Source organism: Ovis canadensis, chromosome 7 (genome assembly GCF_042477335.2).
Source record: "Ovis canadensis isolate MfBH-ARS-UI-01 breed Bighorn chromosome 7, ARS-UI_OviCan_v2, whole genome shotgun sequence".
NCBI classification, from domain to species: Eukaryota; Metazoa; Chordata; class Mammalia; order Artiodactyla; family Bovidae; genus Ovis; species Ovis canadensis.
In genome coordinates, this window is record NC_091251.1 from 4,216,659 (window position 1) to 4,287,644 (window position 70,986).

A 70,986-nucleotide genomic window follows, 5' to 3' on the forward strand; every position below is an offset into this window, starting at 1 on the left:
CGGCGTTCCCGTCGCATCTCAAGAGGAGGCGCTCTCCACAGGAAAGGCGAGAGGAACTCCAGGGTCGTGACACCATTCCAAGAGTCCCCCAGATGTGTCAGTCCATTCCAGAGGAACCTGTTTTCCCTGCACTGCCTTGACGTTCAAGCCGAGGATCGACTCCCACCATGTGTGCACGTGGGACAGCCCTGTGGGAAAGACTCGTGGGAAAGCCTCGTGGGAAAGACTCGAGGGAAAACCATAAATCCTTTGATCCAAGCGGCGGACTGCGTGACACTGCTGCTACCGCTCTGGAGGAAAGCGCAATGCATGCCCGCATTCGAGACGAGGACTGACTCCCCTGGGGAAACTCCAGACGTACCCCAAGATCCATGTCAGCACTGGAGAGGAATCCTCAGGTTCCGGCCCCGACTCCACACAAGGTCTTAGGCCCCGACATCGACGGGAGAGGAATCCCGAGAGGCCCCCGAGGAACTCGCATGGGGACTGGCCTTTCCTGAGGCCACCAGAGCGGTTCCCTGAGGTCCCCGTCGTAAGTCGAGAGCACCTGCCGCAACTCGAGAAAATCCAGGAGGTTTTGCCCTCCAGGCGAGATGAGGCCCATTTCCGCTGAGGCTTCTCGAGGCCAATCACATCTAACCACTGGAACTTCCAAAGGGTCCTTCACACCCTTGCTGCAACTCAAGAAGTTCCCCGACATACCCGTCTCCACTCGAGAGGAAGCACGTGGGGTCCCGCACACATCCAGGGGAGCCCCGTTTCCGCCTCCTAGCTCGAGATGAGGGATCCTTTCCCTGTTTCGTAGGGAAAGAATTCCCGGCGTTCCCGTCGCATCTCAAGAGGAGGCGCTCTCCACAGGAAAGGCGAGAGGAACTCCAGGGTCGTGCCAGCATTCCAAGAGTCCCCCAGATGTGTCAGTCCATTCCAGAGGAACCTGTTTTCCCTGCACTTGACGTTCAAGCCGAGGATCGACTCCCACCACGTGTGCACGTGGGACAGCCCTGTGGGAAAGCCTCGTGGGAAAGCCTCGTGGGAAAGACTCGAGGGAAAACCATAGATCCTTTGATCCACGCGGCGGACTGCGTGACACTGCTGCTACCGCTCTGGAGGAAAGCGCAAGTGCATGCCCGCATTCGAGACGAGGACTGACTCCCCTGGGGAGACTCCAGAAGTACCCCAAGATCCATGTCAGCACTGGAGAGGAATCCTCAGGTTCCGGCCCCGACTCCACACAAGGTCTTAGGCCCCGGCATCGACGGGAGAGGAATCCCGAGAGGCCCCCGAGGAACTCGCATGGGGACTGGCCTTTCCTGAGGCCACCAGAGCGGGTCCCTGAGGTCCCCGTCGTAAGTCGAGAGCACCTGCCGCAACTCGAGAAAATCCAGGAGGTTTTGCCCTCCAGGCGAGATGAGGCCCATTTCCGATGAGGCTTCTCGAAGCCAATCACATCTAACCACTGGAACTTCCAAAGGGTCCTTCACACCCTTGCTGCAACTCAAGAAGTTCCCCGACATACCCGTCTGCACTCGAGAGGAAGCACGTGGGTCCCGCACACATCCAGGGGAGCCCCGTTTCCGCCTCCTAGCTCGAGATGAGGGATCCTTTCCCTGTTTCGTAGGGAAAGAATTCCCGGCGTTCCCGTCGCATCTCAAGAGGAGCCGCTCTCCACAGGAAAGGCGAGAGGAACTCCATGGTCGTGACACCATTCCAAGAGTCCCCCAGATGTGTCAGTCCATTCCAGAGGAACCTGTTTTCCCTGCACTGCCTTGACGTTCAAGCCGAGGATCGACTCCCACCACGTGTGCACGTGGGACAGCCCTGTGGGAAAGCCTCGTGGGAAAGCCTCGTGGGAAAGACTCGAGGGAAAGCCATAGATCCTTTGATCCACGTGGCGGACTGTGTGACACTGCTGCTACCGCTCTGGAGGAAAGCGCAAGTGCATGCCCACATTCGAGACGAGGACTGACTCCCCTGGGGAGACTCCAGAAGTACCCCAAGATCCATGTCAGCACTGGAGACGAATCCTCAGGTTCCGGCCCCGACTCCACACAAGGTCTTAGGCCCCGGCATCGACGGGAGAGGAATCCCGAGACGCCCCCGAGGAACTCGCATGGGGACTGGCCTTTCCTGAGGCCACCAGAGGTGTTCCCTGAGTTCCCCGTCGTAAGTCGAGAGCACCTGCCGCAACTCGAGAAAATCCAGGAGGTTTTGCCCTCCAGGCGAGATGAGGCCCATTTCCGCTGAGGCTTCTCGAGGCCAATCACATCTAACCACTGGAACTTCCAAAGGGTCCTTCACACCCTTGCTGCAACTGAAGAAGTTCCCCGACATACCCGTCTGCACTCGAGAGGAAGCACGTGGTGTCCCGCACACATCCAGGGGAGCCCCGTTTCCGCCTCCTAGCTCGAGATGAGGGATCCTTTCCCTGTTTCGTAGGGAAAGAATTCCCGGCGTTCCCGTCGCATCTCAAGAGGAGGCGCTCTCCACAGGAAAGGCGAGAGGAACTCCAGGATCGTGCCACCATTCCAAGAGTCCCCCAGATGTGTCAGTCCATTCCAGAGGAACCTGTTTTCCCTGCACTGCCTTGACGTTCAAGCCGAGGATCGACTCCCACCACGTGTGCACGTGGGACAGCCCTGTGGAAAAGCCTCGTGGGAAAGCCTCGTGGGAAAGACTCGAGGGAAAACCATAGATCCTTTGATCCACGCAGCGGACTGCGTGACACTGCTGCTAACGCTCTGGAGGAAAGCGCAATACATGCCCGCATTCGAGACGAGGACTGACTCCCCTGGGGAGACTCCAGAAGTACCCCAAGATCCATGTCAGCACTGGAGAGGAATCCTCAGGTTCCGGCACCGACTCCACACAAGGTCTTAGGCCCCGGCATCAACGGGAGAGGAATCCCGAGAGGCCCCCGAGGAACTCGCATGGGGACTGGCGTTTCCTGAGGCCACCAGAGCGGGTCCCTGAGGTCCCCGTCGTAAGTCGAGAGCACCTGCCGCAACTCGAGAAAATCGAGGAGGTTTTTTCCCTCCAGGCGAGATGAGGCCCATTTTCGCTGAGGCTTCTCGAGGCCAATCACATCTAACCACTGGAACTTCCAAAGGGTCCTTCACAGCATTGCTGCAACTCAAGAAGTTCCCCGACATACCCGTCTGCACTCGAGAGGAAGCACGTGGTGTCCCGCACACATCCAGGGGAGCCCGTTTCCGCCTCCTAGCTTGAGATGAGGGATCCTTTCCCTGTTTCGTAGGGAAAGAATTCCCGGCGTTCCCGTCGCATCTCAAGAGGAGGCGCTCTCCACATTAAAGGCGAGAGGAACTCCAGGGTCGTGCCACCATTCCAAGAGTCCCCCAGATGTGTCAGTCCATTCCAGAGGAACCTGTTTTCCCTGCACTGCCTTGACGTTCAAGCCGAGGATCGACTCCCACCACGTGTGCACGTGGGACAGCCCTGTGGGAAAGCCTCGTGGGAAAGCCTCGTGGGAAAGACTCGAGGGAAAACCATAGATCCTTTGATCCACGCGGCGGACTGCGTGACACTGCTGCTACCGCTCTGGAGGAAAGCGCAAGTGCATGCCCGCATTCGAGATGAGGACTGACTCCCCTGGGGAGACTCCAGAAGTACCCCAAGATACATGTCAGCACTGGAGAGGAATCCTCAGGTTCTGGCCCCGACTCCACACAAGGTCTTAGGCCCCGGCATCGACGGGAGAGGAATCCCGAGAGGCCCCCGATGAACTCGCATGGGGACTGGCCTGTCCTGAGGCCACCAGAGCGGGTCCCGGAGGTCCCCGTCGTAAGTCGAGAGCACCTGCCGCAACTCGAGAAAATCCAGGAGGTTTTGCCCTCCAGGAGAGATGAGGCCCATTTCCGCTGAGGCTTCTCGAGGCCAATCACATCTAACCACTGGAACTTTCAAAGGGTCCTTCACACCCTTGCTGCAACTCAAGAAGTTCCCCGACATACCCGTCTGCACTCGAGAGGAAGCACGTCGTGTCCCGCACACATCCAGGGGAGCCCCGTTTCCGCCTCCTAGGTCGAGATGAGGGATCCTTTCCCTGTTTCGTAGGGAAAGAATTCCCGGCGTTCCCGTCGCATCTCAAGAGGAGGCGCTCTCCACAGGAAAGGCGAGAGGAACTCCAGGGTCGTGCCACCATTCCAAGAGTCCCCCAGATGTGTCAGTCCATTCCAGAGGAACCTGTTTTCCCTGCACTGCCTTGACGTTCGAGATGAGGATCGACTCCCACCACGTGTGCACGTGGGACAGCCCTGTGAGAAAGCCTCGTGGGAAAGCCTCGTGGGAAAGACTCGCGGGAAAACCATAGATCCTTTGATCCACGCGGCGGACTGCATGACACTGCTGCTACCGCTCTGGAGGAAAGCGCAAGTGCATGCCCGCATTCGAGACGAGGACTGACTCCCCTGGGGAGACTCCAGAAGTACACCAAGATCCATGTCAGCACTGGAGAGGAATCCTCAGGTTCCGGCCCCGACTCCACACAAGGTCTTAGGCCCCGGCATCGACGGGAGAGGAATCCCGAGAGGCCCCCGAGGAACTCGCATGGGGACTGGCCTTTCCTGAGGCCACCAGAGCGGTTCCCTGAGGTCCCCGTCGTAAGTCGAGAGCACCTGCCGCAACTCGAGAAAATCCAGGAGGTTTTGCCCTCCAGGCGAGATGAGGCCCATTTCCGCTGAGGCTTCTCGAGGCCAATCACATCTAACCACTGGAACTGCCAAAGGGTCCTTCACACCCTTGCTGCAACTCAAGAAGTTCCCCGACATACCCGTCTGCACTCGAGAGGCAGCACGTGGGGTCCCGCACACATCCAGGGGAGCTCCGTTTCCGCCTCCTAGCTCGAGATGAGGGATCCTTTCCCTGTTTCGTAGGGAAAGAATTCCCGGCGTTCCCGTCGCATCTCAAGAGGAGGCGCTCTCCACAGGAAAGCGAGAGGAACTCCAGGGTCGTGCCACCATTCCAAGAGTCCCCCAGATGTGTCAGTCCATTCCAGAGGAACCTGTTTTCCCTGCACTGCCTTGACGTTCAAGCCGAGGATCGACTCCCACCTCGTGTGCACGAGGGACAGCCCTGTGGGAAAGCCTCGTGGGAAAGACTCGTGGGAAAGCCTCGAGGGAAAACCATAGATCCTTTGATCCACGCGGCGGACTGCGTGACACTGCTGCTACCGCTCTGGAGGAAAGCGCAAGTGCATGCCCGCATTCGAGACGAGGACTGACTCCCCTGGGGAGACTCCAGAAGTACCCCAAGATCCATGTCAGCACTGGAGAGGAATCCTCAGGTTCCGGCCCCGACTCCACACAAGGTCTTAGGCCCCGGCATCGACGGGAGAGGAATCCCGAGAGGCCCCCGAGGAACTCGCATGGGGACTGGCCTTTCCTGAGGCCACCAGAGCGGGTCCCTGAGGTCCCCGTCGTAAGTCGAGAGCACCTGCCACAACTCGAGAAAATCCAGGAGGTTTTGCCCTCCAGGCAAGATGAGGCCCATTTCCGCTGAGGCTTCTCGAGGCCAATCACGTCTAACCACTGGAACTTCCAAAGGGTCCTTCACACCCTTGCTGCAACTCAAGAAGTTCCCCGACATACCCGTCTCCACTCGAGAGGAAGCATGTGGTGTCCCGCACATATCCAGGGGAGCCCCGTTTCCGCCTCCTAGCTCGAGATGAAGGATCCTTTCCCTGTTTCTTAGGGAAAGAATTCCCGGCGTTCCCGTCGCATCTCAAGAGGAGGCGCTCTCCACAGGAAAGGCGAGAGGAACTCCAGGGTCGTGCCACCATTCCAAGAGTCCCCCAGATGTGTCAGTCCATTCCAGAGGAACCTGTTTTCCCTGCACTGCCTTGACGTTCGAGCCGAGGATCGACTCCCACCACGTGTGCACGTGGGACAGCCCTGTGGGAAAGCCTCGTGGGAAAGCCTCGTGGGAAAGACTCGAGGGAAAACCATAGATCCTTTGATCCACGCGGCGGACTGCGTGACACTGCTGCTACCGCTCTGGAGGAAAGCGCAAGTGCATGCCCGCATTCGAGATGAGGACTGACTCCCCTGGGGAGACTCCAGAAGTACCCCAAGATACATGTCAGCACTGGAGAGGAATCCTCAGGTTCCGGCCCCGACTCCACACAAGGTCTTAGGCCCCGGCATCGACGGGAGAGGAATCCCGAGAGGCCCCCGAGGAACTCGCATGGGGACTGGCCTTTCCTGAGGCCACCAGAGCGGGTCCCTGAGGTCCCCGTCGTAAGTCGAGAGCACCTGCCGCAACTCGAGAAAATCCAGGAGGTTTTGCCCTCCAGGCGAGATGAGGCCCATTTCCGCTGAGGCTTCTCGAGGCTAATCACATCTAACCACTGGAACTTCCAAAGGGTCCTTCACACCCTTGCTGCAACTCAAGAAGTTCCCCGACATACCCGTCTGCACTCGAGAGGAAGCACGTGGTGTCCCGCACACATCCAGGGGAGCCCTGATTCCGCCTCCTAGCTCGAGATGAGGGATCCTTTCCCTGTTTCTTAGGGAAAGAATTCCCGGCGTTCCCGTCGCATCTCAAGAGGAGGCGCTCTCCACAGGAAAGGCGAGAGGAACTCCAGGGTCTTGCCACCATTCCAAGAGTCCCCCAGATGTGTCAGTCCATTCCAGAGGAACCTGTTTTCCCTGCACTGCCTTGACGTTCAAGCCGAGGATCGACTCCCACCACTTGTGCACGTGGGACAGGCCTGTGGGAAAGCCTCGTGGGAAAGCCTCGTGGGAAAGACTCGAGGGAAAACCATAGATCCTTTGAACCACGCGGCGGACTGCGTGACACTGCTGCTAACGCTCTGGAGGAAAGCGCAATACATGCCCGCATTCGAGACGAGGACTGACTCCCCTGGGGAGACTCCAGAAGTACCCCAAGATCCATGTCAGCACTGGAGAGGAATCCTCAGGTTCCGGCACCGACTCCACACAAGGTCTTAGGCCCCGGCATCAACGGGAGAGGAATCCCGAGAGGCCCCCGAGGAACTCGCATGGGGACTGGCCTTTCCTGAGGCCACCAGAGCGGGTCCCTGAGGTCCCCGTCGTAAGTCGAGAGCACCTGCCGCAACTCGAGAAAATCCAGGAGGTTTTGCCCTCCAGGCGAGATGAGGCCCATTTTCGCTGAGGCTTCTCGAGGCCAATCACATCTAACCACTGGAACTTCCAAAGGGTCCTTCACAGCATTGCTGCAACTCAAGAAGTTCCCCGACATACCCGTCTGCACTCGAGAGGAAGCACGTGGTGTCCCGCACACATCCAGGGGAGCCCGTTTCCGCCTCCTAGCTTGAGATGAGGGATCCTTTCCCTGTTTCGTAGGGAAAGAATTCCCGGCGTTCCCGTCGCATCTCAAGAGGAGGCGCTCTCCACAGGAAAGGCGAGAGGAACTCCAGGGTCGTGCCACCATTCCAAGAGTCCCCCAGATGTGTCAGTCCATTCCAGAGGAACCTGTTTTCCCTGCACTGCCTTGACGTTCAAGCCGAGGATCGACTCCCACCACGTGTGCACGTGGGACAGCCCTGTGGGAAAGCCTCGTGGGAAAGCCTCGTGGGAAAGACTCGAGGGAAAACCATAGATCCTTTGATCCACGCGGCGGACTGCGTGACACTGCTGCTACCGCTCTGGAGGAAAGCGCAAGTGCATGCCCGCATTCGAGATGAGGACTGACTCCCCTGGGGAGACTCCAGAAGTACCCCAAGATCCATGTCAGCACTGGAGAGGAATCCTCAGGTTCTGGCCCCGACTCCACACAAGGTCTTAGGCCCCGGCATCGACGGGAGAGGAATCCCGAGAGGCCCCCGATGAACTCGCATGGGGACTGGCCTGTCCTGAGGCCACCAGAGCGGGTCCCGGAGGTCCCCGTCGTAAGTCGAGAGCACCTGCCACAACTCGAGAAAATCCAGGAGGTTTTGCCCTCCAGGCGAGATGAGGCCCATTTCCGCTGAGGCTTCTCGAGGCCAATCACATCTAACCACTGGAACTTCCAAAGGGTCCTTCACACCATTGCTGCAACTCAAGAAGTTCCCCGACATACCCGTCTCCACTCGAGAGGAAGCACGTGGGGTCACGCACACATCCAGGGGAGCCCCGTTTCCGCCTCCTAGCTCGAGATGAGGGATCCTTTCCCTGTTTCGTAGGGAAAGAATTCCCGGCGTTCCCGTCGCATCTCAAGAGGAGGCGCTCTCCACAGGAAAGGCGAGAGGAACTCCAGGGTCGTGCCACCATTCCAAGAGTCCCCCAGATGAATCAGTCCATTCCAGAGGAACCTGTTTTCCCTGCACTGCCTTGACGTTCCAGCAGAGGATCGACTCCCACCACGTGTGCACGTGGGACAGCCCTGTGGGAAAGCCTCGTGGGAAAGCCTCGTGGGAAAGACTCGAGGGAAAACCATAGATCCTTTGATCCACGTGGCGGACTGCGTGACACTGCTGCTACCGCTCTGGAGGAAAGCGCAAGTGCATGCCCGCATTCGAGACGAGGACTGACTCCCCTGGGGAGACTCCAGAAGTACCCCAAGATCCATGTCACCACTGGAGAGGAATCCTCAGGTTCCGGCCCCGAATCCACACAAGGTCTTAGGCCCCGGCATCGACGGGAGAGGAATCCCGAGAGGCCCCCGAGGAACTCGCATGGGGACTGGCCTTTCCTGCGGCCACCAGAGCGGGTCCCTGAGGTCCCCGTCGTAAGTCTAGAGCACCTGCCGCAACTTGAGAAAATCCAGGAGGTTTTGCCCTCCAGGCGAGATGAGGCCCATTTCCGCTGAGGCTTCTCGAGGCTAATCACGTCTAACCACTGGAATTTCCAAAGGGCCCTTCACAACCTTGCTGCAACTCAAGAAGTTCCCTGACATACCCGTCTCCACTCGAGAGGAAGCACGTGGGGTCCCGCACACATCCAGGGGAGCCCCGTTTCCACCTCCTAGCTCGAGATGAGGGATCCTTTCCCTGTTTCGTAGGGAAAGAATTCCCGGCGTTCCCGTCGCATCTCAAGAGGAGGCGCTCTCCACAGGAAAGGCGAGAGGAACTCCAGGGTCGTGCCACCATTCCAAGAGTCCCCCAGATGTGTCAGTCCATTCCAGAGGAACCTGTTTTCCCTGCACTGTTTTGACGTTCGAGCCGAGGATCGACTCCCACCACATGTGCACGTGGGACAGCCCTGTGGGAAAGCCTCGTGGGAAAGCCTCGGGGGAAAGACTCGATGGAAAACCATAGATCCTTTGATCCACGCGGCGGACTGCGTGACACTGCTGCTACCGCTCTGGAGGAAAGCGCAAGTGCATGCCCGCATTCGAGACGAGGACTGACTCCCCTGGGGAGACTTCAGAAGTACCCCAAGATCCATGTCAGCACTGGAGAGGAATCCTCAGGTTCCGGCCCCGACTCCACACAAGGTCTTAGGCCCCGGCATCGACGGGAGAGGAATCCCGAGAGGCCCCCGATGAACTCGCATGGGGACTGGCCTGTCCTGAGGCCACCAGAGCGGGTCCCTGAGGTCCTCGTCGTAAGTCGAGAGCACCTGCCGCAACTCGAGAAAATCCAGGAGGTTTTGCCCTCCAGGCGAGATGAGGCCCCGTTCCGCTGAGGCTTCTCGAGGCCAATCACATCTAACCACTGGAACTTCCAAAGGGTCCTTCACACCCTTGCTGCAACTCAAGAAGTTCCCCGACATACCCGTCTCCACTCGAGAGGAAGCACGTGGGGTCCCGCACACATCCAGGGGAGCCCCGTTTCCGCCTCCTAGCTCGAGATGAGGGATCCTTTCCCTGTTTCGTAGGGAAAGAATTCCCGGCGTTCCCGTCGCATCTCAAGAGGAGGCGCTCTCCACAGGAAAGGCGAGAGGAACTCCAGGGTCGTGCCACCATTCCAAGAGTCCCCCAGATGAATCAGTCCATTCCAGAGGAACCTGTTTTCCCTGCACTGCCTTGACGTTCAAGCCGAGGATCGACTCCCACCACGTGTACACGTGGGACAGCCCTGTGGGAAAGCCTCGTGGGAAAGCCTCGTGGGAAAGACTCGAGGGAAAACCATAGATCCTTTGATCCATGAGGCGGACTGCGTGACACTGCTGCTACCGCTCTGGAGGAAAGCGCAAGTGCATGCCCGCATTCGAGACGAGGACTGACTCCCCTGGGGAGACTCCAGAAGTACCCCAATATCCATGTCAGCACTGGAGAGGAATCCTCAGGTTCCGGCCCCGAATCCACACAAGGTCTTAGGCCCCGGCATCGACGGGAGAGGAATCCCGAGAGGCCCCCGAGGAACTCGCATGGGGACTGGCCTTTCCTGAGGCCACCAGAGCGGGTCCCTGAGTGCCCATCGTAGGTCTAGAGCACCTGCCGCAACTTGAGAAAATCCAGGAGGTTTTGCCCTCCAGGCGAGATGAGGCCCATTTCCGCTGAGGCTTCTCGAGGCTAATCACGTCTAACCACTGGAATTTCCAAAGGGCCCTTCACACCCTTCCTGCAACTCAAGAAGTTCCCTGACATACCCGTCTCCACTCGAGAGGAAGCACGTGGTGTCCCGCACACATCCAGGGGAGCCCCGTTTCCGCCTCCTAGCTCGAGATGAGGGATCCTTTCCCTGTTTCGTAGGGAAAGAATTCCCGGCGTTCCCTTCGCATCTCAAGAGGAGGCGCTCTCCACAGGAAAGGCGAGAGGAACTCCAGGGTCGTGCCACCATTCCAAGAGTCCCCCAGATGTGTCAGTCCATTCCAGAGGAACCTGTTTTCCCTGCACTGCCTTGACGTTCAAGCCGAGGATCGACTCCCACCACGTGTGCACGTGGGACAGCCCTGTGGGAAAGCCTCGTGGGAAAGCCTCGTGGGAAAGACTCGAGGGAAAACCATAGATCCTTTGATCCACGCGGCGGACTGCGTGACACTGCTGCTACCACTCTGGAGGAAAGCGCAAGTGCATGCCCGCATTCGAGACGAGGACTGACTCCCCTGCGGAGACTCCAGAAGTACCCCAAGATCCATGTCAGCACTGGAGAGGAATCCTCAGGTTCCGGCCCCGACTCCACACAAGGTCTTAGGCCCCGGCATCGACGGGAGAGGAATCCCGAGAGGCCCCCGAGGAACTCGCATGATGACTGGCCTTTCCTGAGGCCACCAGAGCGGTTCCCTGAGGTCCCCGTCGTAAGTCGAGAGCACCTGCCGCAACTCGAGAAAATCCAGGAGGTTTTGCCCTCCAGGCGAGATGAGGCCCATTTCCCCTGAGGCTTCTCAAGGCCAATCACATCTAACCACTGGAACTTCCAAAGGGTCCTTCACACCATTGCTGCAACACAAGAAGTTCCCCGACATACCCGTCTCCACTCGAGAGGAAGCACGTGGTGTCCCGCACACATCCAGGGGAGCCCCGTTTCCGCCTCCTAGCTCGAGATGAGGGATCCTTTCCCTGTTTCGTAGGTAAAGAATTCCCGGCGTTCCCGTCGCATCTCAAGAGGAGGCGCTCTCCACAGGAAAGGCGAGAGGAACTCCAGGGTCGTGCCACCATTCCAAGAGTCCCCCAGATGTGTCAGTCCATTCCAGAGGAACCTGTTTTCCCTGCACTGCCTTGACGTTCGAGCCGAGGATCGACTCCCACCACGTGTGCACGTGGGACAGCCCTGTGGGAAAGCCTCGTGGGAAAGCCTCGGGGGAAAGACTCGAGGGAAAACCATAGATCCTTTGATCCACGCGGCGGACTGCATGACACTGCTGCTACCGCTCTGGAGGAAAGCGCAAGTACATGCCCGCATTCGAGACGAGGACTGATTCCCCTGGGGAGACTTCAGAAGTACCCCAAGATCCATGTCAGCACTGGAGAAGAATCCTCAGCTTCCGGCCCCGACTCCACACAAGGTCTTAGGCCCCGGCATCGACGGGAGAGGAATCCCGAGAGGCCCCCGATGAACTCGCATGGGGATTGGCCTGTCCTGAGGCCACCAGAGCGGGTCCCTGAGGTCCCCGTCGTAAGTCGAGAGCACCTGCCGCATCTCGAGAAAATCCAGGAGGTTTTGCCCTCCAGGCGAGATGAGACCCATTTCCGCTGAGGCTTCTCGAGGCCAATCACATCTAACCACTGGAACTTCCAAAGGGTCCTTCACACCCTTGCTGCAACTCAAGAAGTTCCCCGACATACCCGTCTGCACTCGAGAGGAAGCACGTGGTGACCCGCACACATCCAGGGGAGCCCCGTTTCCGCCTCCTAGCTCGAGATGAGGGATCCTTTCCCTGTTTCGTAGGGAAAGAATTCCCGGCGTTCCCGTCGCATCTCAAGAGGAGGCGCTCTCCACAGGAAAGGCGAGAGGAACTCCAGGGTCATGCCACCATTCCAAGAGTCCCCCAGATGTGTCAGTCCATTGCAGAGGAACCTGTTTTCCCTGCACTGCCTTGACGTTCAAGCCGAGGATCGACTCCCACCACGTGTGCACGTGGGACAGCCCTGTGGGAAAGCCTCGTGGGAAAGCCTCGTGGGAAAGACTCGAGGGAAAACCATAGATCCTTTGATCCACGAGGCGGACTGCGTGACACTGCTGCTACCGCTCTGGAGGAAAGCGCAAGTGCAAGCTCGCATTCGAGACGAGGACTGACTCCCCTGGGGAGACTCCAGAAGTACCCCAAGATCCATGTCAGCACTGGAGAGGAATCCTCAGGTTCCGGCCCCGACTCCACACAAGGTCTTAGGCCCCGGCATCGACGGGAGAGGAATCCCGAGAGGCCCCCGATGAACTCGCATGGGGACTGGCCTGTCCTGAGGCCACCAGAGCGGGTCCCTGAGGTCCCCGTCGTAAGTCGAGAGCACCTGCCGCAACTCGAGAAAATCCAGGAGGTTTTGCCCTCCAGGCGAGATGAGGCCCATTTCCGCTGAGGCTTCTCGAGGCCAATCACATCTAACCACTGGAACTTCCAAAGGGTCCTTCACACCCTTGCTGCAACTCAAGAAGTTCCCCGACATACCCGTCTCCACTCGAGAGGAAGCACGTGGGGTCCCGCACACATCCAGGGGAGCCCCGTTTCCGCCTCCTAGCTCGAGATGAGGGATCCTTTCCCTGTTTCGTAGGGAAAGAATTCCCGGCGTTCCCGTCGCATCTCAAGAGGAGGCGCTCTCCACAGGAAAGGCGAGAGGAACTCCAGGGTCGTGCCACCATTCCAAGAGTCCCCCAGATGTGTCAGTCCATTCCAGAGGAACCTGTTTTCCCTGCACTGTATTGACGTTCAAGCCGAGGATCGACTCCCACCTCGTGTGCACGTGGGACAGCCCTGTGGGAAAGCCTCGTGGGAAAGCCTCGTGGGAAAGACTCGAGGGAAAACCATAGATCCTTTGATCCACGCGGCGGACTGCGTGACACTGCTGCTACCGCTCTGGAGGAAAGCGCAAGTGCATGCTCGCATTCGAGACGAAGACTGACTCCCCTGGGGAGACTCCAGAAGTACCCCAAGATCCATGTCAGCACTGGAGAGGAATCCTCACGTTCCGGCCCCGACTCCACACAAGGTCTTAGGCACCGGCATCGACGGGAGAGGAATCCCGAGAGGCCCCCGTGGAACTCGCATGGGGACTGGCCTTTCCTGAGGCCACCAGAGCGGTTCCCTGAGGTCCCCGTCGTAAGTCGAGAGCACCTGCCGCAACTCGAGAAAATCCAGGAGGTTTTGCCCTCCAGGCAAGATGAGGCCCATTTCCGCTGAGGCTTCTCGAGGCCAATCACGTCTAACCACTGGAACTTCCAAAGGGTCCTTCACACCCTTGCTGCAACTCAAGAAGTTCCCCGACATACCCGTTTCCACTCGAGAGGAAGCATGTCGTGTCCCGCACATATCCAGGGGAGCCCCGTTTCCGCCTCCTAGCTCGAGATGAGGGATCCTTTCCCTGTTTCTTAGGGAAAGAATTCCCGGCGTTCCCGTCGCATCTCAAGAGGAGGCGCTCTCCACAGGAAAGGCGAGAGGAACTCCAGGGTCGTGCCACCATTCCAAGAGTCCCCCAGATGTGTCAGTCCATTCCAGAGGAACCTGTTTTCCCTGCACTGCCTTGACGTTCGAGCCGAGGATCGACTCCCACCACGTGTGCACGTGGGACAGCCCTGTGGGAAAGCCTCGTGGGAAAGCCTCGTGGGAAAGACTCGAGGGAAAACCATAGATCCTTTGATCCACGCGGCGGACTGCGTGACACTGCTGCTACCGCTCTGGAGGAAAGCGCAAGTGCATACCCGCATTCGAGACGAGGACTGACTCCCCTGGGGAGACTTCAGAAGTACCCCAAGATCCATGTCAGCACTGGAGAGGAATCCTCAGGTTCCGGCCCCGACTCCACACAAGGTCTTAGGCCCCGGCATCGACGGGAGAGGAATCCCGAGAGGCCCCTGATGAACTCGCATGGGGATTGGCCTGTCCTGAGGCCACCAGAGCGGGTCCCTGAGGTCCCCGTCGTAAGTCGAGAGCACCTGCCGCAACTCGAGAAAATCCAGGAGGTTTTGCCCTCCAGGCGAGATGAGGCCCATTTCCGCTGAGGCTTCTCGAGGCCAATCACATCTAACCACTGGAACTTCCAAAGGGTCCTTCACACCCTTGCTGCAACTCAAGAAGTTCCCCGACATACCCGTCTGCACTCGAGAGGAAGCACGTGGTGTCCCGCACACATCCAGGGGAGCCCCGTTTCCGCCTCCTAGCTCGAGATGAGGGATCCTTTCCCTGTTTCGTAGGGAAAGAATTCCCGGCGTTCCCGTCGCATCTCAAGAGGAGGCGCTCTCCACAGGAAAGGCGAGAGGAACTCCAGGGTCGTGCCACCATTCCAAGAGTCCCCCAGATGTGTCAGTCCATTCCAGAGGAACCTGTTTTCCCTGCACTGCCTTGAAGTTCAAGCCGAGGATCGACTCCCACCACGTGTGCACGTGGGACAGCCCTGTGGGAAAGCCTCGTGGGAAAGCCTCGTGGGAAAGACTCGAGGGAAAACCATAGATCCTTTGATCCACGCGGCGGACTGCATGACACTGCTGCTACCGCTCTGGAGGAAAGTGCAAATGCATGCCCGCATTCGAGACGAGGACTGACTCCCCTGGGGAGACTCCAGAAGTACCCCAAGATCCATGTCAGCACTGGAGAGGAATCCTCAGGTTCCGGCCCCGACTCCACACAAGGTCTTAGGCCCCGGCATCGACAGGAGAGGAATCCCGAGAGGCCCCCGAGGAACTCGCATGGGGACTGGCCTTTCCTGAGGCCACCAGAGCGGGTCCCTGAGGTCCCCGTCGTAAGTCGAGAGCACCTGCCGCAACTCGAGAAAATCCAGGAGGTTTTGCCCTCCAGGCGAGATGAGGCCCATTTCCGCTGAGGCTTCTCGAGGCCAATCACATCTAACCACTGGAACTTCCAAAGGGTCCTTCACACCCTTGCTGCAACTCAAGAAGTTCCCCGACATACCCGTCTGCACTCGAGAGGCAGCACGTGGGGTCCCGCACACCTCCAGGGGAGCCCCGTTTCCGCCTCCTAGCTCGAGATGAGGGATCCTTTCCCTGTTTCTTAGGGAAAGAATTCCCGGCGTTCCCGTCGCATCTCAAGAGGAGGCGCTCTCCACAGGAAAGGCGAGAGGAACTCCAGGGTCGTGCCACCATTCCAAGAGTCACCCAGATGTGTCAGTCCATTCCAGAGGAACCTGTTTTCCCTGCACTGCCTTGACGTTCGAGCCGAGGATCGACTCCCACCACGTGTGCACGTGGGACAGCCCTGTGAGAAAGCCTCGTGGGAAAGCCTCGTGGGAAAGACTCGAGGGAAAACCATAGATCCTTTGATCCACGCGGCGGACTGCGTGACACTGCTGCTACCGCTCTGGAGGAAAGCGCAAGTGCATGCCCGCATTCGAGACGAGGACTGACTCCCCTGGGGAGACTTCAGAAGTACCCCAAGATCCATGTCAGCACTGGAGAGGAATCCTCAGGTTCCGGCCCCGACTCCACACAAGGTCTTAGGCCCCGGCATCGACGGGAGAGGAATCCCGAGAGGCCCCTGATGAACTCGCATGGGGACTGGCCTGTCCTGAGGCCACCAGAGCGGGTCCCTGAGGTCCCCGTCGTAAGTCGAGAGCACCTGCCGCAACTCGAGAAAATCCAGGAGGTTTTGCCCTCCAGGCGAGATGAGGCCCATTTCCGCTGAGGCTTCTCGAGGCCAATCACATCTAACCACTGGAACTTCCAAAGGGTCCTTCACACCCTTGCTGCAACTCAAGAAGTTCCCCGACATACCCGTCTGCACTCGAGAGGAAGCACGTGGTGTCCCGCACACATCCAGGGGAGCCCCGTTTCCGCCTCCTAGCTCGAGATGAGGGATCCTTTCCCTGTTTCGTAGGGAAAGAATTCCCGGCGTTCCCGTCGCATCTCAAGAGGAGGCGCTCTCCACAGGAAAGGCGAGAGGAACTCCAGGGTCGTGCCACCATTCCAAGAGTCCCCCAGATGTGTCAGTCCATTCCAGAGGAACCTGTTTTCCCTGCACTGCCTTGAAGTTCAAGCCGAGGATCGACTCCCACCACGTGTGCACGTGGGACAGCCCTGTGGGAAAGCCTCGTGGGAAAGCCTCGTGGGAAAGACTCGAGGGAAAACCATAGATCCTTTGATCCACGCGGCGGACTGCATGACACTGCTGCTACCGCTCTGGAGGAAACTGCAAATGCATGCCCGCATTCGAGACGAGGACTGACTCCCCTGGGGAGACTCCAGAAGTACCCCAAGATCCATGTCAGCACTGGAGAGGAATCCTCAGGTTCCGGCCCCGACTCCACACAAGGTCTTAGGCCCCGGCATCGACAGGAGAGGAATCCCGAGAGGCCCCCGAGGAACTCGCATGGGGACTGGCCTTTCCTGAGGCCACCAGAGCGGGTCCCTGAGGTCCCCGTCGTAAGTCGAGAGCACCTGCCGCAACTCGAGAAAATCCAGGAGGTTTTGCCCTCCAGGCGAGATGAGGCCCATTTCCGCTGAGGCTTCTCGAGGCCAATCACATCTAACCACTGGAACTTCCAAAGGGTCCTTCACACCCTTGCTGCAACTCAAGAAGTTCCCCGACATACCCGTCTGCACTCGAGAGGCAGCACGTGGGGTCCCGCACACCTCCAGGGGAGCCCCGTTTCTGCCTCCTAGCTCGAGATGAGGGATCCTTTCCCTGTTTCGTAGGAAAAGAATTCCCGGCGTTCCCGTCGCATCTCAAGAGGAGGCGCTCTCCACAGGAAAGGCGAGAGGAACTCCAGGGTCGTGCCACCATTCCAAGAGTCCCCCAGATGTGTCAGTCCATTCCAGAGGAACCTGTTTTCCCTGCACTGCCTTGACGTTCAAGCCGAAGATCGACTCCCACCACGTGTGCACGTGGGACAGCCCTGTGGGAAAGCCTCGTGGGAAAGCCTCGTGGGAAAGACTCGAGGGAAAACCATAGATCCTTTGATCCACGCGGCGGACTGCATGACACTGCTGCTACCGCTCTGCAGGAAAGCGCAAGTGCATGCCCGCATTCGAGACGAGGAGTGACTCCCCTGGGGAGACTCCAGAAGTACCCCAAGATCCATGTCAGCACTGGAGAGGAATCCTCAGGTTCCGGCCCCGACTACACACAAGGTCTTAGGCCCCGGCATCGACGGGAGAGGAATCCCGAGAGGCCCCCGAGGAACTCGCATGGGGACTGGCCTTTCCTGAGGCCACCAGAGCGGGTCCCTGAGATCCCCGTCGTAAGTCGAGAGCACCTGCCGCAACTCGAGAAAATCCAGGAGGTTTTGCCCTCCAGGCGAGATGAGGCCCATTTCCGCTGAGGCTTCTCGAGGCCAATCACATCTAACCACTGGAACTTCCAAAGGGTCCTTCACACCCTTGCTGCAACTCAAGAAGTTCCCCGACATACCCGTCTGCACTCGAGAGGAAGCACGTGGTGTCCCGCACACATCCAGGGGAGCCCAGTTACCGCTTCCTAGCTCGAGATGAGGGATCCTTTCCCTGTTTCGTAGGGAAAGAATTCCCGGCGTTCCCGTCGCATCTCAAGAGGAGGCGCTCTGCACAGGAAAGGCGAGAGGAACTCCAGGGTCATGCCACCATTCCAAGAGTCCCCCAGATGTGTCAGTCCATTCCAGAGGAACCTGTTTTCCCTGCACTGCCTTGACGTTCAAGCCGAGGATCGACTCCCACCACGTGTGCACGTGGGACAGCCCTGTGGGAAAGCCTCGTGGGAAAGCCTCGTGGGAAAGACTCGAGGGAAAAACATAGATCCTTTGATCCACGCGGCGGACTGCGTGACACTGCTGCTACCGCTCTGGAGGAAAGCGCAAGTGCATGCTCGCATTCGAGACGAGGACTGACTCCCCTGGGGAGACTCCAGAAGTACCCCAAGATCCATGTCAGCACTGGAGAGGAATCCTCAGGTTCCGGCCCCGACTACACACAAGGTCTTAGGCCCCAGCATCGACGGGAGAGGAATCCCGAGAGGCCCCCGAGGAACTCGCATGGGGACTGGCCTGTCCTGAGGCCACCAGAGCGGGTCCCTGAGGTCCCCGTCGTAAGTGGAGAGCACCTGCCGCAACTCGAGAAAATCCAGGAGGTTTTGCCCTCCAGGCGAGATGAGGCCCATTTCCGCTGAGGCTTCTCGAGGCCAATCACATCTAACCACTGGAACTTCCAAAGGGTCCTTCACACCCTTGCTGCAACTCAAGAAGTTCCCCGACATACCCGTCTGCACTCGAGAGGAAGCACGTGGTGTCCCGCACACATCCAGGGGAGCCCAGTTACCGTTTCCTAGCTCGAGATGAGGGATCCTTTCCCTGTTTCGTAGGGAAAGAATTCCCGGCGTTCCCGTCGCATCTCAAGAGGAGGCGCTCTCCACAGGAAAGGCGAGAGGAACTCCAGGGTCATGCCACCATTCCAAGAGTCCCCCAGATGTGTCAGTCCATTCCAGAGGAACCTGTTTTCCCTGCACTGCCTTGACGTTCAAGCCGAGGATCGACTCCCACCACGTGTGCACGTGGGACAGCCCTGTGGGAAAGCCTCGTGGGAAAGCCTCGTGGGAAAGACTCGAGGGAAAACCATAGATCCTTTGATCCACGCGGCGGACTGCGTGACACTGCTGCTACCGCTCTGGAGGAAAGCGCAAGTGCATGCTCGCATTCGAGACGAGGACTGACTCCCCTGGGGAGACTCCAGAAGTACCCCAAGATCCATGTCAGCACTGGAGAGGAATCCTCAGGTTCCGGCCCCGACTCCACACAAGGTCGTAGGCCCCGGCATCGACGGGAGAGGAATCCCGAGAGGCCCCCGAGGAACTCGCATGGGGACTGGCCTGTCCTGAGGCCACCAGAGCGTGTCCCTGAGGTCCCCGTCGTAAGTGGAGAGCACCTGCCGCAACTCGAGAAAATCCAGGAGGTTTTGCCCTCCAGGCGAGATGAGGCCCATTTCCGCTGAGGCTTCTCGAGGCCAATCACATCTAACCACTGGAACTTCCAAAGGGTCCTTCACACCCTTGCTGCAACTCAAGAAGTTCCCCGACATACCCGTGTCCACTCGAGAGGAAGCAAGTCGTGTCCCGCACATATCCAGGGGAGCCCCGTTTCCGCCTCCTAGCTCGAGATGAGGGATCCTTTCCCTGTTTCTTAGGGAAAGAATTCCCGGCGTTCCCGTCGCATCTCAAGAGGAGGCGCTCTCCACAGGAAAGGCGAGAGGAACTCCAGGGTCGTGCCACCATTCCAAGAGTCCCCCAGATGTGTCAGTCCATTCCAGAGGAACCTGTTTTCCCTGCACTGCCTTGACGTTCGAGCCGAGGATCGACTCCCACCACGTGTGCACGTGGGACAGCCCTGTGGGAAAGCCTCGTGGGAAAGCCTCGGGGGAAAGACTCGAGGGAAATCCATAGATCCTTTGATCCACGCGGCGGACTGCGTGACACTGCTGCTACCGCTCTGGAGGAAAGCGCAAGTGCATGCCCGCATTCGAGACGAGGACTGACTCCCCTGGGGAGACTTCAGAAGTACCCCAAGATCCATGTCAGCACTGGAGAGGAATCCTCAGGTTCCGGCCTCGACTCCACACAAGGTCTTAGGCCCCGGCATCGACGGGAGAGGAATCCCGAGAGGCCCCCGATGAACTCGCATGGGGACTGGCCTGTCCTGAGGCCACCAGAGCGGGTCCCTGAGGTCCCCGTCGTAAGTCGAGAGCACCTGCCGCAACTCGAGAAAATCCAGGAGGTTTTGCCCTCCAGGCGAGATGAGGCCCATTTCCGCTGAGGCTTCTCGAGGCCAATCACATCTAACCACTGGAACTTCCAAAGGGTCCTTCACACCCTTGCTGCAACTCAAGAAGTTCCCCGACATACCCGTCTCCACTCCAGAGGAATCACGTGGGGTCCCGCACACATCCAGGGGAGCCCCGTTTCCGCCTCCTTGCTCGAGATGAGGGATCCTTTCCCTGTTTCGTAGGGAAAGAATTCCCGGCGTTCCCGTCGCATCTCAAGAGGAGGCGCTCTCCACAGGAAAGGCGAGAGGAACTCCAGGGTCATGCCACCATTCCAAGAGTCCCCCAGATGTGTCAGTCCATTCCAGAGGAACCTGTTTTCCCTGCACTGTATTGACGTTCAAGCCGAGGATCGACTCCCACCACGTGTGCACGTGGGACAGCCCTGTGGGAAAGCCTCGTGGGAAAGCCTCGTGGGAAAGACTCGAGGGAAAACCATAGATCCTTTGATCCACGCGGCGGACTGCGTGACACTGCTGCTACCGCTCTGGAGGAAAGCGCAAGTGCATGCTCGCATTCGAGACGAGGACTGACTCCCCTGGGGAGACTCCAGAAGTACCCCAAGATCCATGTCAGCACTGGAGAGGAATCCTCAGGTTCCGGCCCCGACTCCACACAAGGTCTTAGGCCCCGGCATCGACGGGAGAGGAATCCCGAGAGGCCCCCGATGAACTCGCATGGGGACTGGCCTGTCCTGAGGCCTCCAGAGCGGGTCCCTGAGGTCCCCGTCGTAAGTCGAGAGCACCTGCCGCAACTCGAGAAAATCCAGGAGGTTTTGCCCTCCAGGCGAGATGAGGCCCATTTCCGCTGAGGCTTCTCGAGGCCAATCACATCTAACCACTGGAACTTCCAAAGGGTCCTTCACACCCTTGCTGCAACTCAAGAAGTTCCCCGACATACCCGTCTGCACTCGAGAGGAAGCACGTGGTGTCCCGCACACATCCAGGGGAGCCCCGTTTCCGCCTCCTAGCTCGAGATGAGGGATCCTTTCCCTGTTTCGTACGGAAAGAATTCCCGGCGTTCCCGTCGAATCTCAAGGGGAGGCGCTCTCCACAGGAAAGGCGAGAGGAACTCCAGGGTCGTGCCACCATTCCAAGAGTCCCCCAGATGTGTCAGTCCATTCCAGAGGAACCTGTTTTCCCTGCACTGCCTTGACGTTCAAGCCGAGGATCGACTCCCACCTCGTGTGCACGTGGGACAGCCCTGTGGGAAAGCCTCGTGGGAAATCCTCGTGGGAAAGACTCGAGGGAAAACCATAGATCCTTTGATCCACGCGGTGGACTGCGTGAAACTGCTGCTACCGCTCTGGAGGAAAGCGCAAGTGCATGCCCGCATTCGAGACGAGGACTGACTCCCCTGGGGAGACTCCAGAAGTACCCCAAATCCATGTCAGCACTGAAGAGGAATCCTCAGGTTCCGGCCCCGACTCCACACAAGGTCTTAGGCGCCGACATCGACGGGAGAGGAATCCCGAGAGGCCCCCGAAAAACTCGCATGGGGACCGGCCTGTCCTGAGGCCACCAGAGCGGGTCACTGAGGTCCCCGTGGTAAGTCGAGAGCACCTGCCGCAACTCGAGAAAATCCAGGAGGTTTTGCCCTCCAGGCGAGATGAGGCCCATTTCCGCTGAGGCTTCTCGAGGCCAATCACATCTAACCACTGGAACTTCCAAAGGGTCCTTCACACCCTTGCTGCAACTCAAGAAGTTCCCCGACATACCCGTCTCCACTCGAGAGGAAGCACGTGAGGTCCCGCACACATCCAGGGGAGTCCCGTTTCCGCCTCCTAGCTCGAGATGAGGGATCCTTTCCCTGTTTCGTAGGGAAAGAATTCCCGGCGTTCCCGTCGCATCTCAAGAGGAGGCGCTCTCCACAGGAAAGGCGAGAGGAACTCCAGGGTCGTGACACCATTCCAAGAGTCCCCCAGATGTGTCAGTCCATTCCAGAGGAACCTGTTTTCCCTGCACTGCCTTTACGTTCAAGCCGAGGATCGACTCCCACCACGTGTGCACGTGGGACAGTCCTGTGGGAAAGCCTCGTGGGAAAGCCTCGTGGGAAAGACTCGAGGGAAAACCATAGATCCTTTGATCCACGCGGCGGACTGCGTGACACTGCTGCCACCGCTCTGGAGGAAAGCGCAAGTGCATGCCCGCATTCGAGACGAGGACTGACTCCCCTGGGGAGACTCCAGAAGTACCCCAAGATCCATGTCAGCACTGGAGAGGAATCCTCAGGTTCCGGCCCCGACTCCACACAAGGTCTTAGGCCCCGGCATCGACGGGAGAGGAATCCCGAGACGCCTCCGAGGAACTCGCATGGGGACTGGCCTTTCCTGAGGCCACCAGAGCGGGTCCCTGAGGTCCCCGTCGTAAGTCGAGAGCACCTGCCGCAACTCGAGAAAATCCAGGAGGTTTTGCCCTCCAGGCGAGATGAGGCCCATTTCCGCTGAGGCTTCTCGAGGCCAATCACATCTAACCACTGGAACTTCCAAAGGGTCCTTCACACCATTGCTGCAACTCAAGAAGTTCCCCGACATACCCGTCTCCACTCGAGAGGAAGCACGTGGGGTCCCACACACATCCAGGGGAGCCCCGTTTCTGCCTCCTAGCTCGAGATGAGGGATCCTTTCCCTGTTTCGTAGGGAAAGAATTCCCGGCGTTCCCGTCGCATCTCAAGAGGAGGCGCTCTCCACAGGAAAGGCGAGAGGAACTCCAGGGTCGTGCCACCATTCCAAGAGTCCCCCAGATGTGTCAGTCCATTCCAGAGGAACCTGTTTTCCCTGCACTGCCTTGACGTTCAAGCCGAAGATCGACTCCCACCACGTGTGCACGTGGGATAGCCCTGTGGGAAAGCCTCGTGGGAAAGCCTCGTGGGAAAGACTCGAGGGAAAACCATAGATCCTTTGATCCACGCGGCGGACTGCATGACACTGCTGCTACCGCTCTGGAGGAAAGCGCAAGTGCATGCCCGCATTCGAGACGAGGAGTGACTCCCCTGGGGAGACTCCAGAAGTACCCCAAGATCCATGTCAGCACTGGAGAGGAATCCTCAGGTCCTGGCCCCGACTACACACAAGGTCTTAGGCCCCGGCATCGACGGGAGAGGAATCCCGAGAGGCCCCCGAGGAACTCGCATGGGGACTGGCCTTTCCTGAGGCCACCAGAGCGGGTCCCTGAGGTCCCCGTCGTAAGTCGAGAGCACCTGCCGCAACTCGAGAAAATCCAGGAGGTTTTGCCCTCCAGGCGAGATGAGGCCCATTTCCGCTGAGGCTTCTCGAGGCCAATCACATCTAACCACTGGAACTTCCAAAGGGTCCTTCACACCCTTGCTGCAACTCAAGAAGTTCCCCGACATACCCGTCTGCACTCGAGAGGAAGCACGTGGTGTCCCGCACACATCCAGGGGAGCCCAGTTTCCGCTTCCGAGCTCGAGATGAGGGATCCTTTCCCTGTTTCGTAGGGAAAGAATTCCCGGCGTTCCCGTCGCATCTCAAGAGGAGGCGCTCTCCACAGGAAAGGCGAGAGGAACTCCAGGGTCGTGACACCATTCCAAGAGTCCCCCAGATGTGTCAGTCCATTCCAGAGGAACCTGTTTTCCCTGCACTGCCTTGACGTTCAAGCCGAGGATCGACTCCCACCACGTGTGCACGTGGGACAGCCCTGTGGGAAAGCCTCGTGGGAAAGCCTCGTGGGAAAGACTCGAGGGAAAACCATAGATCCTTTGATCCACGCGGCGGACTGCGTGACACTGCTGCTACCGCTCTGGAGGAAAGCGCAAGTGCATGCCCGCATTCGAGACGAGGACTGACTCCCCTGGGGAGACTCCAGAAGTACCCCAAGATCCATGTCAGCACTGGAGAGGAATCCTCAGGTTCCGGCCCCGACTCCACACAAGGTCTTAGGCCCCGGCATCGACGGGAGAGGAATCCCGAGAGGCCCCCGAGGAACTCGCATGGGGATTGGACTTTCCTGAGGCCACCAGAGCGGGTCCCTGAGGTACCCGTCGTAAGTCTAGAGCACCTGCCGCAACTCGAGAAAATCCAGGAGGTTTTGCCCTCCAGGCGAGATGAGGCCCATTTCCGCTGAGGCTTCTCGAGGCCAATCACATCTAACCACTGGAACTTCCAAAGGGTCCTTCACACCCTTGCTGCAACTCAAGAAGTTCCCCGACATACCCGTCTCCACTCGAGAGGAAGCACGTGAGGTCCCGCACACATCCAGGGGAGTCCCGTTTCCGCCTCCTAGCACGAGATGAGGGATCCTTTCCCTGTTTCGTAGGGAAAGAATTCCCGGCGTTCCCGTCGCATCTCAAGAGGAGGCGCTCTCCACAGGAAAGGCGAGAGGAACTCCAGGGTCGTGACACCATTCCAAGAGTCCCCCAGATGTGTCAGTCCATTCCAGAGGAACCTGTTTTCCCCGCACGGCCTTTACGTTCAAACCGAGGATCGACTCCCACCACGTGTGCACGTGGGACAGCCCTGTGGGAAAGCCTCGTGGGAAAGCCTCGTGGGAAAGACTCGAGGGAAAACCATAGATCCTTTGATCCACGCGGCGGACTGCGTGACACTGCTGCTACCGCTCTGGAGGAAAGCGCAAGTGCATGCCCGCATTCGAGACGAGGACTGACTCCCCTGGGGAGACTCCAGAAGTACCCCAAGATCCATGTCAGCACTGGAGAGGAATACTCAGGTTCCGGCCCCGATTCCACACAAGGTCTTAGGCCCCTTCATCGACGGGAGAGGAATCCCGAGACGCCTCCGAGGAACTCGCATGGGGACTGGCCTTTCCTGAGGCCACCAGAGCGGGTCCCTGAGGTCCCCGCCGTAAGTCGAGAGCACCTGCCGCAACTCGAGAAAATCCAGGAGGTTTTGCCCTCCAGGCGAGATGAGGCCCATTTCCGCTGAGGCTTCTCGAGGCCAATCACATCTAACCACTGGAACTTCCAAAGGGTCCTTCACACCCTTGCTGCAACTCAAGAAGTTCCCCGACATACCCGTCTGCACTCGAGAGGAAGCACGTGGTGTCCCGCACACATCCAGGGGAGCCCCGTTTCCGCCTCCTAGCTCGAAATGAGGGATCCTTTCCCTGCTCCTTAGGGAAAGATTTCCCGGCGTTCCCGTCGAATCTCAAGAGGAGGCGCTCTCCACAGGAAAGGCGAGAGGAACTCCAGGGTCGTGCCACCATTCCAAGAGTCCCATAGATGTGTCAGTCCATTCCAGAGGAACCTGTTTTCCCTGCACTGCCTTGACGTTCAAGCCGAGGATCGACTCCCACCACGTGTGCACGTGGGACAGCCCTGTGGGAAAGCCTCGTGGGAAAGACTCGAGTGAAAACCATAGATCCTTTGATCCACGCGGCCGACTGCGTGACACTGCTGCTACCGCTCTGGAGGAAAGCGAAATTGCATGCCCGCATTCGAGACGAGGACTGACTCCCCTGGGGAGACTCCAGAAGTACCCCAAGATCCATGTCAGCACTGGAGAGGAATCCTCAGGTTCCGGCCCCGACTCCACACAAGGTCTTAGGCCCCGGAATCGACGGGAGAGGAATCCCGAGAGGCCCCCGAGGAACTCGCATGGGGACTGGCCTCTCCTGAGGCCACCAGAGCGGTTCCCTGAGGTCCCCGTCGTAAGTCGAGAGCACCTGCCGCAACTCGAGAAAATCCAGTAGGTTTTGCTCTCCAGGCCAGATGAGGCCCATTTCCGCTGAGGCTTCTCGAGGCCAATCGCATCTAACCACTGGAACTTCCAAAGGGTCCTTCACACCATTGCTGCAAATCAAGAAGTTCCCCGACATACCCGTCTGCACTCGAGAGGAAGCACGTGGGGTCCCGCACACATCCAGGGGAGCCCCGTTTCCGCCTCCTAGCTCGAGATGAGGGATCCTTTCCCTGTTTCGTAGGGAAAGAATTCCCGGCGTTCCCGTCGCATCTCAAGAGGAGGCGCTCTCCACAGGAAAGGCGAGAGGAACTCCAGGGTCATGCCACCATTCAAGAGTCCCCCAGATGTGTCAGTCCATTCCAGAGGAACCTTTTTTCCCTGTACTGCCTTGACGTTCAAGCCGAGGATCGACTCCCACCACGTGTGCACGTGGGACAGCCCTGTGGGAAAGCCTCGTGGGAAAGCCTCGTGGGAAAGACTCGAGGGAAAACCATAGATCCTTTGATCCACGCAGCGGACTGCGTGACACTGCTGCTACCGCTCTGGAGGAAAGCGCAAGTGCATGCCCGCATTCGAGACGAGGACTGACTCCCCTGGGGAGACTCCAGAAGTACCCCAAGATCCATGTCAGCACTGGAGAGGAATCCTCAGGTTCCGGCCCCGACTCCACACAAGGTCTTAGGCCCCGGCATCGACGGGAGAGGAATCCCGAGAGGCCCCTGAGGAACTCGCATGGAGACTGGCCTTTCCTGAGGCCACCAGAGCGTTTCCCTGAGGTCCCCGTCGTAAGTCGAGAGCACCTGCCGCAACTCGAGAAAATCCAGGAGGTTTTGCCCTCCAGGCGAGATGAGGCCCATTTCCGCTGAGGCATCTCGAGGTCAATCACATCTAACCACTGGAAATTCCAAAGGGTGCTTCACACCATTGCTGCAACTCAAGAAGTTCCCCGACATACCCGTCTGCACTCGAGAGGAAGCACGTGGGGTCCCGCACACATCCAGGGGAGCCCCGTTTCCGCCTCCTAGCTCGAGATGAGGGATCCTTTCCCTGTTTCGTAGGGAAAGAATTCCCGGCGTTCCCGTCGCATCTCAAGAGGAGGCGCTCTCCACAGGAAAGGCGAGAGGAACTCCAGGGTCGTGACACCATTCCAAGAGTCCCCCAGATGTGTCAGTCCATTCCAGAGGAACCTGTTTTCCCTGCACTGCCTTGACGTTCAAGCCGAGGATCGACTCCCACCACGTGTGCACGTGGGACAGCCCTGTGGGAAAGCCTCGTGGGAAAGCCTCGTGGGAAAGACTCGAGGGAAAACCATAGATCCTTTGATCCACGCGGCGGACTGCGTGACACTGCTGCTACCGCTCTGGAGGAAAGCGCAAGTGCATGACCGCATTCGAGACGAGGACTGACTCAACTGGGGAGACTCCAGAAGTACCCCAAGATCCATGTCAGCACTGGAGAGGAATCCTCAGGTTCCGGCCCCGACTCCACACAAGGTCTTAGGCCCCGGCATCGACGGGAGAGGAATCCCGAGAGGCCCCCGAGGAACTCGCATGGGGACTGGCCTTTCCTGAGGCCACCAGAGCGGTTCCCTGAGGTCCCCGTCGTAAGTCGAGAGCTCCTGCCACAACTCGAGAGAATCCAGGAGGTTTTGCCCTCCAGGCCAGATGAGGCCCATTTCCGCTGAGGCTTCTCGAGGCCAATCACATCTAACCACTGGAACTTCCAAAGGGTCCTTCACACCCTTGCTGCAACTCAAGAAGTTCCCCGACATACCCGTCTCCACTCGAGAGGAAGGACGTGGTGTCCCGCACACATCCAGGGGAGCCCCGTTTCGCCTCCTAGCTCGAGATGAGGGATCCTTTCCCTGTTTCGTAGGGAAAGAATTCCCGGCGTTCCCGTCGCATCTCAAGAGGAGGCGCTCTCCACAGGAAAGGCGAGAGGAACTCCAGGGTCGTGCCACCATTCCAAGAGTCCCCCAGATGTGTCAGTCCATTCCAGAGGAACCTGTTTTCCCTGCACTGCCTTGACGTTCAAGCCGAGGATCGACTCCCACCACGTGTGCACGTGGGACAGCCCTGTGGGAAAGCCTCGTGGGAAAGCCTCGTGGGAAAGACTCGAGTTAAAACCATAGATCCTTTGATCCACGCGGCGGACTGCGTGACACTGCTGCTACCGCTCTGGAGGAAAGCGCAAGTGCATGCCCGCATTCGAGACGAGGACTGACTCCCCTGGGGAGACTCCAGAAGTACCCCAAGATCCATGTCAGCACTGGAGAGGAATCCTCAGGTTCCGGCCCCGACTCCACACAAGGTCTTAGGCCCCGGCATCGACGGGAGAGGAATCCCGAGAGGCCCCCGAGGAACTCGCATGGAGACTGGCCTTTCCTGAGGCCACCAGAGCGGTTCCCTGAGGTCCCCGTCGTAAGTCGAGAGCACCTGCCGCAACTCGAGAAAATCCAGGAGGTTTTGCCCTCCAGGCGAGATGAGGCCCATTTCCGCTGAGGCTTCTGGAGGCCAATCACATCTAACCACTGGAAATTCCAAAGGGTGCTTCACACCCTTGCTGCAACTCAAGAAGTTCCCCGACATACCCGTCTGCACTCGAGAGGAAGCACGTGGGGTCCCGCACACATCCAGGGGAGCCCTGTTTCCGCCTCCTAGCTCGAGATGAGGGATCCTTTCCCTGTTTCGTAGGGAAAGAATTCCCGGCGTTCCCGTCGCATCTCAAGAGGAGGCGCTCTCCACAGGAAAGGCGAGAGGAACTCCAGGGTCGTGCCACCATTCCAAGAGTCCCCCAGATGTGTCAGTCCATTCCAGAGGAACCAGTTTTCCCTGCACTGCCTTGACGTTCAAGCCGAGGATCGACTCCCACCACGTGTGCACGTGGGACAGCCCTGTGGGAAAGCCTCGTGGGAAAGCCTCGTGGGAAAGACTCGAGGGAAAACCATAGATCCTTTGATCCACGCAGCGGACTGCGTGACACTGCTGCTACCGCTCTGGAGGAAAGCGCAAGTGCATGCCCGCATTCGAGACGAGGACTGACTCCCCTGGGGAGACTCCAGAAGTACCCCAAGATCCATGTCAGCACTGGAGAGGAATCCTCAGGTTCCGGCCCCGACTACACACAAGGTCTTAGGCCCCGGCATCGACGGGAGAGGAATCCCGAGAGGCCCCCGAGGAACTTGCATGGGGACTGGCCTTTCCTGAGGCCACCAGAGCGGTTCCCTGAGGTCCCCGTCGTAAGTCAAGAGCACCTGCCGCAACTCGAGAAAATCCAGGAGGTTTTGCCCTCCAGGCGAGATGAGGCCCATTTCCGCTGAGGCTTCTCGAGGCCAATCACATCTAACCACTGGAACTTCCAAAGGGTCCTTCACACCCTTGCTGCAACTCAAGAAGTTCCCCGACATACCCGTCTGCACTCGAGAGGAAGCACGTGGTGTCCCGCACACATCCAGGGGAGCCCCGTTTCCGCCTCCTAGCTCGAAATGAGGGATCCTTTCCCTGCTCCTTAGGGAAAGATTTCCCGGCGTTCCCGTCGAATCTCAAGAGGAGGCGCTCTCCACAGGAAAGGCGAGAGGAACTCCAGGGTCGTGCCACCATTCCAAGAGTCCCATAGATGTGTCAGTCCATTCCAGAGGAACCTGTTTTCCCTGCACTGCCTTGACGTTCAAGCCGAGGATCGACTCCCACCACGTGTGCACGTGGGACAGCCCTGTGGGAAAGCCTCGTGGGAAAGACTCGAGTGAAAACCATAGATCCTTTGATCCACGCGGCGGACTGCGTGACACTGCTGCTACCGCTCTGGAGGAAAGCGAAAGTGCATGCCCGCATTCGAGACGAGGACTGACTCCCCTGGGGAGACTCCAGAAGTACCCCAAGATCCATGTCAGCACTGGAGAGGAATCCTGAGGTTCCGGCCCCGACTCCACACAAGGTCTTAGGCCCCGGAATCGACGGGAGAGGAATCCCGAGAGGCCCCCGAGGAACTCGCATGGGGACTGGCCTCTCCTGAGGCCACCAGAGCGGTTCCCTGAGGTCCCCGTCGTAAGTCGAGAGCACCTGCCGCAACTGGAGAAAATCCAGGAGGTTTTGCCCTCCAGGCGAGATGAGGCCCATTTCCGCTGAGGCTTCTCGAGGCCAATCACATCTAACCACTGGAACTTCCAAAGGGTCCTTCACACCGTTGCTGCAACTCAAGAAGTTCCCCGACATACCCGTCTCCACTCGAGAGGAATCACGTGGGGTCCCGCACACATCCAGGGGAGCTCCGTTTCCGCCTCCTAGCTCGAGATGATGGATCCTTTCCCTGTTTCATAGGGAAAGAATTCCCGGCCTTCCCGTCACATCTCAAGAGGAGGCGCTCTCCACAGGAAAGGCGAGAGGAACTCCAGGGTCGTGACACCATTCCAAGAGTCCCCCAGATGTGTCAGTCCATTCCAGAGGAACCTGTTTTCCCTAGACTGCCTTGACGTTCAAGCCAAGGATCGACTCCCACCACGTGTGCACGTGGGACAGCCCTGTGGGAAAGCCTCGTGGGAAAGCCTCTTGGGAAAGACTCGAGGGAAAACCATAGATCCTTTGATCCACGCGGCGGACTGCGTGACACTGCTGCTACCGCTCTGGAGGAAAGCGCAAGTGCATGCCCGCATTCGAGACGAGGACTGACTCCCCTGGGGAGACTCCAGAAGTACCCCAAGATCCATGTCAGCACTGGAGAGGAATCCTCAGGTTCCGGCCCCGACTCCACACAAGGTCTAAGGCTCCGGCATCGACGGGAGAGGAATCGCGAGAGGCCCCCGAGGAACTCGCATGGGGACTGGCCTTTCCTGAGGCAACCAGAGCGGGTCCCTGAGGTCCCCGTCGTAAGTCGAGAGCACCTGCCGCAACTCGAGAAAATCCAGGAGGTTTTGCCCTCCAGGCGAGATGAGGCCCATTTCCGCTGAGGCTTCTCGAGGCCAATCACATCTAACCACTGGTCATTCCAAAGGGTCCTTCACACCCTTGTTGCAACTCAAGAAGTTCCCCGACATACCCGTCTGCACTCGAGAGGAAGCACGTGGTGTCCCGCACACATCCAGGGGAGCCCTGTTTCCGCCTCCTGCTCGAGATGAGGGATCCTTTCCCTGTTTCTTAGGGAAAGAATTCCCGGCGTTGCCGTCGCATCTCAAGAGGAGGCGCTCTCCACAGGAAAGGCGAGAGGAACTCCAGGGTCGTGACACCATTCCAAGAGTCCCCCAGAAGTGTCAGTCCATTCCAGAGGAACCTGTTTTCCCTGCACTGCCTTGACGTTCAAGCCGAGGATCGACTCCCACCACGTGTGCACGTGGGACAGCCCTGTGGGAAAGCCTCGTGGGAAAGCCTCGTGGGAAAGACTCGAGGGAAAACCATAGATCCTTTGATCCACGCGGCGGACTGCATGACACTGCTGCTACCGCTGTGGAGGAAAGCGCAATTGCATGCCCGCATTCGAGACGAGGACTGACTCCCCTGTGGAGACTCCAGAAGTACCCCAAGATCCATGTCAGCACTGGAGAGGAATCCTCAGGTTCCGGCCCCGACTCCACACAAGGTCTTAGGCCCCGGCATCGACGGGAGAGGAATCCCGAGAGGCCCCCGTGGAACTCGCATGGGGACTGGCCTTTCCTGAGGCCACCAGAGCGGTTCCCTGAGGTCCCCGTCGTAAGTCGAGAGCACCTGCCGCAACTCGAGAAAATCCAGGAGGTTTTGCCCTGCAGGCGAGAGGAGGCCCATTTCCGCTGAGGCTTCTCGAGGCCAATCACATCTAACCACTGGAACTTCCAAAGGGTCCTTCACACCCTTGCTGCAACTCAAGAAGTTCCCCGACATACCCGTCTCCACTCGAGAGGAAGCACGTGGGGTCCCGCACACATCCAGGGGAGCTCCGTTTCCGCCCCCTAGCTCGAGGTGAGGGATCCTTTCCCTGTTTCGTAGGGAAAGAATTCCCGGCGTTCCCGTCGCATCTCAAGAGGAGGCACTCTCCACAGGAAAGGCGAGAGGAACTCCAGGGTCGTGACACCATTCCAACAGTCCCCCAGATGTGTCAGTCCATTCCAGAGGAACCTGTTTTCCCTGCACTGCCTTGACGTTCAAGCCGAGGATCGACTCCCACCACGTGTGCACGTGGGACAGCCCTGAGGGAAAGCCTCGTGGGAAAGCTTCGTGGGAAAGACTCGAAGGAAAACCATAGATCCTTTGATCCACGCGGCGGACTGCGTGACACTGCTGCTACCGCTCTGGAGGAAAGCGCAAGTGCATGCCCGCATTCGAGACGAGGACTGACTCCCCTGGGGAGACTCCAGAAGTACCCCAAGATCCATGTCAGCACTGGAGAGGAATCCTCAGGTTCCGGCCCCGACTCCACACAAGGTCTTAGGCCCCGGCATCGACGGGAGAGGAATCCCGAGAGGAACTCGCATGGGGACTGGCCTTTCCTGAGGCCACCAGAGCGGTTCCCTGAGTTCCTCGTCGTAAGTGGAGAGCACCTGCCGCAACTCGAGAAAATCCAGGAGGTTTTGCCCTCCAGGCGAGATGAGGCCCATTTCCGCTGAGGCTTCTCGAGGCTAATCACATCTAACCACAGGAACTTCCAAAGGGTCCTTCACACCCTTGCTGCATCTCAAGAAGTTCCCCGACATACCCGTCTCCACTCGAGAGGAAGCACGTGGGTCCCGCACACATCCAGGGGAGCCCCGTTTCCGCCTCCTAGCTCGAGATGAGGGATCCTTTCGCTGTTTCGTAGGGAAAGAATTCCCGGCATTCCCGTCGCATCTCATGAGGAGGCGCTCTCCACAGGAAAGGCGAGAGGAACTCCAGGGTCGTGCCACCATTCCAAGAGTCACCCAGATGTGTCAGTCCATTCCAGAGGAACCTGTTTTCCCTGCACTGCCTTGACGTTCAAGCCGAGGATCGACTCCCACCACGTGTGCACGTGGGACAGCCCTGTGGGAAAGCCTCGTGGGAAAGCCTCGTGGGAAAGACTCGAGGGAAAACCATAGATCCTTTGATACACGCGGCGGACTGCGTGACACTGCTGCTACCGCTCTGGAGGAAAGCGCAAGTGCATGCCCGCATTCGAGACGAGGACTGACTCCCCTGGAGTGACTCCAGAAGTACCCCAAATTCCATGTCAGCACTGGAGAGGAATCCTCAGGTTCCGGACCCGACTCCACACAAGGTCTTAGGCCCCGGCATCGACGGGAGAGGAATCCCGTGAGGCCCCCGAGGAACTCGCATGGGGACTGGCCTTTCCTGAGGCCACCAGAGCGGGTCCCTGAGGTCCCCGTCGTAAGTCGAGAGCACCTGCCGTAACTCGAGAAAATCCAGGAGGTTTTGCCCTCCAGGCGAGATGAGGCCCATTTCCGCTGAGGCTTCCCGAGGCCAATCACATATAACCACTGGAACTTCCAAAGGGTCCTTCACACCCTTGCTGCAACTCAAGAAGTTCCCCGACATACCCGTCTGCACTCGAGAGGAAGCACGTGGTGTCCCGCACACATCCAGGGGAGCCCCGTTTCCGCCTCCTAGCTCGAGATGAGGGATCCTTTCCCTGTTTCTTAGGGAAAGAATTCCCGGCGTTCCCGTCGCATCTCAAGAGGAGGCGCTCTCCACAGGAAAGGCGAGAGGAACTCCAGGGTCATGCCACCATTCCAAGAGTCCCCCAGATGTGTCAGTCCATTCCAGAGGAACCTGTTTTCCCTGCACTGCCTTGACGTTCAAGCCGAGGATCGACTCCCACCACGTGTGCACGTGGGACAGCTCTGTGGGAAAGCCTCGTGGGAAAGCCTCGTGGGAAAGACTCGAGGGAAAACCATAGATCCTTTGATCCACGCGGCGGACTGCGTGACACTGCTGCTACCGCTCTGGAGGAAAGCGCAAGTGCATGCCCGCATTCGAGACGAGGACTGACTCCCCTGGGGAGACTCCAGAAGTACCCCAAGATCCATGTCAGCACTGGAGAGGAATCCTCAGGTTCCGGCCCCGACTCCACACAAGGTCTTAGGCCCCGGCATCGACGGGAGAGGAATCCCGAGACGCCCCCGAGGAACTCGCATGGGGACTGGCCTTTCCTGGGGCCACCAGAGCGGGTCCCTGAGGTCCCCGTCGTAAGTCGAGAGCACCTGCCGCAACTCGAGAAAATCCAGGAGGTTTTGCCCTCCAGGCGAGATGAGGCCCATTTCCGCTGAGGCTTCTCGAGGCCAATCACATCTAACCACTGGAACTTCCAAAGGGTCCTTCACACCGTTGCTGCAACTCAAGAAGTTCCCCGACACACCCGTCTGCACTCGAGAGGAAGCACGTTGGTCCCGCACACATCCAGATGAGCCCTGTTTCCGCCTCCTAGCTCGAGATGAGGGATCCTTTCCCTGTTTCGTAGGGAAAGAATTCCCGGCGTTCCCGTCGCATCTCAAGAGGAGGCGCTCTCCACAGGAAAGGCGAGAGGAACTCCAGGGTCGTGCCACCATTCCAAGAGTCCCCCAGATGTGTCAGTCCATTCCAGAGGAACCTGTTTTCCCTGCACTGCCTTGACGTTCAAGCCGAGGATCGACTCCCACCACGTGTGCACGTGGGACAGCCCTGTGGGAAAGCCTCGTGGGAAAGCCTCGTGGGAAAGACTCGAGGGAAAACCATAGATCCTTTGATCCACGCGGCGGACTGCGTGACACTGCTGCTACCGCTCTGGAGGAAAGCGCAAGTGCATTCCCGCATTCGAGACGAGGACTGACTCCCCTGGGGAGACTCCAGAAATACCCCAAGATCCATGTCAGCACTGGAGAGGAATCCTCAGGTTCCGGCCCCAACTCCACACAAGGTCTTAGGCCCCGGCATCGACGGGAGAGGAATCCCGAGAGGCCCCCGAGGAACTCGCATGGGGACGGGCCTTTCCTGAGGCCACCAGAGCGGGTCCCTGAGTTCCCCGTCGTAAGTCGAGAGCACCTACCGCAACTCGAGAAAATCCAGGAGGTTTTGCCCTCCAGGCGAGATGAGGCCCATTTCCGCTGAGGCTTCTCGAGGCCAATCGCATCTAACCACTGGAACTTCCAAAGGGTCCTTCACACCCTTGCTGCAACTCAAGAAGTTCCCCGACATACCCGTCTGCACTCGAGAGGAAGCACGTGGTGTCCCGCACACATCCAGGGGAGCCCCGTTTCCGCCTCCTAGCTCGAGATGAGGGATCCTTTCCCTGTTTCGAAGGGAAAGAATTCCCGGCGTTCCCGTCGCATCTGAAGAGGAGGCGCTCTCCACAGGAAAGACGAGAGGAACTCCAGGGTCGAGACACCATTCCAAGAGTCCCCCAGATGTGTCAGTCCATTCCAGAGGAACCTGTTTTCCCTGCACTGCCTTCACGTTCAAGCCGAGGATCGACTCCCACCACGTGTGCACGTGGGACAGCCCTGTGGGAAAGCCTCGTGGGAAAGCCTCGTGGAAAGACTCGAGGGAAAACCATAGATCCTTTGATCCACGCGGCGGACTGCGTGACACTGCTGCTACCGCTCTGGAGGAAAGCGCAAGTGCATGCCCGCATTCGAGACGAGGACTGACTCCCCTGGGGAGACTCCAGAAGTACCCCAAGATCCATGTCAGCACTGGAGAGGAATCCTCAGGTTCCGGCCCCGACTCCACACAAGGTCTTAGGCCCCGGCATCGACCGGAGAGGAATCCCGAGAGGCCCCCGAGGAACTCGCATGGGGACTGGCCTTTTCTGAGGCCACCAGAGCGGGTTCCTGAAGTCCCCGTCGTAAGTCGAGAGCACCTGCCGCAACTCGAGAAAATCCAGGAGGTTTTGCCCTCCAGGCGAGATGAGGCCCATTTCCGCTGAGGCTTCTCGAGGCCAATCACATCTTACCACTGGAACTTCCAAAGGGTCCTTCACACCCTTGCTGCAACTCAAGAAGTTCCCCGACATACCCGTCTGCACTCGAGAGGAAGCACGTGTTGTTCCGCACACATCCAGGGGAGCCCCGTTTCCGCCTCCTAGCTCGAGATGAGGGATCCTTTCCCTGTTTCGTAGGGAAAGAATTCCCGGCGTTCCCGTCGCATCTCAAGAGGAGGCGCTCTCCACAGGAAAGGCGAGAGGAACTCCAGGGTCATGCCACCATTCCAAGAGTCCCCCAGATGTGTCAGTCCATTCCAGAGGAACCTGTTTTCCCTGCACTGCCTTGACGTTCAAGCCGAGGATCGACTCCCACCACGTGTGCACGTGGGACAGCCCTGTGGGAAAGCCTCGTGGGAAAGCCTCGTGGGAAAGACTCGAGGGAAAACCATAGATCCTTTGATCCACGCGGCGGACTGCGTGACACTGCTGCTACCGCTCTGGAGGAAAGCGCAAGTGCATGCCCGCATTCGAGACGAGGACTGACTCCCCTGGGGAGACTCCAGAAGTACCCCAAGATCCATGTCAGCACTGGAGAGGAATCCTCAGGTTCCGGCCCCGACTCCACACAAGGTCTTAGGCCCCGGCATCGACGGGAGAGGAATCCCGAGAGGCCCCCGAGGAACTCGCATGGGGACTGGCCTTTCCTGAGGCCACCAGAGCGGGTCCCTGAGGTCCCCGTCGTAAGTCGAGAGCACCTGCCGCAACTCGAGAAAATCCAGGAGGTTTTGCCCTCCAAGCGAGATGAGGCCCATTTCCGCTGAGGCTTCTCGAGGCCAATCACATCTAACCACTGGAACTTCCAAAGGGTCCTTCACACCCTTGCTGCAACTCAAGAAGTTCCCCGACATACCCGTCTGCACTCGAGAGGAAGCACGTGGTGTCCCGCACACATCCAGGGGAGCCCCGTTTCCGCCTCCTAGCTCGAGATGAGGGATCCTTTCCCTGTTTCGTAGGGAAAGAATTCCCGGCATTCCCGTCGCATCTCAAGAGGAGGCGCTCTCCACAGGAAAGGCGAGAGGAACTCCAGGGTCGTGCCACCATTCCAAGAGTCCCCCAGATGTGTCAGTCCATTCCAGAGGAACCTGTTTTCCCTGCACTGCCTTGACGTTCAAGCCGAGGATCGACTCCCACCACGTGTGCACGTGGGACAGCCCTGTGGGAAAGCCTCGTGGGAAAGCCTCGTGGGAAAGACTCGAGGGAAAACCATAGATCCTTTGATCCACGCGGCGGACTGCGTGACACTGCTGCTACCGCTCTGGAGGAAAGCGCAAGTGCATGCCCGCATTCGAGACGAGGACAGACTCCCCTGGGGAGACTCCAGAAGTACCCCAAGATCCATGCCACCACTGGAGAGGAATCCTCAGGTTCCGGCCCCGACTCCACACAAGGTCTTAGGCCCCGGCATCGACGGGAGAGGAATCCCGAGAGGCCCCCGAGGAACTCGCATGGGGACTGGCCTTTCCTGAGGCCACCAGAGCGGGTCCCTGAGGTCCCCGTCGTAAGTCGAGAGCACCTGCCGCAACTCGAGAAAATCCAGGAGGTTTTGCCCTCCAGGCGAGATGAGGCCCATTTCCGCTGAGGCTTCTCGAGGCGAATCACGTCTAACCACTGGAACTTCCAAAGGGTCCTTCACACCCTTGCTGCAACTCAAGAAGTTCCCCGACATACCCGTCTCCACTCGAGAGGAAGCACGTGGGGTCCCGCACACATCCAGGGGAGCCCCGTTTCCGCCCCCTAGCTCGAGGTGAGGGATCCTTTCCCTGTTTCGTAGGGAAAGAATTCCCGGCATTCCCGTCGCATCTCAAGAGGAGGCGCTCTCCACAGGAAAGGCGAGAGGAACTCCAGGGTCGTGAAACCATTCCAAGAGTCCCCCAGATGTGTCAGTCCATTCCAGAGGAACCTGTTTTCCCTGCACTGCCTTGACGTTCAAGCCAAGGATCGACTCCCACCACGTGTGCACGTGGGACAGCAATGTGGGAAAGCCTCGTGGGAAAGACTCGAGGGAAAACCAGAGATCCTTTGATCCACGCGGCGGACTGCGTGACACTGCTGCTACCGCTCTGGAGGAAAGCGCAAGTGCATGCCCGCATTCGAGACGAGGACTGACTCCCCTGGGGAGACTCCAGAAGTACCCCAAGATCCATGTCAGCACTGGAGAGGAATCCTCAGGTTCCGGCCCCGACTCCACACAAGGTCTTAGGCCCCGGCATCGACGGGAGAGGAATCCCGAGAGGCCCCCGAGGAACTCGCATGGGGACTGGCCTTTCCTGAGGCCACCAGAGCGGGTCCCTGAGGTCCCCGTCGTAAGTCGAGAGCATCTGCCGCAACTCGAGAAAATCCAGGAGGTTTTGCCCTCCAGGCGAGATGAGGCCCATTTCCGCTGAGGCTTCTCGAGGCCAATCACATATAACCACTGGACATTCCAAAGGGTCCTTCACACCCTTGCTGCAACTCAAGAAGTTCCCCGACATACCCGTCTCCACTCGAGAGGAAGCACGTGGGTCCCGCACACATCCAGGGGAGCCCCGTTTCCGCCTCCTAGCTCGAGATGAGGGATCCTTTCCCTGTTTCGTAGGGAAAGAATTCCCGGCGTTCCCGTCGCATCTCAAGAGGAGGCGCTCTCCACAGGAAAGGCGAGAGGAACTCCAGGGTCGTGCCACCATTCCAAGAGTCCCCCAGATGTGTCAGTCCATTCCAGAGGAACCTGTTTTCCCTGCACTGCCTTGACGTTCAAGCCGAGGATCGACTCCCACCACGTGTGCACGTGGGACAGCCCTGTGGGAAAGCCTCGTGGGAAAGCCTCGTGGGAAAGACTCGAGGGAAAACCATAGATCCTTTGATCCACGCGGCGGACTGCGTGACACTGCTGCTACCGCTCTGGAGGAAAGGGCAAGTGCATGCCCGCATTCGAGACGAGGACTGACTCCCCTGGGTAGACTCCAGAAGTACCCCAAGATCCATGTCAGCACTGGAGAGGAATCCTCAGGTTCCTGCCCCGACTCCACACAAGGTCTTAGGCCCCAGCATCGACGGGAGAGGAATCCCGAGAGGCCCCCGAGGAACTCGCATGGGGACTGGCCTTTCCTGAGGCCACCAGAGCGGGTCCCTGAGGTCCCCGTCGTAAGTCGAGAGCACCTGCCGCAACTCGAGAAAATCCAGGAGGTTTTGCCCTCCAGGCGAGATTAGGCCCATTTCCGCTGAGGCTTCTCGAGACCAATCACATCTAACCACTGGAACTTCCAAAGGGTCCTTCACACCCTTGCTGCAACTCAAGAAGTTCCCCGACATACCCGTCTCCACTCGAGAGGAAGCACGAGGGGTCCCGCACACATCCAGGGGAGCCCCGTTTCCGCCTCCTAGCTCGAGATGAGGGATCCTTTCCCTGTTTCGTAGGGAAAGAATTCCCGGCGTTCCCGTCGCCTCTCAAGAGGAGGCGCTCTCAACAGGAAAGGCGAGAGGAACTCCAGGGTCGTGCCACCATTCCAAGAGTCCCCCAGATGTGTCAGTCCATTCCAGAGGAACCTGTTTTCCCTTCACTGCCTTGACGTTCAAGCCGAGGATCGACTCCCACCACGTGTGCACGTGGGACAGCCCTGTGGGAAAGCCTCGTGGGAAAGCCTCGTGGGAAAGACTCGAGGGAAAACCATAGATCCTTTGATCCACGCGCCGGACTGCGTGACACTGCTGCTACCGCTCTGGAGGAAAGCGCAAGTGCATGCCCGCATTCGAGACGAGGACTGACTCCCCTGGGGAGACTCCAGAAGTACCCCAAGATCCATGTCAGCACTGGAGAGGAATCCTCAGTTTCCTGCCCCGACTCCACACAAGGTCTTAGGCCCCGGCATCGACGGGAGAGGAATCCCGAGAGGCCCCCGAGGAACTCGCATGGGGACTGGCCTTTCCTGAGGCCACCAGAGCGGGTCCCTGAGGTCCCCGTCGTAAGTCGAGAGCACCTGCCGCAACTCGAGAAAATCCAGGATGTTTTGCCCTCCAGGCGAGATGAGGCCCATTTCCGCTGAGGCTTCTCGAGGCCAATCACATCTAACCACTGGAAATTCCAAAGGGTCCTTCACACCCTTGCTGCAACTCAAGAAGTTCCCCGACATACCCGTCTGCACTCGAGAGGAAGCACGTGTTGTTCCGCACACATCCAGGGGAGCCCTGTTTCCGCCTCCTAGCTCGAGATGAGGGATCCTTTCCCTGTTTCGTAGGGAAAGAATTCCCGGCGTTCCCGTCGCATCTCAAGAGGAGGCGCTCTCCACAGGAAAGGCGAGAGGAACTCCAGGGTCATGCCACCATTCCAAGAGTCCCCCAGATGTGTCAGTCCATTCCAGAGGAACCTGTTTTCCCTGCACTGCCTTGACGTTCAAGCCGAGGATCGACTCCCACCACGTGTGCCCGTGGGACAGCCCTGTGGGAAAGCCTCGTGGGAAAGCCTCGTGGGAAAGACTCGAGGGAAAACCATAGATCCTTTGATCCACGCGCCGGACTGCGTGACACTGCTGCTACCGCTCTGGAGGAAAGCGCAAGTGCATGCCCTCATTCGAGACGAGGACTGACTCGCCTGGGGAGACTCCAGAAGTACCCCAAGATCCATGTCAGCACTGGAGAGGAATCCTCAGGTTCCGACCCCGACTCCACACAAGGTCTTAGGCCCCGGCATCGACGGGAGAGGAATCCCGAGACGCCCCCGAGGAACTCGCATTGGGACTGGCCTTTTCTGAGGCCACCAGAGAGGGTTCCTGAAGTCCCCGTCGTAAGTCGAGAGCACCTGCCGCAACTCGAGAAAATCCAGGAGGTTTTGTCCTCCAGGCGAGATGAGGCCCATTTCCGCTGAGGCTTCTCGAGGCCAAACACATCTAACCACTGGAACTTCCAAAGGGTCCTTCACACCCTTGCTGCAACTCAAGAAGTTCCCCGACATACCCGTCTGCACTCGAGAGGAAGCACGTGGTGTCCCGCACACATCCAGGGGAGCCCCGTTTCCGCCTCCTAGCTCGAGATGAGGGATCCTTTCCCTGTTTCGTAGGGAAAGAATTCCCGGCGTTCCCGTCGCATCTCAAGAGGAGGCGCTCTCCACAGGAAAGGCGAGAGGAACTCCAGGGTCGTGCCACCATTCCAAGAGTCCCCCAGATGTGTCAGTCCATTCCAGAGGAACCTGTTTTCCCTGCACTGCCTTGACGTTCAAGCCGAGGATCGACTCCCACCACGTGTGCCCGAGGGACAGCCCTGTGGGAAAGCCTTGTGGGAAAGCCTCGTGGGAAAGACTCGAGGGAAAACCATAGATCCTTTGATCCACGCGGCGGACTGCGTGACACTGCTGCTACCGCTCTGGAGGAAAGCGCAAGTGCATGCCCGCATTCGAGACGAGGACTGACTCCCCCGGTAGACTCCAGAAGTACCCCAAGATCCATGTCACCACTGGAGAGTAATCCTCAGGTTCCGGCCCCGACTCCACACAAGGTCTTAGGCCCCGGCATCGACGGGAGAGGAATCCCGAGAGGCCCCCGAGGAACTCGCATGGGGACTGGCCTTTCCTGAGGCCACCAGAGCGGGTCCCTGAGGTCCCCGTCGTAAGTCGAGAGCACCTGCCGCAACTCGAGAAAATCCAGGAGGTTTTGCCCTCCAGGCGATATGAGGCCCATTTCCGCTGAGGCTTCTCGAGGCCAATCACATCTAACCACTGGAACTTCCAAAGGGTCCTTCACACCCTTGCTGCAACTCAAGAAGTTCCCCGACATACCCGTCTGCACTCGAGAGGAAGCACGTGGTGTCCCGCACACATCCAGGGGAGCCCCGTTTCCGCCTCCTAGCTCGAGATGAGGGATCCTTTCCCTGTTTCGTAGGGATAGAATTCCCGGCGTTCCCGTCGCATCTCAAGAGGAGGCGCTCTCCACAGGAAAGGCGAGAGGAACTCCAGGGTCATGCCACCATTCCAAGAGTCCCCCAGATGTGTCAGTCCATTCCAGAGGAACCTGTTTTCCCTGCACTGCCTTGACGTTCAAGCCGAGGATCGACTCCCACCACGTGTGCCCGTGGGACAGCCCTGTGGGAAAGCCTCGTGGGAAAGCCTCGTGGGAAAGACTCGAGGGAAAACCATAGATCCTTTGATCCACGTGGCGGACTACGTGACACTGCTGCTACCGCTCTGGAGGAAAGCGCAAGTGCATGCCCGCATTCGAGACGAGGACTGACTCCCCTGGGGAGACTCCAGAAGTACCCCAAGATCCATGTCAGCACTGGAGAGGAATCCTCAGGTTTCGGCCCCGTCTCCACACAAGGTCTTAGGCCCCGGCATCGACGGGAGAGGAATCCCGAGAGGCCACCGAGGAACTCGCATGGGGACTGGCCTTTCCTGAGGCCACCAGAGCGGGTCCCTGAGGTCCCCGTCGTAAGTCGAGAGCACCTGCCGCAACTCGAGAAAATCCAGGAGGTTTTGCCCTCCAGGCGAGATGAGGCCCATTTCCGCTGAGGCTTCTCGAGGCCAATCACATCTAACCACTGGAACTTCCAAAGGGTCCTTCACACCCTTGCTGCAACTCAAGAAGTTCCCCGACATACCCGTCTCCACACGAGAGGAAGCACGTGGTGTCCCGCACACATCCAGGGGAGCCCCGTTTCCGCCTCCTAGCTCGAGATGAGGGATCCTTTCCCTGTTTCGTAGGGAAAGAATTCCCGGCGTTCCCGTCGCATCTCAAGAGGAGGCGCTCTCCACAGGAAAGGCGAGAGGAACTCCAGGGTCGTGACACCATTCCAAGAGTCCCCCAGATGTGTCAGTCCATTCCAGAGGAACCTGTTTTCCCTGCACTGCCTTGACGTTCAAGCCGAGGATGGACTCCCACCACGTGTGCACGTGGGACAGCCCTGTGGGAAAGCCTCGTGGGAAAGCCTCGTGGGAAAGACTCGAGGGAAAAACATAGATCCTTTGATCCTCGTGGCGGACTGCGTGACACTGCTGCTACCGCTCTGGAGGAAAGCGCAAGTGCATGCCCGCATTCGAGACGAGGACTGACTCCCCTGGGGAGACTCCAGAAGTACCCCAAGATCCATGTCAGCACTGGAGAGGAATCCTCAGGTTCCGGCCCCGACTCCACACAAGGTCTTAGGCCCCGGCATCGACGGGAGAGGAATCCCGAGAGGCCCCCGAGGAACTCGCATGGGGACTGGCCTTTCCTGAGGCCACCAGAGCGGGTCCCTGAGGTCCCCGTCGTAAGTCGAGAGCACCTGCCGCAACTCGAGAAAATCCAGGAGGTTTTGCCCTCCAGGCGAGATGAGGCCCATTTCTGCTGAGGCTTCTCGAGGCCAATCACATCTAACCACTGGAAATTCCAAAGGGTCCTTCACACCCTTGCTGCAACTCAAGAAGTTCCCCGACATACCCGTCTGCACTCGAGAGGAAGCACGTGTTGTTCCGCACACATCCAGGGGAGCCCCGTTTCCGCCTCCTAGCTCGAGATGAGGGATCCTTTCCCTGTTTCGTAGGGAAAGAATTCCCGGCGTTCCCGTCGCATCTCAAGAGGAGACGCTCTCCACAGGAAAGGCGAGAGGAACTCCAATGTCGTGACACCATTCCAGGAGTCCCCCAGATGTGTCAGTCCATTCCAGAGGAACCTGTTTTCCCTGCACTGCCTTGACGTTCAAGCCGAGGATCGACTCCCACCACGTGTGCACGTGGGACAGCCCTGTGGGAAAGCCTCGTGGGAAAGCCTCGTGGGAAAGACTCGAGGGAAAAACATAGATCCTTTGATCCACGCGGCGGACTGCGTGACACTGCTGCTACCGCTCTGGAGGAAAGCGCAAGTGCATGCCCGCATTCGAGACGAGGACTGACTCCCCTGGGGAGACTCCAGAAGTACCCCAAGATCCATGTCAGCACTGGAGAGGAATCCTCAGGTTCCGGCCCCGACTCCACACAAGGTCTTAGGCCCCGGCATTGACGGGAGAGGAATCCCGAGAGGCCCCCGAGGAACTCGCATGGGGACTGGCGTTTCCTGAGGCCACCAGAGCGGGTCCCTGAGGTCCCCGTCGTAAGTCGAGAGCACCTGCCGCAACTCGAGAAAATCCAGGAGGTTTTGCCCTCCAGGCGAGATGAGGCCCATTTCCGCTGAGGCTTCTCGAGGCCAATCACGTCTAACCACTGGAACTTCCAAAGGGTCCTTCACACCCTTGCTGCAACTCAAGAAGTTCCCCGACATACCCGTCTCCACTCGAGAGGAAGCACGTGGTGTCCCGCACACATCCAGGGGAGCCCCGTTTCCGCCTCCTAGCTCGAGATGAGGGATCCTTTCCCTGTTTCGTAGGGAAAGAATTCCGGGCGTTCCCGTCGCATCTCAAGAGGAGGCGCTCTCCACAGGAAAGGCGAGAGGAACTCCAGGGTCGTGCCACCATTCCAAGAGTCCACCAGATGTGTCAGTCCATTCCAGAGGAACCTGTTTTCCCTGCACTGCCTTGACGTTCAAGCCGAGGATCGACTCCCACCACGTGTGCACGTGGGACAGCCCTGTGGGAAAGCCTCGTGGGAAAGCCTCGTGGGAAAGACTCGAGGGAAAACAATAGATCCTTTGATCCACGCGGCGGACTGCGTGACACTGCTGCTACCGCTCTGGAGGAAAGCGCAAGTGCATGCCCGCATTCGAGACGAGGACTGACTCCCCTGGGGAGACTCCAGAAGTACCCCAAGATCCATGTCAGCACTGGAGAGGAATCCTCAGGTTCCGGCCCCGACTCCACACAAGGTCTTAGGCCCCGGCATCGACGGGAGAGGAATCCCGAGAGGCCCACGAGGAACTCGCATGGGGACTGGCCTTTCCTGAGGCCACCAGAGAGGGTCCCTGAGGTCCCCGTCGTAAGTCGAGAGCACCTGCAGCAACTCGAGAAAATCCAGGAGGTTTTGCCCTCCAGGCGAGATGAGGCCCATTTCCGCTGAGGCTTCTCGAGGCCAATCACATCTATCCACTGGAACTTCCAAAGGGTCCTTCACACCCTTGCTGTAACTCAAGAATTGCCCCGACATACCCGTCTCCACTCGAGAGGAAGCACGTGGGGTCCCGCACACATCCAGGGGAGCCCCGTTTCCGCCTCCTAGCTCGAGATGAGGGATCCTTTCCCTGTTTCGTAGGGAAAGAATTCCCGGCGTTCCCGTCGCATGTCAAGAGGAGGCGCTCTCCACAGGAAAGGCGAGAGGAACTCCAGGGTCATGCCACCATTCCAAGAGTCCCCCAGATGTGTCAGTCCATTCCAGAGGAACCTGTTTTCCCTGCACTGCCTTGACGTTCAAGCCGAGGATCGACTCCCACCACCTGTGCACGTGGGACAGCCCTGTGGGAAAGCCTCGTGGGAAAGCCTCGTGGGAAAGACTCGAGGGAAAACCATAGATCCTTTGATCCACGCGGCGGAATGCGTGACACTGCTGCTACCGCTCTGGAGGAAAGCGCAAGTGCATGCCCGCATTCGAGACGAGGACTGACTCCCCTGGGGAGACTCCAGAAGTACCCCAAGATCCATGTCAGCACTGGAGAGGAATCCTCAGGTTCCGGCCCCGACTCCACAGAAGGTCTTAGGCCCCGGCATCGACGGGAGAGGAATCCCGAGAGGCCCCCGAGCAATTCGCATGGGGACTGGCCTTTCCTGAGGCCACCAGAGCGGGTCCCTGAGGTCCCCGTCGTAAGTCGAGATCACCTGCCGCAACTCGAGAAAATCCAGGAGGATTTGCCCTCCAGGCGAGATGAGGCCCATTTCCGCTGAGGCTTCTCGAGGCTAATCACGTCCAACCACTGGAACTTCCAAAGGTTCCTTCACACCCTTGCTACAACTCAAGAAGTTCCCCGACATACCCGTCTCCACTCGAGAGGAAGCACGTGGGTCCCGCACACATCCAGGGGAGCCCCGTTTCCGCCTCCTAGCACGAGATGAGGGATCCTTTCCCTGTTTCGTAGGGAAAGAATTCCCGCGTTCCTGTCGCATCTCAAGAGGAGGCGCTCTCCACAGGAAAGGCGGGAGGAACTCCAGGGTCGTGCCACCATTCCAAGAGTCCCCCAGATGTGTCAGTCCATTCCAGAGGAACCTGTTTTCCCTGCACTGCCTTGACGTTCAAGCCGAGGATCGACTCCCACCACGTGTGCACATGGGACAGCCCTGTGGGAAAGCCTCGTGGGAAAGCCTCGTGGGAAAGACTCGAGGGAAACCATAGATCCTTTGATCCACGCGGCGGAATGTTTGACACTGCTGCTACCGCTCTGGAGGAAAGCGCAAGTGCATGCCCGCATTCGAGACGAGGACTGACTCCCCTGGGGAGACTCCAGAAGTACCCCAAATCCATGTCAGCACTGGAGAGGAATCCTCAGGTTCCGGCCCCGACTCCACACAAGGTCTTAGGCCCCAGCATCGACGGGAGAGGAATCCCGAGACGCCCCCGAGGAACTCGCATGGGGACTGGCCTTTCCTGAGGCCACCAGAGCGGGTCCCTGAGGTCCCCGTCGTAAGTCGAGAGCACCTGCCGCAACTCGAGAAAATCCAGGAGGTTTTGCCCTACAGGCGAGATGAGGCCCATTTCCGCTGAGGCTTCTCGAGGCCAATCACATCTAACCACTGGAACTTCCAAAGGGTCCTTCACACCATTGCTGCAACTCAAGAAGTTCCCCAACATACCCGTCTCCACTCGAGAGGAAGCACGTGGGGTCCCGCACACATCCAGGGGAGCCCCGTTTCCGCCTCCTAGCTCGAGATGAGGGATCCTTTCCCTGTTTCGTAGGGAAAGAATTCCCGGCGTTCCCGTCGCATCTCAAGAGGAGGCGCTCTCCACAGGAAAGGCGAGAGGAACTCCAGGGTCGTGCCACCATTCCAAGAGTCCCCCAGATGTGTCAGTCCATTCGAGAGGAACCTGTTTTCCCTGCACTGCCTTGACGTTCAAGCCGAGGATCGACTCCCACCACGTGTGCACGTGGGACAGCCCTGTGGGAAAGCCTCGTGGGAAAGCCTCGTGGGAAAGACTCGAGGGAAAACCATAGATCCTTTGATCCACGCGGCGGACTGCGTGACACTGCTGCTACCGCTCTGGAGGAAAGCGCAAGTGCATGCCCGCATTCGAGACGAGGACTGACTCCCCTGGGGAGACTCCAGAAGTACCCCAAGATCCATGTCAGCACTGGAGAGGAATCCTCAGGTTCCGGCCCCGACTCCACACAAGGTCTTAGGCCCCGGCATCGACGGTAGAGGAATCCCGAGAGGCCCCCGAGGAACTCGCATGGGGACAGGCCTTTCCTGAGGCCACCAGAGCGGTTCCCTGAGGTCCCCGTCGTAAGTCGAGAGCACCTGCCGCAACTCGAGAAAATCCAGGAGGTTTTGCCCTCCAGGCGAGATGAGGCCCATTTCCACTGAGGCTTCTCGAGTCCAATCACATCTAACCACTGGAACCTCCAAAGGGTCCTTCAAACCATTGCTGCAACTCAAGAAGTTCCCCGACATACCCGTCTCCACTCGAGGGGAAGCACGTGGGGTCCCGCACACATCCAGGGGAGCCCCGTTTCCGCCTCTTAGCTCGAGATGAGGGATCCTTTCCCTGTTTCGTAGGGAAAGAATTCCCGGCGTTCCCGTCGCATCTCAAGAGGAGGCGCTCTCCACAGGAAAGGCGAGAGGAACTCCAGGGTCATGCCACCATTCCAAGAGTCCCCCAGGTGTGTCAGTCCATTCCAGAGGAACCTGTTTTCCCTGCACTGCCTTGACGTTCAAGCCGAGGATCGACTCCCACCACGTGTGCACGTGGGAAAGCCCTGTGGGAAAGCCTCGTGGGAAAGCCTCGTGGGAAAGACTCGAGGGAAAAACATAGATCCTTTGATCCACGCGGCGGACTGCGTGACACTGCTGCTACCGCTCTGGAGGAAAGCGCAAGTGCATGCCCGCATTCGAGACGAGGACTGACTCCCCTGGGGAGACTCCAGAAGTACCCCAAGATCCATGTCAGCACTGGAGAGGAATCCTCAGGTTCCGGCCCTGACTCCACACAAGGTCTTAGGCCCCGGCATCGACGGGAGAGGAATCCCGAGACGCCCTCGAGGAACTCGCATGGGGACTGGCCTTTCCTGAGGCCACCAGAGTGGGTCCCTGAGGTCCCCGTCGTAAGTCGAGAGCACCTGCCGCAACTCGAGAAAATCCAGGAGGTTTTGCCCTCCAGGCGAGATGAGGCCCATTTCCGCTGAGGCTTCTCGAGGCTAATCACGTCTAACAACTGGAACTTCCAAAGGGTCCTTCACACCTTTGCTGCAACTCAAGAAGTTCCCCGACATACCCGTCTCCACTCGAGAGGAAGCACGTGGGTCCCGCACACATCCAGGGGAGCCCCGTTTCCGCCTCCTAGCTCGAGATGAGGGATCCTTTCCCTGTTTCGTAGGGAAAGAATTCCCGGCGTTCCCGTCGCATCTCAAGTGGAGGCGCTCTCCACAGGAAAGGCGAGAGGAACTCCAGGGTCCTGACACCATTCCAAGAGTCCCCCAGATGTGTCAGTCCATTCCAGAGGAACCTGTTTTCCCTGCACTGCCTTGACGTTCAAGCCGAGGATCGACTCCCACCACGTGTGCACGTGGGACAGCCCTGTGGGAAAGCCTCGTGGGAAAGCCTCGTGGGAAAGACTCGAGGGAAAACAATAGATCCTTTGATCCACGCGGCGGACTGCGTGACACTGCTGCTACCGCTCTGGAGGAAAGCGCAAGTGCATGCCCGCATTCGAGACGAGGACTGACTCCCCTGGGGAGACTCCAGAAGTACCCCAAGATCCATGTCAGCACTGGAGAGGAATCCTCAGGTTCCGGCCCCGACTCCACACAAGGTCTTAGGCCCCGGCATCGACGGGAGAGGAATCCCGAGAGGCCCCCGAGGAACTGGCATGGGGACTGGCCTTTCCTGAGGCCACCAGAGCGGGTCCCTGAGGTCCCCGTCGTAAGTCGAGAGCACCTGCCGCAACTCGAGAAAATCCAGGAGGTTTTGCCCTCCAGGCGTGATGAGGCCCATTTCCGCTGAGGCTTCTCGAGGCTAATCACGTCTAACAACTGGAACTTCCAAAGGGTCCTTCACACCCTTGCTGCAACTCAAGAAGTTCCCTGACATACCCGTCTCCACTCGAGAGGAATCACGTGGGTCCCGCACACATCCAGGGGAGCCCCGTTTCCGCCTCCTAGCTCGAGATGAGGGATCCTTTCCCTGTTTCATAGGGAAAGAATTCCCGGCGTTCCCGTCCCATCTCAAGAGGAGGCGCTCTCCACAGGAAAGGCGAGAGGAACTCCAGGGTCGTGCCACCATTCCAAGAGTCCCCCAGATGTGTCAGTCCATTCCAGAGGAACCTGTTTTCCCTGCACTGCCTTGACGTTCAAGCCGAGGATCGACTCCCACCACGTGTGCACGTGGGACAGCCCTGTGGGAAAGCCTCGTGGGAAAGCCTCGTGGGAAAGACTCGAGGGAAAACCATAGATCCTTTGATCCACGCGGCAGTCTGCGTGACACTGCTGCTACCGCTCTGGAGGAAAGCGCAAGTGCATGCCCGCATTCGAGACGAGGAGTGACTCCCCTGGGGAGACTCCAGAAGTACCCCAAGATCCATGTCAGCACTGGAGAGGAATCCTCAGGTTCCGGCCCCGACTCCACACAAAGTCTTAGGCCCCGGCATCGACGGGAGAGGAATCCGGAGAGGCCCCCGAAGAACTCGCATGGGGACTGGCCTTTCCTGAGGCCACCAGAGCGGGTCCCTGAGGTCCCCGTCGTAAGTCGAGAGCACCTGCCGCAACTCGAGAAAATCCAGGAGGTTTTGCCCTCCAGGCGCGATGAGGCCCATTTCCGCTGAGGCTTCTCGAGGCCAATCACATCTAACCACTGGAACTTCCAAAGATCCTTCACACCATTGCTGCAACTCAAGAAGTTCCCCGACATACCCGTCTCCACTCGAGAGGAAGCACGTGGGTCCCGCACACATCCAGGGGAGCCCCGTTTCCGCCTCCTAGCTCGAGATGAGGGATCCTTTCCCTGTTTCGTAGGGAAAGAATTCCCGGCTTTCCCGTCGCATCTCAAGAGGAGGCGCTCTCCACAGGAAAGGCGAGAGGAACTCCAGGGTCGTGCCACCATTCCAAGAGTCCCCCAGATGTGTCAGTCCATTCCAGAGGAACCTGTTTTCCCTGCACTGCCTTGACGTTCAAGCCGAGGATCGACTCCCACCACGTGTGCACGTGGAACAGCCCTGTGGGAAAGCCTCGTGGGAAAGCCTCGTGGGAAAGACTCGAGGGAAAACCATAGATCCTTTGATCCACGCGGCGGACTGCGTGACACTGCTGCTACCGCTCTGGAGGAAAGCGCAAGTGCATGCCCGCATTCGAGACGAGGACTGACTCCCCTGGGGAGACTCCAGAAGTACCCCAAGATCCATGTCAGCACTGGAGAGGAATCCTCAGGTTCCGGCCCCGACTCCACACAAGGTCTTAGGCCCAGGCATCGACGGGAGAGGAATCCCGAGAGGCCCCCGAGGAACTCGCATGGGGACTGGCCTTTCCTGAGGCCACCAGAGCGGTTCCCTGAGGTCCCCGTCGTAAGTCGAGAGCACCTGCCGCAACTCGAGAAAATCCAGGAGATTTTGCCCTCCAGGCGAATGAGGCCCATTTCCGTTGAGGCTTCTCGAGGCCAATCACATCTAACCACTGGAACTTCCAAAGATCCTTCACACCATTGCTGCAACTCAAGAAGTTCCCCGACATACCCGTCTCCACTCGAGAGGAATCACGTGGGGTCCCGCACACATCCAGGGGAGACCCGTTTCCGCCTCCTAGCTCGAGATGAGGGATCCTTTCCCTGTTTCGTAGGGAAAGAATTCCCGGCGTTCCCGTCGCATCTCAAGTGGAGGCGCTCTCCACAGGAAAGGCGAGAGGAACTCCAGGGTCCTGACACCATTCCAAGAGTCCCCCAGATGTGCCAGTCCATTCCAGAGGAACCTGTTTTCCCTGCACTGCCTTGACGTTCAAGCCGAGGATCGACTCCCACCACGTGTGCACGTGGGACAGCCCTGTGGGAAAGCCTCGTGGGAAAGCCTCGTGGGAAAGACTCGAGGGAAAACAATAGATCCTTTGATCCACGCGGCGGACTGCGTGACACTGCTGCTACCGCTCTGGAGGAAAGCGCAAGTGCATGCCCGCATTCGAGACGAGGACTGACTCCCCTGGGGAGACTCCAGAAGTACCCCAAGATCCATGTCAGCACTGGAGAGGAATCCTCAGGTTCCGGCCCCGACTCCACACAAGGTCTTAGGCCCCGGCATCGACGGGAGAGGAATCCCGAGAGGCCACCGAGGAACTCGCATGGGGACTGGCCTTTCCTGAGGCCACCAGAGCGGGTCCCTGAGGTCCCCGTCGTAAGTCGAGAGCACCTGCCGCAACTCGAGAAAATCCAGGAGGTTTTGCCCTCCAGGCGAGATGAGGCCCATTTCCGCTGAGGCTTCTCGAGGCTAATCACGTCTAACAACTGGAACTTCCAAAGGGTCCTTCACACCATTGCTGCAACTCAAGAAGTTCCCCGACATACCCGTCTCCACTCGAGAGGAAGCACGTGGGTCCCGAACACATCCAGGGGAGCCCCGTTTCCGCCTCCTAGCTCGAGATGAGGGATCCTTTCCCTGTTTCATAGGGAAAGAATTCCCGGCGTTCCCGTCGCATCTCAAGAGGAGGCGCTCTCCACAGGAAAGGCGAGAGGAACTCCAGGGTCGTGCCACCATTCCAAGAGTCCCCCAGATGTGTCAGTCCATTCCAGAGGAACCTGTTTTCCCTGCACTGCCGTGACGTTAAAGCCGAGGATCGACTCCCACCACGTGTGCACGTGGGACAGCCCTGTGGGAAAGCCTCGTGGGAAAGCCTCGTGGGAAAGACTCGAGGGAAAACCATAGATCCTTTGATCCACGCGGCAGTCTGCGTGACACTGCTGCTACCGCTCTGGAGGAAAGCGCAAGTGCATGCCCGCATTCGAGACGAGGAGTGACTCCCCTGGGGAGACTCCAGAAGTACCCCAAGATCCATGTCAGCACTGGAGAGGAATCCTCAGGTTCCGGCCCCGACTCCACACAAAGTCTTAGGCCCCGGCATCGACGGGAGAGGAATCCCGAGAGGCCCCCGAGGAACTGGCATGGGGACTGGCCTTTCCTGAGGCCACCAGAGCGGGTCCCTGAGGTCCCCGTCGTAAGTCGAGAGCACCTGCCGCAACTCGAGAAAATCCAGGAGGTTTTGCCCTCCAGGCGTGATGAGGCCCATTTCCGCTGAGGCTTCTCGAGGCTAATCACGTCTAACAACTGGAACTTCCAAAGGGTCCTTCACACCCTTGCTGCAACTCAAGAAGTTCCCCGACATACCCGTCTCCACTCGAGAGGAATCACGTGGGTCCCGCACACATCCAGGGGAGCCCCGTTTCCGCCTCCTAGCTCGAGATGAGGGATCCTTTCCCTGTTTCATAGGGAAAGAATTCCCGGCGTTCCCGTCCCATCTCAAGAGGAGGCGCTCTCCACAGGAAAGGCGAGAGGAACTCCAGGGTCGTGCCACCATTCCAAGAGTCCCCCAGATGTGTCAGTCCATTCCAGAGGAACCTGTTTTCCCTGCACTGCCTTGACGTTCAAGCCGAGGATCGACTCCCACCACGTGTGCACGTGGGACAGCCCTGTGGGAAAGCCTCGTGGGAAAGCCTCGTGGGAAAGACTCGAGGGAAAACCATAGATCCTTTGATCCACGCGGCAGTCTGCGTGACACTGCTGCTACCGCTCTGGAGGAAAGCGCAAGTGCATGCCCGCATTCGAGACGAGGAGTGACTCCCCTGGGGAGACTCCAGAAGTACCCCAAGATCCATGTCAGCACTGGAGAGGAATCCTCAGGTTCCGGCCCCGACTCCACACAAAGTCTTAGGCCCCGGCATCGACGGGAGAGGAATCCGGAGAGGCCCCCGAAGAACTCGCATGGGGACTGGCCTTTCCTGAGGCCACCAGAGCGGGTCCCTGAGGTCCCCGTCGTAAGTCGAGAGCACCTGCCGCAACTCGAGAAAATCCAGGAGGTTTTGCCCTCCAGGCGCGATGAGGCCCATTTCCGCTGAGGCTTCTCGAGGCCAATCACATCTAACCACTGGAACTTCCAAAGATCCTTCACACCATTGCTGCAACTCAAGAAGTTCCCCGACATACCCGTCTCCACTCGAGAGGAAGCACGTGGGTCCCGCACACATCCAGGGGAGCCCCGTTTCCGCCTCCTAGCTCGAGATGAGGGATCCTTTCCCTGTTTCGTAGGGAAAGAATTCCCGGCTTTCCCGTCGCATCTCAAGAGGAGGCGCTCTCCACAGGAAAGGCGAGAGGAACTCCAGGGTCTTGCCACCATTCCAAGAGTCCCCCAGATGTGTCAGTCCATTCCAGAGGAACCTGTTTTCCCTGCACTGCCTTGACGTTCAAGCCGAGGATCGACTCCCACCACGTGTGCACGTGGAACAGCCCTGTGGGAAAGCCTCGTGGGAAAGCCTCGTGGGAAAGACTCGAGGGAAAACCATAGATCCTTTGATCCACGCGGCGGACTGCGTGACACTGCTGCTACCGCTCTGGAGGAAAGCGCAAGTGCATGCCCGCATTCGAGACGAGGACTGACTCCCCTGGGGAGACTCCAGAAGTACCCCAAGATCCATGTCAGCACTGGAGAGTAATCCTCAGGTTCCGGCCCCGACTCCACACAAGGTCTTAGGCCCCGGCATCGACGGGAGAGGAATCCCGAGAGGCCCCCGAGGAACTCGCATGGGGACTGGCCTTTCCTGAGGCCACCAGAGCGGTTCCCTGAGGTCCCCGTCGTAAGTCGAGAGCACCTGCCGCAACACGAGAAAATCCAGGAGATTTTGCCCTCCAGGCGAATGAGGCCCATTTCCGTTGAGGCTTCTCGAGGCCAATCACATCTAACCACTGGAACTTCCAAAGATCCTTCACACCATTGCTGCAACTCAAGAAGTTCCCCGACATACCCGTCTCCACTCGAGAGGAATCACGTGGGGTCCCGCACACATCCAGGGGAGACCCGTTTCCGCCTCCTAGCTCGAGATGAGGGATCCTTTCCCTGTTTCGTAGGGAAAGAATTCCCGGCGTTCCCGTCGCATCTCAAGTGGAGGCGCTCTCCACAGGAAAGGCGAGAGGAACTCCAGGGTCCTGACACCATTCCAAGAGTCCCCCAGATGTGCCAGTCCATTCCAGAGGAACCTGTTTTCCCTGCACTGCCTTGACGTTCAAGCCGAGGATCGACTCCCACCACGTGTGCACGTGGGACAGCCCTGTGGGAAAGCCTCGTGGGAAAGCCTCGTGGGAAAGACTCGAGGGAAAACAATAGATCCTTTGATCCACGCGGCGGACTGCGTGACACTGCTGCTACCGCTCTGGAGGAAAGCGCAAGTGCATGCCCGCATTCGAGACGAGGACTGACTCCCCTGGGGAGACTCCAGAAGTACCCCAAGATCCATGTCAGCACTGGAGAGGAATCCTCAGGTTCCGGCCCCGACTCCACACAAGGTCTTAGGCCCCGGCATCGACGGGAGAGGAATCCCGAGAGGCCACCGAGGAACTCGCATGGGGACTGGCCTTTCCTGAGGCCACCAGAGCGGGTCCCTGAGGTCCCCGTCGTAAGTCGAGAGCACCTGCCGCAACTCGAGAAAATCCAGGAGGTTTTGCCCTCCAGGCGAGATGAGGCCCATTTCCGCTGAGGCTTCTCGAGGCTAATCACGTCTAACAACTGGAACTTCCAAAGGGTCCTTCACACCATTGCTGCAACTCAAGAAGTTCCCCGACATACCCGTCTCCACTCGAGAGGAAGCACGTGGGTCCCGAACACATCCAGGGGAGCCCCGTTTCCGCCTCCTAGCTCGAGATGAGGGATCCTTTCCCTGTTTCATAGGGAAAGAATTCCCGGCGTTCCCGTCGCATCTCAAGAGGAGGCGCTCTCCACAGGAAAGGCGAGAGGAACTCCAGGGTCGTGCCACCATTCCAAGAGTCCCCCAGATGTGTCAGTCCATTCCAGAGGAACCTGTTTTCCCTGCACTGCCGTGACGTTCAAGCCGAGGATCGACTCCCACCACGTGTGCACGTGGGACAGCCCTGTGGGAAAGCCTCGTGGGAAAGCCTCGTGGGAAAGACTCGAGGGAAAACCATAGATCCTTTGATCCACGCGGCAGTCTGCGTGACACTGCTGCTACCGCTCTGGAGGAAAGCGCAAGTGCATGCCCGCATTCGAGACGAGGAGTGACTCCCCTGGGGAGACTCCAGAAGTACCCCAAGATCCATGTCAGCACTGGAGAGGAATCCTCAGGTTCCGGCCCCGACTCCACACAAAGTCTTAGGCCCCGGCATCGACGGGAGAGGAATCCGGAGAGGCCCCCGAGGAACTCGCATGGGGACTGGCCTTGCCTGAGGCCACCAGAGCGGGTCCCTGAGGTCCCCGTCGTAAGTCGAGAGCACCTGCCGCAACTCGAGAAAATCCAGGAGGTTTTGCCCTCCAGGCGCGATGAGGCCCATTTCCGCTGAGGCTTCTCGAGGCCAATCACATCTAACCACTGGAACTTCCAAAGATCCTTCACACCATTGCTGCAACTCAAGAAGCTCCCCGACATACCCGTCTGCACTCGAGAGGAAGCACGTGGGGTCCCGCACACATCCAGGGGAGCCCCGTTTCCGCCTCCTAGCTCGAGATGAGGGATCCTTTCCCTGTTTCGTAGGGAATGAATTCCCGGCGTTCCCGTCGCATCTCAAGAGGAGGCGCTCTCCACAGGAAAGGCGAGAGGAACTCCAGGGTCGTGCCACCATTCCAAGAGTCCCCCAGATGTGTCAGTCCATTCCAGAGGAACCTGTTTTCCCTGCACTGCCTTGACGTTCAAGCCGAGGATCGACTCCCACCACGTGTGCACGTGGGACAGCCCTGTGGAAAGCCTCGTGGGAAAGCCCCGTGGGAAAGACTCGAGGGAAAACCATAGATCGTTTGATCCATGCGGCGGACTGCGTGACACTGCTGCTACCGCTCTGGAGGAAAGCGCAAGTGCATGCCCGCATTCGAGACGAGGACTGCCTCCCCTGGGGAGACTCCAGAAGTACCCCAAATCCATGTCAGCACTGGAGAGGATTCCTCAGGTTCCGGCCCCGACTCCACACAAGTTCTTAGGCCCCGGCATCGACGGGAGAGGAATCCCGAGACGCCCCCGAGGAACTCGCATGGGGACTGGCCTTTCCTGAGGCCACCAGAGCGGTTCCCAGAGGTCCCCGTTGTAAGTCGAGAGCACCTGCCGCAACTCGAGAAAATCCAGGAGATTTTGCCCTCCAGGCGAGATGAGGCCCATTTCCGCTGAGGCTTCTCGAGGCCAATCACCTCTAACCACTGGAACTTCCAAAGGGTCCTTCACACCATTGCTGTAACTCAAGAAGTTCCCCGACATACCCGTCTCCACTCGAGGGAAAGCACGTGGGGTCCCGCACACATCCAGGGGAGCCCCGTTTCCGACTCCTAACTCGAGATGAGGGATCCTTTCCCTGTTTCGTAGGGAAAGATTTCCCGGCGTTCCCGTCGCATCTCAAGAGGAGGCGCTCTCCACAGGAAAGGCGAGAGGAACTCCAGGGTCGTGCCACCATTCCAAGAGTCCCCCAGATGTGTCAGTACATTCCAGAGGAACCTGTTTTCCCTGCACTGCCTTGACGTTCAAGCCGAGGATCGACTCCCACCACGTGTGCACGTGGGACAGCCCTGTGGGAAAGCCTCGTGGGAAAGCCTCGTGGGAAAGACTCGAGGGAAAACCATAGATCCTTTGATCCACGCGGCGGACTGCGTGACACTGCTGCTACCGCTCTGGAGGAAAGCACAAGTGTATGCCCGCATTCGAGACAAGGACTGACTCCCCTTGGGAGACTCCAGAAGTACCCCAAGATCCATGTCAGCACTGGAGAGGAATCCTCAGGTTCCGGCCCCGACTCCACACAAGGTCTTAGGCACCGGCATCGACGGGAGAGGAATCCTGAGAGGCCCCCGAGGAATTCGCATGGGGACTGGCCTTTCCTGAGGCCACCAGAGCGGGTCCCTGAGGTCCCCGTCGTAAGTCGAGAGCACCTGCCGCAACTCGAGAAAATCCAGGAGGTTTTGCCCTCCAGGCGAGATGAGGCCCATTTCCGCTGAGGCTTCTCGAGGCCAATCACATCTAACCACTGGACCTTCCAAAGGGTCCTTCACACCCTTGCTGCAACTCAAGAAGTTCCCCGACATACCCGTGTGCACTCGAGAGGAAGCACGTGGTGTCCCGCACACATCCAGGGGAGACCCGTTTCCGCCTCCTAGCTCGAGATGAGGGATCCTTTCCCTGTTTCGTAGGGAAAGAATTCCCGGCGTTCCCGTCGCATCTCAAGAGGAGGCGCTCTCCACAGGAAAGGCGAGAGGAACTCCAGGGTCATGCCACCATTCCAAGAGTCCCCCAGATGTGTCAGTCCATTCCAGAGGAAACTCTTTTCCCTGCACTGCCTTGACGTTCAAGCCGAGGATCGACTCCCACCACGTGTGCACGTGGGACAGCCCTGTGGGAAAGCCTAGTGGGAAAGCATCGTGGGAAAGACTCGAGGGAAAACCATAGATCCTTTGATCCACGCGGCGGACTGTGTGACACTGCTGCTACCGCTCTGGAGGAAAGCGCAAGTGCATGCCCGCATTCGAGACGAGGACAGACTCCCCTGGGGAGACTCCAGAAGTACCCCAAGATCCATGTCAGCACTGGAGAGGAATCCTCAGGTTCCGGCCCCGACTCCACACAAGGTCTTAGGCCCCGGCATCGACGGGAGAGGAATCCCGAGACGCCCCCGAGGAACTCGCATGGGGACTGGCCTTTCCTGAGGCCACCAGAGCGGTTCCCTGAGGTCCCCGTCGTAAGTCGAGAGCACCTGCCGCAACTCGAGAAAATCCAGGAGATTTTGCCCTCCAGGCGCGATGAGGCCCATTTCCGCTGATGCTTCTCGAGGCCAATCACATCTAACCACTGGAACTTCCAAAGATCCTTCACACCATTGCTGCAACTCAAGAAGTTCCCCGACATACCCGTCTCCACTCGAGAGGAAGCACGTGGGGTCCCGCACACATCCAGGGGAGACCCGTTTCCGCCTCCTAGCTCGAGATGAGGGATCCTTTCCCTGTTTCGTAGGGAAAGAATTCCCGGCGTTCCCGTCGCATCTCAAGTGGAGGCGCTCTCCACAGGAAAGGCGAGAGGAACTCCAGGGTCCTGACACCATTCCAAGAGTCCCCCAGATGTGTCAGTCCATTCCAGAGGAACCTGTTTTCCCTGCACTGCCTTGACGTTCAAGCCGAGGATCGACTCCCACCACGTGTGCACGTGGGACAGCCCTGTGGGAAAGCCTCGTGGGAAAGCCTCGTGGGAAAGACTCGAGGGAAAACAATAGATCCTTTGATCCACGCGGCGGACTGCGTGACACTGCTGCTACCGCTCTGGAGGAAAGCGCAAGTGCATGCCCGCATTCGAGACGAGGCCTGACTCCCCTGGGGAGACTCCAGAAGTACCCCAAGATCCATGTCAGCACTGGAGAGGAATCCTCAGGTTCCGGCCCCGACTCCACACAAGGTCTTAGGCCCCGGCATCGACGGGAGAGGAATCCCGAGAGGCCCCCGAGGAACTCGCATGGGGACTGGCCTTTCCTGAGGCCACCAGAGCGGGTCCCTGAGGTCCCCGTCGTAAGTCGAGAGCACCTGCCGCAACTCGAGAAAATCCAGGAGGTTTTGCCCTCCAGGCGCGATGAGGCCCATTTCCGCTGAGGCTTCTCGAGGCTAATCACGTCTAACAACTGGAACTTCCAAAGGGTCCTTCACACCATTGCTGCAACTCAAGAAGCTCCCCGACATACCCGTCTGCACTCGAGAGGAAGCACGTGGGGTCCCGCACACATCCAGGGGAGCCCCGTTTCCGCCTCCTAGCTCGAGATGAGGGATCCTTTCTCTGTTTCGTAGGGAATGAATTCCCGGCGTTCCCGTCGCATCTCAAGAGGAGGCGCTCTCCACAGGAAAGGCGAGAGGAACTCCAGGGTCGTGCCACCATTCCAAGAGTCCCCCAGATGTGTCACTCCATTCCACAGGAACCTGTTTTCCCTGCACTGCCTTGACGTTCAAGCCGAGGATCGACTCCCACCACGTGTGCACGTGGGACAGCCCTGTGGAAAGCCTCGTGGGAAAGCCTCGTGGGAAAGACTCGAGGGAAAACCATAGATCGTTTGATCCATGCGGAGGACTGCGTGACACTGCTGCTACCGCTCTGGAGGAAAGCGCAAGTGCATGCCCGCATTCGAGACGAGGACTGCCTCCCCTGGGGAGACTCCAGAAGTACCCCAAATCCATGTCAGCACTGGAGAGAATTCCTCAGGTTCCGGCCCCGACTCCACACAAGGTCTTAGGCCCCGGCATCGACGGGAGAGGAATCCCGAGACGCCCCCGAGGAACTCGCATGGGGACTGGCCTTTCCTGAGGCCACCAGAGCGGGTCCCTGAGGTCCCCGTCGTAAGTCGAGAGCACCTGCCGCAACTCGAGAAAATCCAGGAGGTTTTGCCCTCCAGGCGAGATGAGGCCCATTTCCGCTGAGGTTTCTCGAGGCTAATCACGTCTAACAACTGGAACTTCCAAAGGGTCCTTCACACGTTTGCTGCAACTCAAGAAGTTCCCCAACATACCCGTCTCCACTCGAGAGGAAGCACGTGGGTCCCGCACACATCCAGGGGAGCCCCGTTTCCGCCTCCTAGCTCGAGATGAGGGATCCTTTCCCTGTTTCGTAGGGAAAGAATTCCCGGCGTTCCCGTCCCATCTCAAGAGGAGGCGCTCTCCACAGGAAAGGCGAGAGGAACTCCAGGGTCGTGCCACCATTCCAAGAGTCCCCCAGATGTGTCAGTCCATTCCAGAGGAACCTGTTTTCCCTGCACTGCCTTGACGTTCAAGCCGAGGATCGACTCCCACCACGTGTGCACGTGGGACAGCCCTGTGGGAAAGCCTCGTGGGAAAGCCTCGTGGGAAAGACTCGAGGGAAAACCATAGATCCTTTGATCCACGCGGCGGACTGCGTGACACTGCTGCTACCGCTCTGGAGGAAAGCGCAAGTGCATGCCCGCATTCGAGACGAGGCCTGACTCCCCTGGGGAGACTCCAGAAGTACCCCAAGATCCATGTCAGCACTGGAGAGGAATCCTCAGGTTCCGGTCCCGACTCCACACAAGGTCTTAGGCCCCGGCATCGACGGGAGAGGAATCCCGAGACGCCCCCGAGGAACTCGCATGGGGACTGGCCTTTCCTGGGGCCACCAGAGCGGTTCCCTGAGGTCCCCGTCGTAAGTCGAGAGCACCTGCCGCAACTCGAGAAAATCCAGGAGATTTTGCCCTCCAGGCGAGATGAGGCCCATTTCCGCTGAGGCTTCTCGAGGCCAATCACATCTAACCACTGGAACTTCCAAAGATCCTTCACACCATTGCTGCAACTCAAGAAGTTCCCCGACATACCCGTCTCCACTCGAGAGGAAGCACGTGGGGTCCCGCACACATCCAGGGGAGACCCGTTTCCGCCTCCTAGCTCGAGATGAGGGATCCTTTCCCTGTTTCGTAGGGAAAGAATTCCCGGCGTTCCCGTCGCATCTCAAGTGGAGGCGCTCTCCACAGGAAAGGCGAGAGGAACTCCAGGGTCCTGACACCATTCCAAGAGTCCCCCAGATGTGTCAGTCCATTCCAGAGGAACCTGTTTTCCCTGCACTGCCTTGACGTTCAAGCCGAGGATCGACTCCCACCACGTGTGCACGTGGGACAGCCCTGTGGGAAAGCCTCGTGGGAAAGCCTCGTGGGAAAGACTCGAGGGAAAACAATAGATCCTTTGATCCACGCGGCGGACTGCGTGACACTGCTGCTACCGCTCTGGAGGAAAGCGCAAGTGCATGCCCGCATTCGAGACGAGGACTGACTCCCCTGGGGAGACTCCAGAAGTACCCCAAGATCCATGTCAGCACTGGAGAGGAATCCTCAGGTTCCGGCCCCGACTCCACACAAGGTCTTAGGCCCCGGCATCGACGGGAGAGGAATCCCGAGAGGCCCCCGAGGAACTCGCATGGGGACTGGCCTTTCCTGAGGCCACCAGAGCGGGTCCCTGAGGTCCCCGTCGTAAGTCGAGAGCACCTGCCGCAACTCGAGAAAATCCAGGAGGTTTTGCCCTCCAGGCGAGATGAGGCCCATTTCCGCTGAGGCTTCTCGAGGCTAATCACGTCTAACAACTGGAACTTCCAAAGGGTCCTTCACACCCTTGCTGCAACTCAAGAAGTTCCCCGACATACCCGTCTCCACTCGAGAGGAAGCACGTGGGTCCCGCACACATCCAGGGGAGCCCCGTTTCCGCCTCCTAGCTCGAGATGAGGGATCCTTTCCCTGTTTCATAGGGAAAGAATTCCCGGCGTTCCCGTCGCATCTCAAGAGGAGGCGCTCTCCACAGGAAAGGCGAGAGGAACTCCAGGGTCGTGCCACCATTCCAAGAGTCCCCCAGATGTGTCAGTCCATTCCAGAGGAACCTGTTTTCCCTGCACTGCCTTGACGTTCAAGCCGAGGATCGACTCCCACCACGTGTGCACGTGGGACAGCCCTGTGGGAAAGCCTCGTGGGAAAGCCTCGTGGGAAAGACTCGAGGGAAAACCATAGATCCTTTGATCCACGCGGCAGTCTGCGTGACACTGCTGCTACCGCTCTGGAGGAAAGCGCAAGTGCATGCCCGCATTCGAGACGAGGAGTGACTCCCCTGGGGAGACTCCAGAAGTACCCCAAGATCCATGTCAGCACTGGAGAGGAATCCTCAGGTTCCGGCCCCGACTCCACACAAGGTCTTAGGCCCCGGCATCGACGGGAGAGGAATCCTGAGAGGCCCCCGAGGAACTCGCATGGGGACTGGCCTTTTCTGAGGCCACCAGAGCGGGTCCCTGAGGTCCCCGTCGTAAGTCGAGAGCACCTGCCGCAACTCGAGAAAATCCAGGAGATTTTGCCCTCCAGGCGAGATGAGGCCCATTTCCGCTGAGGCTTCTCGAGGCCAATCACATCTAACCACTGGACCTTCCAAAGGGTCCTTCACACCCTTGCTGCAACTCAAGAAGTTCCCCGACATACCCGTGTGCACTCGAGAGGAAGCACGTGGTGTCCCGCACACATCCAGGGGAGACCCGTTTCCGCCTCCTAGCTCGAGATGAGGGATCCTTTCCCTGTTTCGTAGGGAAAGAATTCCCGGCGTTCCCGTCGCATCTCAAGAGGAGGCGCTCTCCACAGGAAAGGCGAGAGGAACTCCAAGGTCATGCCACCAATCCAAGAGTCCCCCAGATGTGTCAGTCCATTCCAGAGGAACCTGTTTTCCCTGCACTGCCTTGACGTTCAAGCCGAGGATCGACTCCCACCACGTGTGCACGTGGGACAGCCCTGTGGGAAAGCCTAGTGGGAAAGCATCGTGGGAAAGACTCGAGGGAAAACCATAGATCCTTTGATCCACGCGGCGGACTGTGTGACACTGCTGCTACCGCTCTGGAGGAAAGCGCAAGTGCATGCCCGCATTCGAGACGAGGACAGACTCCCCTGGGGAGACTCCAGAAGTACCCCAAGATCCATGTCAGCACTGGAGAGGAATCCTCAGGTTCCGGCCCCGACTCCACACAAGGTTTTAGGCCCTGGCATCGACGGGAGAGGAATCCCGAGAGGCCCCCGAGGAACTCGCATGTGGACTGGCCTTTACTGAGGCCACCAGAGCGGGTCCCTGAGGTCCCCGTCGTAAGTAGAGAGCACCTGCCGCAACTCGAGAAAATCCAGGAGGTTTTGCCCTCCAGGCGAGATGAGGCCCATTTCCGCTGAGGCTTCTCGAGGCTAATCATGTCTAACAACTGGAACTTCCAAAGGGTCCTTCACACCCTTGCTGCAACTCAAGAAGTTCCCCGACATACCCGTCTCCACTCGAGAGGAAGCACGTGGTGTCCCGCACACATCCAGGGGAGACCCGTTTCCGCCTCCTAGCTCGAGATGAGGGATCCTTTCCCTGTTTCGTAGGGAAAGAATTCCCGGCGTTCCCGTCGTATCTCAAGAGGAGGCGCTCTCCACAGGAAAGGCGAGAGGAACTCCAGGGTCATGCCACCATTCCAAGAGTCCCCCAGATGTGTCAGTCCATTCCAGACGAAACTCTTTTCCCAGCACTGCCTTGACGTTCAAGCCGAGGATCGACTCCCACCACGTGTGCACGTGGGACAGCCCTGTGGGAAAGCCTCGTGGGAAAGCCTCGTGGGAAAGACTCGAGGGAAAACCATAGATCCTTTGATCCACGCGGCGGACTGTGTGACACTGCTGCTACCGCTCTGGAGGAAAGCGCAAGTGCATGCCCGCATTCGAGACGAGGACTGACTCCCCTGGGGAGGCTCCAGAAGTACCCCAAGATCCATGTCAGCACTGGAGAGGAATCCTCAGGTTCCGGCCCCGACTCCACACAAGGTCTTAGGCCCCGGCATCAACGGGAGAGGAATCCCGAGAGGCCCCCGAGGAACTCGCATGGGGACTGGCCTTTCCTGAGGCCACCAGAGCGGGTCCCTGAGGTCCTCGTCGTAAGTCGAGAGCACCTGCCGCAACTCGAGAAAATCCAGGAGGTTTTGCCCTCCAGGCGAGATGAGGCCCATTTCCGCTGAGGCTTCTCGAGGCTAATCACGTCTAACAACTGGAACTTCCAAAGGGTCCTTCACACCTTTGCTGCAACTCAAGAAGTTCCCCGACATACCCGTCTCCACTCGAGAGGAAGCACGTGGGTCCCGCACACATCCAGGGGAGCCCCGTTTCCGCCTCCTAGCTCGAGATGAGGGATCCTTTCCCTGTTTCGTAGGGAAAGAATTCCCGGCGTTCCCGTCGCATCTCAAGAGGAGGCGCTCTCCACAGGAAAGGCGAGAGGAACTCCAGGGTCGTGCCACCATTCCAAGAGGCCCCCAGATGTGTCAGTCCATTCCAGAGGAACCTGTTTTCCCTGCACTGCCTTGACGTTCAAGCCGAGGATCGACTCCCACCACGTGTGCACGTGGGACAGCCCTGTGGGAAAGCCTCGTGGGAAAGCCTCGTGGGAAAGACTCGAGGGAAAACCATAGATCCTTTGATCCACGCGGCGGACTGCGTGACACTGCTGCTACCGCTCTGGAGGAAAGCGCAAGTGCATGCCCGCATTCGAGACGAGGACTGACTCCCCTGGGGAGACTCCAGAAGTACCCCAAGATCCATGTCAGCACTGGAGAGGAATCCTCAGGTTCCGGTCCCGACTCCACACAAGGTCTTAGGCCCCGGCATCGACGGGAGAGGAATCCCGAGACGCCCCCGAGGAACTCGCATGGGGACTGGCCTTTCCTGAGGCCACCAGAGCGGTTCCCTGAGGTCCCCGTCGTAAGTCGAGAGCACCTGCCGCAACTCGAGAAAATCCAGGAGATTTTGCCCTCCAGGCGCGATGAGGCCCATTTCCGCTGAGGCTTCTCGAGGCCAATCACATCTAACCACTGGAACTTCCAAAGATCCTTCACACCATTGCTGCAACTCAAGAAGTTCCCCGACATACCCGTCTCCACTCGAGAGGAAGCACGTGGGGTCCCGCACACATCCAGGGGAGCCCTGTGTCCGCCTCCTAGCTCGAGATGAGGGATCCTTTCCCTGTTTCGTAGGGAAAGAATTCCCGGCGTTCCCGTCGCAACTCAAGTGGAGGCGCTCTCCACAGGAAAGGCGAGAGGAACTCCAGGGTCCTGACACCATTCCAAGAGTCCCCCAGATGTGTCAGTCCATTCCAGAGGAACCTGTTTTCCCTGCACTGCCTTGACGTTCAAGCCGAGGATCGACTCCCACCACGTGTGCACGTGGGACAGCCCTGTGGGAAAGCCTCGTGGGAAAGCCTCGTGGGAAAGACTCCAGGGAAAACAATAGATCCTTTGATCCACGCGGCGGACTGCGTGACACTGCTGCTACCGCTCTGGAGGAAAGCGCAAGTGCATGCCCGCATTCGAGACGAGGACTGACTCCCCTGGGGAGACTCCAGAAGTACCCCAAGATCCATTTCAGCACTGGAGAGGAATCCTCAGGTTCCGGCCCCGACTCCACACAAGGTCTTAGGCCCCGGCATCGACGGGAGAGGAATCCCGAGAGGCCCCCGAGGAACTCGCATGGGGACTGGCCTTTCCTGAGGCCACCAGAGCGGGTCCCTGAGGTCCCCGTCGTAAGTCGAGAGCACCTGCCGCAACTCGAGAAAATCCAGGAGGTTTTGCCCTCCAGGCGAGATGAGGCCCATTTCCACTGAGGCTTCTCGAGGCCAATCACATCTAACCACTGGAACCTCCAAAGGGTCCTTCAAACCATTGCTGCAACTCAAGAAGTTCCCCGACATACCCGTCTCCACTCGAGGGGAAGCACGTGGGGTCCCGCACACATCCAGGGGAGCCCCGTTTCCGCCTCCTAGCTCGAGATGAGGGATCCTTTCCCTGTTTCGTAGGGAAAGAATTCCCGGCGTTCCCGTCGCATCTCAAGAGGAGGCGCTCTCCACAGGAAAGGCGAGAGGAACTCCAGGGTCGTGCCACCATTCCAAGAGTCCCCCAGATGTGTCACTCCATTCCAGAGGAACCTGTTTTCCCTGCACTGCCTTGACGTTCAAGCCGAGGATCGACTCCCACCACGTGTGCACGTGGGACAGCCCTGTGGGAAAGCCTCGTGGGAAAGCCTCGTGGGAAAGACTCGAGGGAAAACCATAGATCCTTTGATCCACGCGGCAGTCTGCGTGACACTGCTGCTACCGCTCTGGAGGAAAGCGCAAGTGCATGCCCGCATTCGAGACGAGGAGTGACTCCCCTGGGGAGACTCCAGAAGTACCCCAAGATCCATGTCAGCACTGGAGAGGAATCCTCAGGTTCCGGCCCCGACTCCACACAAAGTCTTAGGCCCCGGCATCGACGGGAGAGGAATCCGGAGAGGCCCCCGAGGAACTCGCATGGGGACTGGCCTTTCCTGAGGCCACCAGAGCGGGTCCCTGAGGTCCCCGTCGTAAGTCGAGAGCACCTGCCGCAACTCGAGAAAATCCAGGAGGTTTTGCCCTCCAGGCGCGATGAGGCCCATTTCCGCTGAGGCTTCTCGAGGCCAATCACATCTAACCACTGGAACTTCCAAAGATCCTTCACACCATTGCTGCAACTCAAGAAGTTCCCCGACATACCCGTCTGCACTCGAGAGGAAGCACGTGGGGTCCCGCACACATCCAGGGGAGCCCCGTTTCTGCCTCCTAGCTCGAGATGAGGGATCCTTTCCCTGTTTCGTAGGGAATGAATTCCCGGCGTTCCCGTCGCATCTCAAGAGGAGGCGCTCTCCACAGGAAAGGCGAGAGGAACTCCAGGGTCGTGCCACCATTCCAAGAGTCCCCCAGATGTGTCAGTCCATTCCAGAGGAACCTGTTTTCCCTGCACTGCCTTGACGTTCAAGCTGAGGATCGACTCCCACCACGTGTGCACGTGGGACAGCCCTGTGGAAAGCCTCGTGGGAAAGCCTCGTGGGAAAGACTCGAGGGAAAACCATAGATCGTTTGATCCATGCGGCGGACTGCGTGACACTGCTGCTACCGCTCTGGAGGAAAGCGCAAGTGCATGCCCGCATTCGAGACGAGGACTGACTCCCCTGGGGAGACTCCAGAAGTACCCCAAATCCATGTCAGCACTGGAGAGGATTCCTCAGGTTCCGGCCCCGACTCCACACAAGGTTAGGCCCCAGCATCGACGGGAGAGGAATCCCGAGACGCCCCCGAGGAACTCGCATGGGGACTGGCCTTTCCTGAGGCCACCAGAGCGGTTCCCTGAGGTCCCCGTCGTAAGTCGAGAGCACCTGCCGCAACTCGAGAAAATCCAGGAGGTTTTGCCCTCCAGGCGAGATGAGGCCCATTTCCGCTGAGGCTTCTCGAGGCCAATCACATCTAACCACTGGAACTTCCAAAGATCCTTCACACCATTGCTGCAACTCAAGAAGTTCCCCGACATATCCGTCTCCACTCGAGAGGAAGCACGTGGGGTCCCGCACACATCCAGGGGAGACCTGTTTCCGCCTCCTAGCTCGAGATGAGGGATCCTTTCCCTGTTTCGTAGGGAAAGAATTCCCGGCGTTCCCGTCGCATCTCAAGTGGAGGCGCTCTCCACAGGAAAGGCGAGAGGAACTCCAGGGTCCTGACACCATTCCAAGAGTCCCCCAGATGTGTCAGTCCATTCCAGAGGAACCTGTTTTCCCTGCACTGCCTTGACGTTCAAGCCGAGGATCGACTCCCACCACGTGTGCACGTGGGACAGCCCTGTGGGAAAGCCTCGTGGGAAAGCCTCGTGGGAAAGACTCGAGGGAAAACAATAGATCCTTTGATCCACGCGGCGGACTGCGTGACACTGCTGCTACCGCTCTGGAGGAAAGCGCAAGTGCATGCCCGCATTCGAGACGAGGACTGACTCCCCTGGGGAGACTCCTGAAGTACCCCAAGATCCATGTCAGCACTGGAGAGGAATCCTCAGGTTCCGGCCCCGACTCCACACAAGGTCTTAGGCCCCGGCATCGACGGGAGAGGAATCCCGAGAGGCCCCCGAGGAACTCGCATGGGGACTGGCCTTTCCTGAGGCCACCAGAGCGGGTCCCTGAGGTCCCCGTCGTAAGTCGAGAGCACCTGCCGCAACTCGAGAAAATCCAGGAGGTTTTGCCATCCAGGCGCGAAGAGGCCCATTTCCGCTGAGGCTTCTCGAGGCTAATCACGTCTAACAACTGAACTTCCAAAGGGTCCTTCACACCCTTGCTGCAACTCAAGAAGTTCCCCGACATACCCGTGTGCACTCGAGAGGAAGCACGTGGTGTCCCGCACACATCCAGGGGAGACCCGTTTCCGCCTCCTAGCTCGAGATGAGGGATCCTTTCCCTGTTTTGTAGGGAAAGATTTCCCGGCGTTCCCGTCGCATCTCAAGAGGAGGCGCTCTCCACAGGAAAGGCGAGAGGAACTCCAGGGTCATGCCACCATTCCAAGAGTCCCCCAGATGTGTCAGTCCATTCCAGAGGAAACTCTTTTCCCTGCACTTCCTTGACGTTCAAGCCGAGGATCGACTCCCACCACGTGTGCACGTGCGACAGCCCTGTGGGAAAGCCTAGTGGGAAAGCATCGTGGGAAAGACTCGAGGGAAAACCATAGATCCTTTGATCCACGCGGCGGACTGTGTGACACTGCTGCTACCGCTCTGGAGGAAAGTGCAAGTGCATGCCCGCATTCGAGACTAGGACAGACTCCCCTGGGGAGACTCCAGAAGTACCCCAAGATCCATGTTAGCACTGGAGAGGAATCCTCAGGTTCCGGCCCCGACTCCACACAAGGTTTTAGGCCCCGGCATCGACGGGAGAGGAATCCCGAGAGGCCCCCGAGGAACTCGCATGTGGACTGGCCTTTCCTGAGGCCACCAGAGCGGGTCCCTGAGGTCCCCGTCGTAAGTCGAGAGCACCTGCCGCAACTCGAGAAAATCCAGGAGGTTTTGCCCTCCAGGCGCGATGAGGCCCATTTCCGCTGAGGCTTCTCGAGGCCAATCACATCTAACCACTGGAACTTCCAAAGATCCTTCACACCATTGCTGCAACTCAAGAAGTTCCCCGACATACTCGTCTGCACTCGAGAGGAAGCACGTGGGGTCCCGCACACATCCAGGGGAGCCCCGTTTCCGCCTCCTAGCTCGAGATGAGGGATCCTTTCCCTGTTTCGTAGGGAAAGAATTCCCGGCGTTCCCGTCGCATCTCAAGAGGAGGCGCTCTCCACAGGAAAGGCGAGAGGAACTCCAGGGTCGTGCCACCATTCCAAGAGTCCCCCAGATGTGTCACTCCATTCCAGAGGAACCTGTTTTCCCTGCACTGCCTTGACGTTCAAGCCGAGGATCGACTCCCACCACGTGTGCACGTGGGACAGCCCTGTGGGAAAGCCTCGTGGGAAAGCCTCGTGGGAAAGACTCGAGGGAAAACCATAGATCCTTTGATCCACGCGGCGGACTGCGTGACACTCCTGCTACCGCTCTGGAGGAAAGCGCAAGTGCATGCCCGCATTCGAGACGAGGACTGACTCCCCTGGGGAGACTCCAGAAGTACCCCAAGATCCATGTCAGCACTGGAGAGGAATCCTCACGTTCCGGCCCCGACTCCACACAAGGTCTTAGGCCCCGGCATCGACGGTAGAGGAATCCCGAGAGGCCCCCGAGGAACTCGCATGGGGACTGGCCTTTCCTGAGTCCACCAGAGCGGTTCCCTGAGGTCCCCGTCGTAAGTCGAGAGCACCTGCCGCAACTCGAGAAAATCCAGGAGGTTTTGCCCTCCAGGCGAGATGAGGCCCATTTCCACTGAGGCTTCTCGAGGCCAATCACATCTAACCACTGGAACCTCCAAAGGGTCCTTCAAACCATTGCTGCAACTCAAGAAGTTCCCCGACATACCCGTCTCCACTCGAGGGGAAGCACGTGGGGTCCCGCAAACATCCAGGGGAGACCCGTTTCCGCCTCTTAGCTCGAGATGAGGGATCCTTTCCCTGTTTCGTAGGGAACGAATTCCCGGCGTTCCCGTCGCATCTCAAGAGGAGGCGCTCTCCACAGGAAAGGCGAGAGGAACTCCAGGGTCATGCCACCATTCCAAGAGTCCCCCAGGTGTGTCAGTCCATTCCAGAGGAACCTGTTTTCCCTGCACTGCCTTGACGTTCAAGCCGAGGATCGACTCCCACCACGTGTGCACGTGGGACAGCCCTGTGGGAAAGCCTCGTGGGAAAGCCTCGTGGGAAAGACTCGAGGGAAAAACATAGATCCTTTGATCCACGCGGCGGACTGCGTGACACTGCTGCTCCCGCTCTGGAGGAAAGCGCAAGTGCATGCCCGCATTCGAGACGAGGACTGACTCCCCTGGGGAGACTCCAGAAGTACCCCAAGATCCATATCAGCACTGGAGAGGAATCCTCAGGTTCCGGCCCCGACTCCACACAAGGTCTTAGGCCCCGGCATCGACGGGAGAGGAATCCCGAGACGCCCCCGAGGAACTCGCATGGGGACTGGCCTTTCCTGAGGCCACCAGAGCGGGTCCCTGAGGTCCCCGTCGTAAGTCGAGAGCACCTGCCGCAACTCGAGAAAATCCAGGAGGTTTTGCCCTCCAGGCGAGATGAGGCCCATTTCCGCTGAGGCTTCTCGAGGCCAATCACATCTAACCACTGGAACTTCCAAAGGGTCCTTCACACCCTTGCTGCAACTCAAGAAGTTCCAGGACATACCCGTCTGCCCTCGAGAGGAAGCACGTGGTGTCCCGCACAAATCCAGGGGAGCCCCGTTTCCGCCTCCTAGCTCGAGATGAGGGATCCTTTCCCTGTTTCGTAGGGAAAGAATTCCCAGCGTTCCCGTCGCATCTCAAGAAGAGGCGCTCTCCACAGGAAAGGCGAGAGGAACTCCAGGGTCGTGCCACCATTCCAAGAGTCCCCCAGATGTGTCACTCCATTCCAGAGGAACCTGTTTTCCCTGCACTGCCTTGACGTTCAAGCCGAGGATCGACTCCTACCACGTGTGAACGTGGGACAGCCCTGTGGGAAAGCCTCGTGGGAAAGCCTCGTGGGAAAGACTCGAGGGAAAACCATAGATCCTTTGATCCACGCGGCGGACTGCGTGACACTGCTGCTACCGCTCTGGAGGAAAGCGCAAGTGCATGCCCGCATTCGAGACGAGGACTGACTCCCCTGGGGAGACTCCAGAAGTACCCCAAGATCCATGTCAGCACTGGAGAGGAATCCTCAGGTTCCGGCCCAGACTTCACACAAGGTCTTAGGCCCCGGCATCGACGGGAGAGGAATCCCGAGACGCCCCCGAGGAACTCGCATGGGGACTGGCCTTTCCTGAGGCCACCAGAGCGGTTCCCTGAGGTCCCCGTCGTAAGTCGAGAGCACCTGCCGCAACTCGAGAAAATCCAGGAGGTTTTGCCCTCCAGGCGAGATGAGGCCCATTTCCGCTGAGGCTTCTCGAGGCCAATCACATCTAACCACTGGAACTTCCAAAGGGTCCTACACACCATTGCTGCAACTCAAGAAGTTCCCCGACATACCCGTCTCCACTCGTGGGGAAGCACGTGGGGTCCCGCACA